The following is a 72,089-nucleotide window of genomic DNA, read 5'->3' on the forward strand; positions in this document are numbered from 1 at the left end:
TTTAGTCGAGATTAAAAATTTATAATTTTCATGACACCAACAATATAAAAGATAATGTAAGACATACATATAAAAAAAAATTACATTAATAATTGTAATTTTTGTAATTTTATAAATTAAGCCTTTAAATCCTGTTAAATGTTATTCATAAGTAATACTATACTAATTATTATAGATAATAATATTTAGTAGTGATTGTATTTAGAGGCAAATATTGTTCCTTGGTAATATATAGTAATCATTACAAACAATAATATTTATTAGACTTTTTGGCATAGGTAAGTCATCTTGCCTTCCAATCCCAACTTAATGTTGTTCCCTAGAGAATAATGCATCATACCCATAGGGGTCGTTTGATACACGGACTAAATTATTTCGGAATTATAATTCCTTAACTAATTTATCCTACCAAGGAGGTGGAATAATATAATCCCAAATTTTATGGGATAAGGTGGATATCTTGTATTAAGACTGGATTAAATTTATATCATGTTTGGTTGACAATATATATTTATCCTGAAATAAATTTATACTGCCAACCAAACATGGTATAAATTTAATCTCACATCTTATTTCATCTTATCCCGCATACCAAATGACCCCTTAGGGTGTGACCCTCCTCCTAATCCTGCGTGAATGTGAAATGCATGTGTGTACCGAATTGTCCTTTAATATTTATTAGTAATTAAATTTACAGACTTCTAAAATTTTAAAATAATATTTATCTTATTTTATTATTAACACTTATTTTTTTGCCTTCTATTCCTACTTAATGTTGTTCCCCAGAGCATAATGCATCACACCTTAGGAGTACGATCCTTTTCGGGATCATGCGTGAACGTGAGATGCATTGTGCACCGAGCTACTCTTTAATATTTATTAGTAATTAGATATACAGCCTTCTAAATTTTAAAATAATATTTAACTCATTTAAGTATTAACACTTGTTTTTTTTCCTGTACTTTGTTGTCATGTAAGGTTTTTTGTCATATAAATTGATTTATGTTTTACCTATAGAGATGTAACAATAATTTTTGTTCCCCTTAAAACATGTAAAGAATTTTTGACCATACGTAATAAATTTTAAACATTATTTTTCCTTACTATATGCATATAAGTATCTAAAAATAATTATTAGAGAATTAAATTTTTATGGTATTATGATTTTTCCTTGTAAGGCAACTAAAAGAGAAACAAAGCAAACCCGAATCCTTTGGCGCAAATTCACAAAATCAAAAAACTGCCCCTTAACATGTGTATATAAGTATCTAATTTTTTTTCCATAGCGAATTAAATTTTATTGTCTTATCTATAAGTTTTTTGGCTTTCTTTTTCTTTTCTTTTTTTTTTCTAAATTACCTAACCGGCCTCTTCATTTTATCAGAGAAACTATCAAATTTCCCTTTTTTCTAGCTTGGTAACCAATTTTTTCCCCCAAGAACTCTTAGTTCTTTTATATTTTACGCCCATACATGTCAAGATGACAATACACAATATTAATCAGAACTTTCCTAGTCCTATAGAGCAACGTATTTGCTGTTCCAATGTAAAAGACGCATCATATGAAGCAAATATTTTTTGCTGTAAGGCCGACATGATCAGTTCCTTTAGATGGGCATTATACTTACTCCTATGAAACTTTTCAAAAAAGAGCATTACGTTCTTTTTTCTTGAAATCAACAATTAAGTGTAATAGAGATGATATTATTTTTTTCACCTAATCGAACTTTTAGATTTTATATAATTAGTGATTCAAATTTCATTTGTGTCGAGTCCCATCTTTACTTGGCTATTGCCAATCCAGATAATATATTAATGGTCTCATACATTCACAAATAGTAAAGAATAGAGTCTATAACCACATTAGTATTTTCCAGTTACAAAATATTCAATGATATTGAGTGGAAGATTTTTTTATTTTTTTCTTTCGAAGAAAGTGCCCAAAGAAGAAAGGAAACATCACTAAAAACTTTAATTAAGAGGTTGTTGTTCACTGCATGGCATGAAAATCATAGAGTGACGGAACGATTGCCCCGTAATATAAAAAAAATATAAGTATGAAAGGGTTTCCTTTGTAAGTGTCTCGTAAGAGTTTGTATTTAGTGTATGCAAAGTTAGTGTCAAACGGCTTTTGCAGTTGGGAGTTTTAGAATGCAGTATATGCACCCGTCTTAACCTTCGTTCTTGGCAAGTTTGGTCTTTGACTATGGTCGATTGCTGTTTGGGCGTAAGAAGAAGCAGAAGGGCACAAAGTGCAGAGAAATTAAGATTTTCAGGAGATTTGAATGTGCGTTTTCCATAAGTTACGGTATGTAACGGTAGCCGTAATTAATAGACGGAAAAAGATGATGTAATAACTTTTTAAAAGAGGTGACTATTGAATTTTTTAGTAGATCTACGTTATTTAAAAGATACAAAAAAGCAAAAAACTTGGCGTAAGAGAATGCCACATCAGCTTGCCTATGGCCTTGCATTATATTAATATATAGATTTGAAATCACTATCATTCCAAAAGCCTTCAACCTATTTTGAATCACCATCGCATACGCCTTCCAATTCGTCGTCGGAGTCACTGAAATTTATATAGACCTAGGCACTAAATCTAGGCTTCTTCCTTCGTGTCCCAGAATGCCATCTCATTCATTTGGTTAAGTTCAATCGAGCACTGACCCTTGTTTCGGCAAATCATGATATTGTTTTGGCATTTATTGTTCTGGAACTACTGTTCTTGGCAAGCTATTTGCATGTTATTTGCCTATCGCTACAGTTACCATCCGAAGAGTCTTTATTTACAATGATTGCACGCTTCAACGGGTTTTCCTTCTTCCTCTTTGGTTAAAACTTAAATGCTTCGATTATGCACACTGCTTAAGCTCATTACAACCCTTAAATTGTTCACCATAGCCTTGAGTCGTCCCAAATATTTAGTTCTTTTTATGCTCTTCTCGAACACAGATTTTTTCCTCTTCTGCTCTAGTTCATAATATACTTTAGGCACTTGTTCGACAAGTTTAAGTATTAGTTTTGTCTTCTGCTTTTAACAGTTTTAGAAAGGGTTGTACAAGCTGTGTGAAGCAATTTGTAATTTAATATTTTGACACTTGTAAGCATGAAGGATGCATTTTGCTGCAAGATCCATTCTAAGATTTTTGTGAAGCTTTAGGTGTTGAATCTGATGGTTGGGACGGACACATCCATAACCTACTTCAATATTCTCCAACAGGAACTTTCTTTTTCAGTTCTTTAATCACAAAAAGGGTGAATAGTTATTAGTTTTGTTTAGGACGAGCTAATCTTATGAATGAAACCTTATTTTATTCTATTTCAAATGGTACTCCATTAGCTCTATATCACTGACATAATGATCTTGGATAATCTTTAACTGTGCACAGGAGATTGCCAAATGAACCACAGATATGAAACAGGAAAGAGAGGCCAAGGGAAATGACCAGACATGAAACATGTCACACTTTTGTAGTATGTCAAATTGAAAGCTTAAAAAAGAGGCATCTTAGGAGGACTTGATTGTTCAATTTTTTTTTTTAACTTTTCTTTGGTGCTATACATTTATGTAGAGATTTTTCAGTATTTTTTCATCCTAGTATTTTGAATTCTTACCACTTTTTGAATAGAGGGAATGACCTGCAACGTTAGGATTGAAAAACTTTGCAGGATATCTCAATTTTCCCATTGCTGTAAATGCTAAGAAAATGAACATATATCCTACTGGATCTTTTCTGCAGGATGAATAGGATGCTTTTTAGGATGGACAAATTTAGTTTTTCAAGTGTGATCAATGCCTGTGCAAGCATTACATCAGTTGAACTTGGTGAACAGATTTTTGCAAGAGCTGTTATCATCGGCATTGAGTGTGATAAAATAATTTCTTACCTCTTTAATTGATCTTTACTGCAAGTGTGGTTATGTTACTGATGCCAGGAAGCTCTTTGACCAAATGATAAAAGCCGACGAGGTTTCATGGAATTCTATGTTGATGGGTTATGCTACAAATGGTTATGGAAGTGAAGCATTGAATCTATTCCACGAGATGAGAAGTGCAGGTGTTTTGCCAACAAATATCACATTTATTGGAGTCGTGTCTGCCTGTGATCATTGTGGTCTACTGGAAGAGAGAAAAGGTGGTTTTATTCAATGAATAATGATTACTACATTGATCCAGGGATTGAACATTACTCCTGTATGGTAGATCTTTATGCACGAACAGGATGTCTTGAAGAAGCAGTAAACCTAATTGAAAAGATGCCATTTGAGGCAGATTCAAGCATGTGGTTATCCATTTTGAGAGGATGTGTTGCTCATGGTAATAAAATACTAGGAGAGCTGGTGGTCCAATGTATTATAGAGCTTGATCCTCAGAATTCAGGTGCCTTCGTGCAATTATCAAACATATTTGCCACTTCCGAAGATTGGGAAAGATCTGCTTTAGTTCGGAGGCTGTTGATCGAAAAGAACATCCATAAGACTTCTGGTCGAAGTTGGAGTGATATGTAATAAAAAGTGCAGGGGTTCAGGTTCCCGGATAGTTATTACAGCAGCGGGAGAAGTACTGCGAGGTTAATTTCATTTTTAGCCACCCACTTTAATATCATTAAAAAGTATTAGTTGTTTGTTTCCTGGATTGTGCATCTTCTTGTAGCAATGGTTTTTTTCTAATCTTGTTGCATTATTTGCCGAGCACATCCCAGTTGAGGGGCTTTTGTGAGAATTAGCTGTTTGCATCCGAGTCAGTTGAGGTATCCAAGACTGCTTCGGTCATGCACATGGGTTGGCAGTTGTTAACAGTGTTTTCTCTGAACATTCTTGATGTTTCTAGCTGTATACCATTATTGACTTTGTTGGTAGGCTTTTATTCCTAATACTGGTTGTGTCATCCAACTATCCGTGGTGCTATTTCACATTGTTTAGGCCAGAATTTTGCAAAAATGTTTGAGATAAATTTTGAAAATGAGAATGGAGAGAAGTCTACAGTCTTGCAGAACTCTTGGGCCACCTATACGACCAGAAAGAATAGGAATATGTAGCTATTTATAAACTGGCCTTGTAGTTTTCTACTTTGGCGTTCAAGCTAATTCTCGCTTCTTTTCTGGTGTGGTGACAGATTGGTTTAGTGATCACGGGGATAATAAAGGGCTGGTCATACCTCGTATAATAGCAGCAAGTCAAGTAACTGTTACTCATGTTCCCTTCAAAGGATGCCGACATTAAACGGATCTTTGATGCTTGTGTTGCGTGGTTAAAAACTTGAATGAATCAGGTATTCTTGTTGAGGCGGACTTAAGAGAGAACTCTTACCTGGCTGGAAATATTTTCACTGGTAGAGTGAAGGGGGAATTCCTCTTAAGATGATTGAACTTGGACAAAACGGCCTTGCACTCAACCAGGTAGGAATTGTAGTTTCTGCCCTTTCTTTCTATTTGTCAGTCGTTTAGGAAAGTCAAATAGGACGAGAGAATAGAAATAATTCGTTTTTTGTTGTTAAATTTGTTATTATTGGATACCGAATTTGATGCTATATATTTACTTATGCTTTGCAATAACTTTCCCAGGTAAGAGCTGTTCGACACTACAATGCAGCCAAAACTGTTTTTTTTTTTTTGTTGCTAATCTAGTCGAATAAGTAAAAGATATCCTCGCCTCTGTCCAATAAAATCTATTTGCTGGTGGAAAACAAAAGCGAGATGCTTGCCTTAAGGTTGAAAGAACGTGGGATGAATTTGTGGAAGCACTGAACCAAAAGATATTGGTCTTGGCTCCTTGGTGGTTATGAGGTATGCATATTGGCTTGGATTATGTGATTATAAGGACGCCAATTAATCTAATCCTGACTGAATCATTAGAAAATCTCTAGAGGATCGAATCAAATCTAGATTTTCCTTGCGATCCGTGGTCCCTGTTCAAACTTCAAAAGATACTACTGGTTTCCTAGCAATTTCATAATGTGGCATGCAGAATAAATTAAAAAATTATGAATGCAAATCTCACATATCTTTTCTTTGGATGAAATGCAAATATTTCTATAATGATGAACATGCAGTTTTTTTAATTATATGATGTTATCGTACGCACACTGACAAGATGTACACGTGCACACACACACACACACAATACAGTAAGACGGACATACACGATTTCTGAGTTAATATGTGATGCAGTATGCCACAGCCCTAATAGTTCATATCTTTGTGAGATGTACTTCTGATCTTTGTTTCTCATCTTATAATAGTAGCAACCTAGTAATTTAATTCATTTGTTTTCTACAACAAAAGGAGACAGTAGGAAGTTTCTTACTTCACTAACATGCACTTGTCCTCTTATCAGATCAATAATCTTTCTTGAAGATAGTACAGAGGCTTTGAGTTGATTTGCTGGCTCTCTATGAGGAACTATTGGCTTTCCAAACATGTCGTTTCTCTGTATGTTAAATATTTTATGTATCTTCTTAATTTGATCCACCCAATGACCCCAGTACATGCTATACATCCAAATATTCAAAACTTTGGCAGTCACCAACTGATACCATTTCAGGCTTGCTACGATTTCACGCATGGAAACTGTACAACTATATTTTAGTATGGAACAACTGACTTATAACTTTGTAATGTGTTGCTAGATGGAAATGGTTTGAAAACAAGTCGCATGAGACTCGGGGCAGATGTGATTTTATTTTCGCGTTGCGAAAGAAGAGAGGGAAGAAGGTATTTTTATGGCCCTCATAATTATTCTTGCTAGTTTCTCATATTGTCCTGTTTCTAGCGATTAGCATTGCAATATTAGAAGTAAGATATTCTTTTTGTTTCTGTAGCACAACACAGTGTTAGAGTTTCGTCATATACATTTTTAAGGAGCACAAGGAAATGAGGTATTGTTGTTCCTGTGCTATGACTTCCTGGTTTCTTCTTGTTGATTTATTGGATTACGCGAACTTATTTAGAATTATTTGATTGACACTTTAAATTTTCATATTCAAAATGTTGGTTTAGCATTTCAATAAAGATAGTTTTTATAGCTGGTTCTGTATTTAGTTGTAGGAATGCCTCATTAAATTATTTAACATGATTTTTATATTTGGCAATGTGCAGATTGATTTTGTGAAGGGAGAAGAAAGTTGAAAATGTCTATTCAATCTTCAGCTGATGATTGGAAAAGAAATTCGAAAATTATAGTACAATGGTCTCCCTATGAAAGTAAAGAGGATCTTTTCCAACAGGTATTTCCTATTGGCTCTTTATGCAGTCGTAAAGGATGAATATTGTTCGTAGCAGCTGATCATTATCTTTTTTTCTATGCTTCTGCTTTCAGGCTTGCTATTATTTTTCTTTGTCTTCTCTTGTTTATGAACAGTTTCACGATGAGATTTAGTGGTTGAATTCTTAATTTAATGGATTGCAAATTGAAAGATACTTGAAGCGTCTTTTTAACTTTAGTTAGTGAATGATGGACTTGTTTACTTAATTCTGAATCTACTTTTTTGGATGTAAAAATATTTGCAGTGGAAGCAAGGGTTATTGTTGAGCAAGGGGCATTATATAAAAAGGTAGGGTAAAGGATAAAATAAGATTATTTAATAATAAGGAAAGGCAAGATGAGGGGAAAAACATAAGGTAACAACGCGACTACATCAAATCGGTCGTTCTATAAAGTGGTACTCTTCGTCGTTACGTAACGACGGATTTAATGATACGATACAATAAAATTTAAGTAACAAACAAAACAAACATTATATTTAAAATAACAATACGATTCATACAATAGGTAACAACCATCCAAACAAGCATAACTTTATTGTATTCTATTGTTAAAATAGTAGTTATTATGTACACATTTATGGTGGGATTGTTATGTTATGGAGTATCTCTTTCTCATTTTGCTCTTATTAATTTGAAGACCATATTTTACCCTTTACTCCTTTTTGGTCCTGTCCTTAACCTTTATTCAATTAGATGGATGGATAAGTTTAACTTTCTGGTTTGTTTGGTCACTGAGAGACTTTAAGCCTTGATGAATCCAAATCAAATCACAGCACTAGTAGAATGTCTGAATTTAATCTTGAAATTTCTTGAGATGGTAAACTTGCATACTGCAATATAGTACTTCATTATAGATTTAAATAGTACTATATACAAGTTGCTGAAACTTTCTATGCCAAGAAAAGCTTTGAATCAAAGTTTGATGAAGTAACTCCGGGTCAAATGGTTTTTTTCTCAGAATATATGCCCAATACCCAAATGCCTTCAATTTTCTAAAAGATATTCAGTTAAATCGTCCAAGCTCAGGTGTTTTTCTTTAGGATTAGGAGTCTCCTTAATTCTGTGCAAGCTAGGACATTGTCAATGCCAATATCTCTCTCTTTTTTTCTTACTTTTCGCTTGTCTATATTTCTTGATTACCATAGCAATTGCTTTATCGTGTTATAATAAAGAGATTATAGTTTATTAACCAAAAAAAATGGTTCTCTCATTTTTTGTTTTGGTAAGTGAAGTATTTTATTTACCAATAATCTTTATAAGGTATAGCACACGTTATCAGAATGTGCTAACGACTCAAAAGTACGGAGCCACTTTGTATTATAATCAAGACAACTAGTTTCGCCTCTCTTTCACAATGTGTAAAGTGCATGTTAATTGACCATATGTGATACATTTTCGTATTAAAGAAAAAAATCATTATTACTTTGGTACAACATACTTACGAGACAATATTTTTATTCTTATGGCTATCAACACAAAAACCAAGTTTCCGCTACTTGGAGCCATATTGGAAATGATAGTAGGTAGTTTATAAATGATTGCAATTCAGCTATCACGTTGCAGCAAATGTAAAGCTCTATCGATAGTATTCAGCATTCTGTAATAAATTTCAAAGAAAATAGTCTCCTATGCCCACTTACAGCAAAGGTAATAATGCATGCATTTCATTTTTATAATGGACGTTTTAGTTATCTGCAAAAGCTTAACTACCAAAATTACAAGACTAATGTTGAACAACTGCACAATGACAAAGGGGCGTTACAATCAAGGGGATACTTTTAGTCTGTTGAAATTCTTAACACAAATTTATTCCTAATAAGTAGTGGAAAGGGAAAAATGTTGCAGAAGAATACATGCAACTTTTCCAAAATATTGCACTGCATTCACATTCATTTCCTAAAATATTAGATTGATAAATACACAGGCAAATAGCCTTTACCTACATTTCTGCAATCAAGGGCATTGCAATTAATGGATTTCGGCACTATAGGTGAAACTGTAAAATAAATATAAGATCTTGCAGACATTTACTGGCAGAACTAAATGTTATGATTCATGGGGAACTTGAGACCTTCCCCGACAAATGGCAAACCTGCGGAACATCAAACTAAAATTAGCTATTTGCCAACGTTATAATATAAGCACGTGCGCATACGAGATCCAAAACCATAGTACATAATAATCATCATCATCACAATACTCAACGATCTTATTCCAGAGGGATTGAGGCCAAAACGTGGCTTGAAAGCTCCTAACAGTGAAATGTCAACTTCTACCATCCTCTAGTGGACGACATGCATAACCACAATGACCATGAAAACTAAAATATGGAAGTATGTGAGACATTTCAAAAGGAGGCAGTAAAGTCATCCCTATGACCAAGTGTATTATCGTAAATTGGGAAGGTTGCTCAATATGTATGAGGGGATCAATGCGCATATCATAAATATGAGAAAATGGGATAATGGCAAGGTAAATCTGAAGCAATCCACAGATAACTACTTATTTCTCAAATCATGTTCAATGAGTTGTATTTTTTCTTTTCTTTTGGGTGAGGGGGTGGGGCTTGAAGGGGAGAGAAGAGAGAAAACCTACGAAGACCAATTGGTTAATAGCGAGTGACTCATAAATAAAGTTAGTGCATAAGCATCCTATCAAAGCAAAACAAATAGTTTGTTCAACACGAAGGACCAAGACCCAGTTACAGCTGATAGTTGGACAACAAAATTGGCCTGGCACAAATTGACACCCCCTCTATCCAAAATGAGTGACGCAGTCTGAAGTACAAGAGCAAAAGCATCTCTTTCTCTCTTCCTTTTTTTCCTTTTTGGGTGGGGTGGGGGGTATAAGTAGTACAAGGGCTAAAGACCTAAGTTTAACTGTGAAATCTAACTTCGATTGCTTAATTCCTTTAAATAAGACTTAATATCAAAAAAGCTAAATAGATATTACCCATAAATCAAAATTCTTAATAATGAAATAACTTTTAAGTGTATCAAAATATTGATGCGAAAAAGAAATCAGTTTTACCAGCAAATAGTAATAGTGACATATAAAAGAGGACAAATGGAGCACTTAGACAGCGAGAACTGTTATCACACTAAAGCAAGGGTTATCCTCTAGTTTATACATTCATAATATAAACTGACAAGACAATCTGATTTTTAACAATGGAATTACTTTATTTTTAACAATGGAGTTACTTTTAAGTGCATGAAAATATTGCAGCAAAAAAGGAACCCGTTTGACATATAAAAGAGGACAAATGGAGCATTAGGCAATGAGATACTGTTATCCCACTGGGTTACCCTTTTGTTTGCACAATCATAGTATAAACTGACAAGTCAATATGATTCTTCATTTATTTTTTGGAGAAGGCAACAGTAAAGTGGATATGATTTTTAATTCCTTATCAAAAAGAAACTAAAATAAAGCCTTTTATGTGATAACCATTCATCTTTTGACATTAAAGACAAACTATAAATAAAGGTGATAGAAGGTGTAGTTTTACCTAGTCGCTGAAGACACTCATAAGATCACCAGATGGAAAGTTTTGAAAAAGAGCTGGTCCAACTTTAGCATTTTCCATGATATTCATGTTAGCCTCCTGCTTAACTTTAGTGTCCTCAGTATAAACTTTTGCAGTACTGAAATTGCACATTGGCGAATCAGACTCGTCTACAGCAAAACGACTGGGAATGGAGGCAGCTTTACCAACTCCAGAATTTCTCGTAGGTCCCTGGTCAAGAATCTGGCTTGATTTACTATTACATGAAACTGGAAACCCCAGATGGTTAGTAACAAAGCCTGGCAGTTGTTTAGAAGCACCAAATGCCAAGCTAGAGTTATGAAGCTGCAGACCAACACTATTGTCAGCATGAACAGAGCATGATGAGACTGAAGGAGAGAAAGAAGCTGCAGTGGAGAGCCTGTTTAAGCCACATGCTGGTTTGAGTTCCCTGTCTAACACTTGCACCACACCTGATGAATTATTTGACTGTGGCGAGAGAACGCTATAATCAATTATTGAAGATTTACTCAGACTGCAGGCCTGGCTGATGGAGCCAGAACTATCTCCCACTTGGAAATTATCTGGCGATTGATAAGGCAATACAAGGCAAGAAGGTTTCACATTAATTAAATGGTTGGCCTCAGAAAGACCAGATTGTTTCTGTTGCTGTTCCAGCTGCTGCTGCTTTTGCCATTGTTGCTGATGTTGCATCATTGCCATTAACATGTTGCTGTCTGGAGCAGCTAGCCCAGTGAGATTGCTGCTAGGAACCATACATATATTTTTTGCTCGCCAGGATCCAAATCCTGAATGAACATCCTCAGCAGACATCATAGGTTGAGAAAGAAGTTTAGGATTAGAAATGCTGGGAGGGCATTTCATCAGAGGCTGACCATAGGCCACAACATGATCAACAGGTATGCACTTTGCTTGCTGCAGGGATGCTTGTAGGAGATCCGGCTGCTCTACTGATGGTAAAACCAGGTTACCAGTCGATCGACCTAAAAGCTCGGCATGAAGAGCTGTCAAAGTTTCAGGAGGAATTTGACCAGAGGCTGCCAGTGCTTGAATGTCAAATCTCCCTAGTGAACCAAGTTTTGGATTCTGTTCTATTGGCCCACAGTAGGTACTGGGGAAGCCACCCTGTTGCTGAGCTACTCCACTTAGCCTCTTCAAATACAGCCTAAATTTCTGCATATTTGTCAACAGAAAGAGTTACAACATTCTACAGTTCAAACAAGACATCGATCACCAGAAAGTCAAAAACAGCATGCGTCCTAACACAGATAATTGATCACACAGCACCATGACATGCCCACAAGGACTTGAAAGGACTATGACACAAGGTTTATGGGTGACTAAAACAAACACTATTTGAGGACACGATACTTCATATTTAGGTTTATGGGTGATAAAACACAAAAGCTACATGATGTAGATTCGTCTTGGTGAATTAGGAAGATATGGGCCTTTTAGTTCCAAGTATCTAGCATCTTTACCTGATTTTCCTGAAAAGGCAACCAGAACACTTGCATTAGGTGAAAAAAGGGGTACATTGACAACCTATAACATGCATAGAGATTCGAACCTGCAGATGGCTTGCCACATTTTCTCTTGTCAAACCAGGAACATTCATCAGTTCAAGGATTCTCTTAGGTACAGCCTCTGCAAAGGAAGAAGGGAAGCAAATTAAAAACATAAATAAGAAAGAATATGACCTGAGCTAACTGAAAAAGTCAAATAGTCGAAGTTCATACTATCAATCCCAAGTTGGTTGACGGCACTAACAAATTGCTGATGAAGCTCCACTGACCAGACTACACGTGGCTTTTTTGCAGTAGTTGGGTCATCATTTTCCATTTCCGTTTCATCTTCTTCTTTTGCATCTCTTTTCTTTTTCTGTGGTTTTAGCACTCCATCTGCTCCTTCAATTACAGAAGAAGCACATTCAGCATCATCATTTCCTCGTTTATGCCGATCATTATCATCCAAGCTACCAGAATATTCAGGCTCTTTACTGAAGCTACATTTTTTCCTAACAACATGCTGCCAGATATTCTTTAGCTCCTCGTCACGTATAGGCTTAATCAAATAATCACAAGCCCCATGTTGAACTCCTCTCATGACGAGGTTGGTTCTTCCGTCACCTGACATCACTGTAGAACAACAAAATGTTTAGTTTACAGATGAAGCATCGCGTTGCCACAGCAGGAGAAGCATCACTTACTTATTACTGGAAGGTCCATCTCCAACCCAACAAGCTCAAGAAGTTTAAAACCATCCATATCAGGCATATGAACATCACTCAGTACAACATCAAAAGACCCCCTCCTTTCCCGTAATAGGTTTAATGCCACCGTAGCTTGGGTACAAGTGGTAACTGCAAGCAATTAAAAAAAGAGTCAATGTATTAGATGAAAGGTGCAAAATTAGATTTTATTTTTATAATCAATAAGATGATATAACAAATCCAAAGCTGCAGCTGTCATGGCTCTACATAATTCTGCCATTTAGTCCATGAATTTCAGTAAGGTAGGAAGAGTAAATGCCACTAAAGAAAACAAGGATATCGTATTAAGAGAGTAGGGAAGAAGCGCAATCTTCTAACTCCCACTTCCCTTTGTTCTAGTAACACCTAGGAAAAATCAAACTCACCTGATCAAAGAGCGAGTTCAAGTCAAGGCAACACCCCCCCCCCCCCCCCTCCGTGCACCCAACACCCCCAAAAAAAAAAATTAGTACCTAATGAGAACCAAATTTTAAAGGAGGCAGTACATAAAAATAGCCAATCATTCTTCATTGCTATGAACAATTTGAATGAATTGAGCCCCATTGAAGTGTAATCATTGGGAGCATTCATATAGCAGACCCTAATGTTGTTTGGGATTAGGACAGTTGATTGATTGATTGAAACTTAGAAACATATAATGTATAGATAACGACGTCACGAATGCCAAAAGTCTAAAACTAGCTGAACTCGAAAGTAACTTTAGTTCAAGTGAAGGCGAAAACTTCATGGTCCGAAAAGAGAGAAAATAAGAAGGAAAAAAACTCACAACTGAAATGATGGACTTGAAAGCATCTGCTCATGAATTCACAACTAAATTTTGGAACATATAAAATAATAAAATCAATTAGTAAAAAAGCATGGCCTGTAGGCCCAGTCACAAGCTCGGATAAAGGAGGAGAGTATGTTAGATTGTCCAACATAAAAGAAGTTCAGCAATGAGTAATCCTCTTAGCACTAATGGGTCGTTTGGTTCACTTACTAGTTATATAAAAATTATAATATAGGGATAAGTTATACAACGAGTAATAATGCAGGAATATTTTCTACAACCAAGAAGTCCATTGTGAGTTAGCTGATCCAACCCCAGTTATGCACGTAGTTCCTAAGTTCAAGGGAGTCCCAACCCTATACCTGCTCCCACTTATATCCCAAGCTTCAGTCAGTGACATAATTCGACCTTGTGGCGTGCTCCTAACTCATACTTCAGGCATTGAGTCCTTATCATTGAACCAAAGTCGTGGGGTCAATAATGTAAAAATCATTATGAAGTGAATGGTAATGCATTATTATATGGTGAACAATAATGCATGGAATGTTATGCAAGGATTCCCTGCTTTAAGGGCATTTTTGCCTTTAGATACTTAAGACTTATCCACTGTTTTAAAAGGCGTTTTCGGGGCGAGCCCCGGGGCGATGATGTGGAGCGAAAGTTTCAAGAGGCGTACGCCCAACAATTTGGGGCGTACGCCCGGGCGTTCGAGACGCGTTTTTTTAGTGAGGAGTAAGCTCCAGAGACTTTTTCAAATTAAAACAAAATTTGTTGAATAAGTCCTTCATATAATACCCAAATTCTCAAAAGTCAGTTTGGTAATTACTCAAAAGGTTTAAAAAGGAACTCAAAAGGTTTAAATTTAAAAGTCAAGACCTTTTTTATTGATTGAAACCCTAATTCAGGGTCTTTCCCAATTTTTTATCTTGTCTGCTAGTCTGCTAATATCCCCAAAAACAACGAATATTTAATTTTTTTTACAAATACAAAGAGAACTACATTCTCCTTCATAGCAGCAAGTTCAATGTTCAAATTGCAGGTTAATCATACTTTTTGTTCCTCCGTATATAAAACTTTATTCTTTTAGACTCAAATTACTTGTGCTTGTAAGTAGCGAACAATAGATTGTTTTGATTAGTTTTTTTGTGGGGATGGAGCATATATATATATTTCACATATTTATAGTTTTCTTCAATTTTTATGCAATTTTACCTGTTTATAAATATTTACTGTCATTATATTATTTTATAAAATATTAAAAATTAAATACCTATGGGGCTTACGCCGCGTGCCTCGGGGCTTACGCCTCGCTGAGACATATGTAAAACGTCTCGGCCTTACACCCACGCCTTTTAAAACACTGGTCTTATCCATGTTTGCTAATACAAGTATTCTTATTCCACATCCTCTTTTTTTTTACCATGGTGGTAACTAGACCAGCTTGGATGCGCTTCGACTATTCCACTAGGTATTTTTGTTCCACATTCTATCTCGTGAATAATACATAGATTCACTCACAAAATATGCTTGTACTAAGTTAAAAACCGCCAACCAAATGATACAATGTTTTGCCAAGATTATCTTTTTCTTATGTAACCAACCAAATATTGCATTAAGTTATACACACCGTCGGTGTAAGGACCTTTTACTCTATTAGGCCAGCCAACAAATATCTACTGATAAGCCACCCTAAAATGTGAGATTAGTAATCTTGAGAATAAGATAGTTTACCTGCTACAACAGGTAAAGATGACCTCCTAACGTTAACATGCACACAATAACTTCATGCGTAAAATAAAAGAAATTACAAATAAACGAACCCACAATTGAAATGAAGGGGGATTTGAGGGAACACACCAGAATACTTGCATTTGCGAAGCATTTGCTCAAGAATTCTGAGGCAAACGATGTCGTCATCAACCACAAGAACTCTTAACCCTACTGGAAACTTATCTGTAGCTTCCGACTTACACGTGGCACCGTCGCCACTCATACTTGCCATTGAAAACCAACAAAATGACAAAACCCACCTTCACAGAACAGCTAAATTACAGAATTGCCACTGAACTGCTACCATTTGATAAGTGATCCACTTGTGAAGAAAAAGGGTTAGATCCAGAGCGGAGCTGAGGTATAATTGTACAGAGAGTAAGGGAAGGTGAAATTAGGTTTTAATTATTGAGAAATGTGAAGAAGAAGAAGGGCAGCTGGGGTTTGGGGTTGGGGTGGGGGTTTTAATGGGGAGGGGGGTGGGTGAAAGAGGAAGGAAGTCATAGGGAAGGATAAGTGTATCGCGAGAGACACGCAGAAAGGAAACTGCACAAGACTTTTTTCTTTTCTTTTTTATTGTTTTTGCTTTTATTATTATACAGAAAATTAAAATGGAAAAGATTTTTCTAAAAAATAAAATAGAGAGAAAAAAAAGTTTAAGTCATGTACTAGGTCCAGAGGCGCATCTAGAATTTAATAGTTATGGGTTCCTGTAACAACCTCAAATAAATTTTCAATAGTAATTGGGTTCATATTCAAATATTTATAAATATTTAGTAAATATTTGAAACATATTTACACTGTTTGGGCAAAAACTATTGGGTTCACGTGAACCCGTAGGTCGCAAGCTGACAAGGTCATTATACAAAAATTTTTTACACTATCAGGTCACTCAGTGAATATCTACAAATAAGTTTCTTAAAATATAAATATATAACTTGTTATAGTATATGTTAGTGTGTGTGTATATATATATATATATATATATATATATATATATATATATATTACCTATATTTGATTAATATTGTATATACAAGATTAAAAAAATTGGTGTAAAAATACCCTTAAAAATGGACAAGAATCAAAAATACTCATCTGCTATGAGAAAGTATCACATATAAACTCCGTTATACTTTTAGTCTATTTTTACCCTTTCGATTATAAAACTGGTGCAAAAATACCCCTTAGTTAGAATCCTCCGACATGAACTATTCCCACGTGGCTTGACATTTGGTTGAGTTGGACGGCACGTGGCATTGCCACTTCACTATCCCAGCCTACCCACTTCTTCCACAAAATCTCCGTCTTCACCCAATCGCCACCATTTTAGTAGTTCAGTTTATGGCAGTTAATTGAAGAACCGATCTTTACTTCAACCTTTAAGCAATGAATTGCCATCTTTATCTATGTATGTACCATAAATAAGACCTCTAAGGAGCTACGGCATTTATCCCTATCAACCAAAATGAAATAAGCTGAGTAAAGAAGGTTTTGCTACAAAATTGCTTATTTTGCTTCAGTACAGTTATAGCCCTCCGTATCCATGGAAAATCCAGCTGAAAATTACAAAACAAACGTGGGCATTTGTCTAATGAATCATTCTAATAAAAAGGTCTCTTTTTATTTACATTTATAGAGTGATCGATGTATATGTTTAATTTGTTTTCTCTTTGATTCAACTATTTTTAGTTTTAATTTATATTCTGCGGATTTTGGGTGGTTCAAAGCTTGATATTTCCAGTGGTTGGTAAATTGTGAAAAATTCGATTGGGTTTGGTGCATTCTTTTTTGTTTTAATTGTTGTTAGTTATATTTGGATTCAGATGACATATTCATTTTGGATGAAGTAGGGAGGTGGTGGAAGAAGTGGGGAAGGGTGTAAAATGGTTGGGTTAGTGAGGTGGCATGCCATGTGGCGGCCACGTATTTTATAATATTAGGATAAAAATAGACCAAAAATATTAATAGAAGGGTATTTTTGACCCTTGTCAGTGCTACGAGATAAACGTACACATTAAATAGAGAAAACTGTCTCAAAATACCAAGGATATCTCAAAATCCATTCGGAATTAACAAATAGCGAAACTTTATGAAGGTAAATACTCATACGAGCGATACCAACTGGAGTAATTGGTATTGGGACTTTGTACTCATGTTGATGCATTTTCATTTAGTCAGTATTTGTCAGAAATCTTTTTAATTTGTTTAGAGATTTATATATCAGTAGAAAATACTAAAAAATTATTGAATACTAAATATTGAAATTAAATGGTGAAGGCGATGGATCAAAATTTCCATATTGAAGATTCATTTAACATTTAACTAACCAAACCTACCCTTCACCAAAGAGATTTGCGGCAGAGCACAGTGGCGCTCTTGCTGATTGTGATGTTAGTTCTGAAGGAAATTGAAGATATATCATTTGAACATTTGATGAATTTAGCAAATTTATACTCAGTGTAGAAATTGAAGACAGAGGAAGGAGGTCAGTTAGATCCTGCTTCAAGGAGTTGATGTAGAATGTATACTCTTGGGTCGATTGATTTGAAGACAAATTATAATGTGATTGGAATTAGTTATATTTGTATTATTTTTTATCGACAGTTTGGTATGTTGTATTAATCCTGAGATTGTCAATTTTACCGTTTTATCCTGGAATAACTTATCATGGGATATTATTCCATCAATTTTCATCCCAAGATTATTTTTGCTTATTCAATCATACCAAATGACCCCTTAGATTAAAAGTGCAATCGAACTTTGAGTTTGTCTTTGACTGGAGGACTGGCTGGATTAGAGAGATTTGCATTACCCTAAAAAGAGAAGTATGTTGCTCTTATCTTTACTCTTTAGTACTTTCTTATTTTTGCTTTGTAAGGAAATAAGGATTGTGTCCAAAGCGAAACCATATACAGGGGTGGATCAGAAACCATATTCATGAGTTTGATTACGCATACATTTGACTAGGCAACTATGACCTTGTTTCCTGACACAAGGGCATAGTCCAAATAAAATCTCTGGTACTTCTTCAAAAATAACTTTTAACAGAGTTGGATGCTTCAGAGCTTTAATAATGCTAGGTTTGCAGAATATTTTCAACTGCGAGACATTTGCCAACCTAAAGTACCATATCTCAATGCAGTTGGGAATTCAAAGGAGCAACCTAAGCAAACAATTGCAAAACCATTCTTAAAAATCCAAATGGTTTGGAAGTCCTAAATCATTCTCCACTACAGGATGCAACAAATTTACCTGATTCAGGCTTGAAAATTATATGACCATAAATACTCAACTTTAATTGAAATATCAGGGTCCAGAATAGTACACAAAAATGAAACACATTCAAGGGGGCAAAAACTTCTAATCTTTCATCTGATTACAAGAATATTGACAAACCTGAACAAGAAGATATCACACTAGAGCTGCAGATTACTACTATTGACTGCAAACAAGATGGGGAAAAAACAGGGCAAAGTAAATGCTGACAAGCTATCTATACAACCACAAAACCACAGCTTAAACTGTTCTGCCAAAAAGTTAGTTCAACTTTGATAGCTAGAACCTCCTGCCGATTCCTAAGCAGACTTGCGTCATAACGTATGTTAGAAGCACACCAAAATATCACCTGTTGTCCTTTGGAGAGATCTCTATCTTGCCACTTTCAGAAAGCAGAGAATAGAGGCATTGGCATGCTTGTTAGAAAATAGGAGAACTGTAAAAGTATGCAGAGGACAGCAAGCCTATGCAGAATTGCTTCTTACAGCTGTCTATGGGGTTGTCTGCGAATGTTATTGCGTGCCTCGCATTAACCCACTCCGTGCTACACTCCTGTAGATATATACATATTATTTGAAGTTAAAAATAAATAAAATTGAATAATAGGCACAGCGAAGTTCTACATTCCAGCACTTCTCCTAGCACTTACTGCAAGGGTGAGTGAACAGTAACTGGAGAGAGAGAGAGAAAGGAAGCCAAAATAGAGGGTTTTTAGAAAGGGAAAGCATAAAAATCTTTGAGAAAGTTAGTTTGCTAGATAGTGAATTCCGCTATGATCAGGAACTGCAGCATCTATCCCTTGTGGCTGCACCTGTGCATTGCCTAGAAACCTCTTTTTTTTAATAAGTTGAGGTATTTTATTGATGTTAAGTACCAAGAAGGTGCCACAGAAAGTACAAAAGGAAGACGAACTAGTCCACATATACTGTTACAGCATCATCTTTTCCAAAAATTCCAAAAGAAAAAACAGGGAATTCCAGCATATCACTCCTACACCATGAATATAAAGACTGTAAGCAATCTATATTCTACAAGAGAAGAATGGTGTTTCTTTCCCTCAAAACATCTGTTATTTCTTTCCAACCATATTGTCCACATGATGCATAGAGGGGAAGAAACCTCATGTTATAACTTGCCGAAACTAAAAAAGACTCTGAACATTTTACGATAAGTGGTTCAAATCAAAATTGAAGATCCAAAACTAGCACCACAGCTACGATTTCAGTTCATTTTTTTTTTTTTAGAAGGAACGATTTCAGTTCAGTTACTATATGTTTGCTTATAACTACCATCTTAGATAAACTATGTGCCTTTAGAACCCCCCCAACCCAAATTCAAAAGATTATATTTTAAGTCTGGGTTTGTCATTTAAGGACCTCTTAAAGGAAATAAGTTATCAGATGAATGAACAGAGCAAAAAGGGCTGAGCCCCTATCTGCAATAAACCAAAACAGAGGCTCACTAGACTGCTCATCTCCTCACATTGTTCATGAAGTCATATCGTCAAGTGTTAATCCATCCACTCCATGTACATGTTCCGCTCCATAATTTTTTCCAAAATATAGGCCTCAAGTCTTAATATATCAAGTTAGATAAGTTTCAAGTAAAGATATTGAAACCTGATATGGTCATCTGTTTCCACTACCATCATAGTATATGGCCTCAACAACACTATAAGCTTGTTAAGAAAGTATTCACCACCATCATGTGTTAGGCATCGGCAATCATAGAAGCATGTGAATTTTCTTTGTTGAAAACATACGCCAAACGGGATCCAGCTCAAGATGGTCCGAACTTCCAACAGTCCAACCCCCCACCCACCCACCCCAACCTTTAACAAGATTTATAGCCATTAGGTCAGGAGTACAGAAACAAAAACAAATGTCTAAAAAAGTAGAGACTGATAAGGAGGCCTCTAATGTCTCTGTTTCTCACGTTTGTTTTGGCATGTCCAAGAAATCTTCTAGTATTTCCCACAATGTAAAATAAGATAACATCATTTGCAAGGATGGCCTAATATTGTTCATTCAGCTTCAAGGCAGACAACCTAATTATTCTGTAACAAAGGCGGATGCAGTCTATATTCAATGAGTCAAACTGAACACAGTATTTTGACACGGGATATAGATATATGCGAAAAACTACTAAAATTTCAACAAATATTAAATTCTGGGTCAGTCTAAAATTTAGTGCTAAGAACCTTGAAGGTCGAACCCATCAAGTTTAAATCCTGAATCATCTTTGTTTTGTAATAGTGATTCTACTTTCACCTCCAGGTGAATCCTAACAGGTATAGTAAGTTTCAAATTATTTGTTCTAAACATGTTACCACTAAATTTCACACAATGGTATTTCTAGACTCGTCTTGAAATAGAGATGGATATGGGGAGGGGTATGAGAAAAGTAATTTGTAATTTCACAGAAGTAGCTTGTAAAACAAGGAATCGGCCAAAGCATGCAATCTGACACACAGAAGGTGGCCCCAAAAGACTTTTCATTTAGAACCGGGGTCAACTTGCTATCTCACGCTTGTCTTTGAAAGAACAAAAAAGTTTTGAACTCAAAGTCGAAGAGTACTTTTTTTTATGACCAAGAAATCTGTCTGGGGCCAACCTTTAGGACCAACCCCAACCTTCGAAACTTGGGGATAATGGGTCCGCCCTTCTACTCTTCTCCATTTAAATACCGGGCTTAGTTCGCATGACGCATGGCTCGAACTTGTGACCTAAGTCACAAGTCCCTCAACCTTTATCACTTGAGCTAAGTCCTGGGGGCCAAAGTCCAAGAATGCTTTAAACTGGTTATTGCGACACTGAGGAGTCATGTGTCTAAAGAAATTCAAAGTTAAGACTTAAGTTCCTGGCAAATGGGAAGAAGATATATTGGACATATCCCGCAAGATTCATTTTCCTTTTTTCTATTTCTTCTTTTATTTGGGTCAAGAAAAAATTGGCTTAAGTCCTCGAAGGGATGACAAAGTGATGAGACATAGGAGTTAAAAAAAAAAATTTTAAAAAAAAAAGAAAAAAGAGGAAAAAATTAATTGAATGTAAAGTCTGAGCTAAGGGGTTGCGAGATAATTAGCGATAAAGACTGACTTGAAGTTCATTTAATATAATTGGTTGACAGAATTGAATGCATACCTTCCTGGGAAGTGGCTGAGAACTGTTCACTGGACCCTTGGAATTGGCAAATCTTTTGGCTCTATTTTCTTGTTGTTTCTCAACACGCATGGCAGAAACTTCCTTCTCCATTGCAGCGACTTCCCTTCTCATCTTTTTGGCCTCAACTTCCATGGCTTTTGTTAGAGTCTCTACTTTCTTTGCTAACATCTGAACCACGGGAATATTATCAAACTTTGCAGAAAATCAGAGTGAGTGAAGGTAGTCATGACACCAATCAGCATTCGATCTAACCTCAATAGCGTCGTCCTTATCATTAAGACTTTGATCCTTCTCATGACCAGCTTTCCTCAAAGCAATTACTTCTTTTTGCAGCAAATCATATAATACTCCAGGGACAGTATCTTCTGTTCCTGTCACTTGCGAGTCATTGTGTTTTTCATCTTGATTCGCTTTCCATGAACTGTTCACGGTCTCATTATCCTTAGTCCCATCACAGGACTTGCTGCTATTGAAATTTGGACCTGTTCCATTCAGAAGGTTTTTAGTCCTGTCCAACGATCTTGAACCACCATCAAAGGACTTAGATGTCCCTTTTGCATGCTTCAATACTGTACTGGCCCCAGAAGATCTCAGCTGAAATGACGGTGATCTCTTGGGTAAAAATCCATTGGAGGTCAATTTGGAGATGTTTTCAGCTCCACCCAGTGATTGCCGACGGGAAGGGCCGTTGCTTGAACTTCTACCATCTGGTGTAGTGCGAGCACCTGTGCTAGTTGATCTCAATGTATCTTCAAGGACCTTGAGCCTCAGATGATATTTCTCCTGAGGACATAACCAAGATCAAGATAAAAATAAGTTATAGAAATAGCATCAAAAACAAGTTAAAATGCCTCCTCTATTGGACAGAATTATTACTTTCAACTGCGCTTCGGACTTTGCAGCTCGTTCAGTGATTGCAAGCTTGTCGCGTAACTGTTGCATCTCACCCTGCAGAAAATTTTCTGAGATCAATGTGAGCTCATTTACTTTATTCAGAAAACATTCAGCTCTATTAGGATAAGATGCCCCTATGACTATCTTATAGAGCAAAGTCATGGAAAACCATCAAACCTGTAGAAACTTCCTTTCTTCAAGCCACTGTTTAACAGGCATTACTTTATCATTGGCATCTTTCCACTCATTAGCAACCACGGTTGCAACCCTGTTAGCGGTTACCTTGGCACGTGCTAGCTCCCGGTCAAGAGTTTTTCTTTCTTCCTGTAGAATAGATAAGTAGAAGCATTCTAATTTAGGGGTTGTCCACATAAAAACTACTTAGTATATATATTATTGAAGTCTTGCTAGGATGAATTACATTCATCTCTTGAACTTTTCGTTGGTAATCCCGGACAGCATTAGCAGCAGCACCGCCAGCAAGAACAGCCTCTTCAAGCTCACGTACAGTTTGGGTAAGCTTTTCAACCTCTGCAACCTTTAGTCTATGCATTCTGTCCAGTATTTTATTTTCTTCCTGATGTATGTTTGTAAGAAAAACATAGTTAAAGAAGGATGATTTAGAAATTAAAAGAATAACAACAAGGTGGTCTAACATTCATAACAGCAGAAGCACCATTTCTGTGATCAACGTACCTGGCATATTTCTATCTGTTTCATCAATTCCTGGTTCTTGTTCTGAAGGTCATCCACCATAGAAGCCTTTGCTAATGCTGACTGCACAGTTCTCTCAGCATCAAGTAGAGCTGCCTCTTTTGACTTAGTAAGACGGTCCAGTGCTTTATTATCATCTTGTAGCTTTGTAATCTAGGGAGAAGATAGGCCAGAGAATGAGTTCTATGAGGTGAGGACATACATAATCACAGCCAGATGCGAAATACTGCCACAGACCTCCTGACGAGCAAGCTTGAGTTCAGCCTCCAAGGGTGCAAGAATGGCTTCAATTGGAGGCATATCATCGTCTTTTTGAGCAGCGTGAACCCTTCGAAGGGTGGCTTCTGCTGCAAACTGAGCTGCCATGGATGCCTTTTTCTCTTCATTAATTTTCTTAATTTCAAGATTCTGCCAAGCAAGAATTGTATCCACAGTTATGAAAGCACATCAAAAAAAAAAAAAAAAAAAAAAATACAGGGAAGAGTTCGAGATAGCACCTTGCTTTCCAGAAGAGATTCTGTCAGCTTGAGCTTCTCGTCAACCCTTGACAACTCGGCCGTAAGCTAATATCATATAAAACAATTAACTGTATCAGCCTCGTTCTTAGCACTAATGAATAGCTCTAAAATTAGCACAGTAGAATTCATCATATATAACGAACTCAAAGTGCCTAAAGGGACAAATATGCAACGGTACCACTAGAACTATGTTGCCAAAAAACAATGTGATTGCATTACTAAGCTAGACTTGCTCATCAATGAAGAGTACATTGCAGTATTCAAAAATTGATGTGGAATTTATACAAGCTATTCTTATTTTGGAACAAGATGCCCAAAAAGGGCAAAGAAAAAGAAGTATGATGATGTAGATAATACTAAGATCTAAGTAATACTGCAATTTCCTTAAATGGTTTTTTAATGAATCCTCAAATTTTGAATCCAAATAATATGAACAGCATCCTGTTGCTCCTAAACTAAGACAAAAACCAAAAGTAAATCCAGTTACATAACAGAAAATCTCAATCAAACAAGACTTTTTTCCAAAATGGTAAATTTTAGATGAGAAACCGACTGATAGATATTGAAGGCACCAGAAACAGAAATAAGAATTACAGTTAGAATTCTATGCTTTTACCATATATTTTTCTGAAGAATTTTATTTACATACACTGACAGTGTTATATAAAATTTTACATCAATAGTTTATTTTAACTGGTTATAGAAAGTTATTAGCCTATTTATCAAGTTACCATACACAGTTTTTTATGATGAGTTACATATTATTGTATCAGCTTAACCTGATGGCTGATGGTGTGAAAAATTTATACACTGTTATTGCACAAAACATAAACTCTTTTCTGAAACAAGACAGTCAATCAGTCATAGCAAAATTTTGTCCTCTGTCCTAGTTGTTTCAACTCCTACAATTCTTGTCAAACTTAGAGAATGCAGTTATTTTTCACTTCACAGTCAATGCTTCTCTTAGTCAACGCCACTCTTTATTAAACAATTTTCAGCTGTGATTGTACTTGACCTTTGAACTCAGTTTTTTAGGCCTCAAAAGTGAAAATGGTATCACTTTCTTACTTCCTCTTCGTTTGCGCATACTCAATAACTCACATACTACTGTTCGGTTAGTTGATTAAAAGTAACTGAGAAGCATCAAGTGTTGAAAAACACTCTTAGGTGTTGAACCTGATCTTATAAATAAGCATTAATGTGTTTGGATATTAGTGTTGAAGTTGATAATAATAGTCTTATTAGCACGTTAGGAGTTAGATCAGTGTTATAAATAGCGCTCGCCTCAGCGCTAATAGCGTGAGGCGAGGCAGTGTCGCCACTTTCCTTGTGTTGTGTTGCGTTTCAAAATTGAGCTCGCCTCTACTTGTGTAACGAGAGGCGACAGTGTCGCGAGATGCTACTGTAGCGTCGCTTATTTTAAAAAAAAAAAAAAAAAGGGCAAAGACTTTAACAAAAGGGTCGCGATTAGGGCTTGAGTCTTGACAACAGAGCTTCTTCAATTTCGAACAAAACAATAGAGCTTCATCTGAAAAAAGGTCGCGAACTCGCGATTAGGGCTCGCAATTACTGTGCCATCGTCTTCTTCATCTGAAAGTTTGAGGTTTCTGCCAAGTGCCATCGTCTTCTTCATCAAGTTTCTGCCATTGAAAGACCAGGTATGCTTCTCTGATTTCCCTTTCTTTCTTCTTCTTCTTTTTTCTTCTTTCTTCTTTCTCCTTGTTCTTCTCTTCTTCTTTCTATTTTTTTCCTCTGTTTTTTGTCAAGAAGAACAGAAACAGAGGTTTGTTTTTGTGCTCTATTTTTCAAGCAAAATACAGAGGCTCTTCCCTTCCTTTTTCTTCTTCTCTTAATTTTTTTTTGGCTCTGTTTTGGCAAAATAACAGAGGCTCTGTTTCGAGAGGCTCTGTTTCGAGCAAAAATAACAGAGGCAGAGGCAGAGCAGACTGCAGAGGCAGTAGCTCATTCTGTTTTGTTTGCCCTGTTTTTTCAATTATTGACTTATAGTCTTATAGAGTAGAATTAATTGCATATTGACTTGATAATTTTTTTTCTATAAAACAACGTTGAAATGGCATCATCCGATAGTAATAAACGAAATGATATAGCTTGGAATTATGCTATACAAGGCTCATCAAGATCCGCAATTAAATGTGTGTTTTGTGAAAAAACATATCATGGTGGAATAACTCGTCACAAGCAACATTTGATAGGTGGATTTAAAAATGTAATACGATGTCCTCTTTGTCCGCCCGAGGTTAGGGAGGAAGTAAAAGCATTTGTTGATAAGAAAAATGTGACAAGAACTCAAATGAATTATGAAACATCGATGAATCTAATTGATGAAGATGATGAAATGGGACCTCCACCCCCCAAAACTCATAAGATATCTTCAAATAGTTCTAGTGGGTCATCCACGACGGCACGTACGGTGACAAAAGGTCCTCTCAATCTTTGTTTCTCGGCAAAACAACAAGAAAAGGGAAAAGGTGATTCTGGTTCAGGTTTAGAAGCCAAGAAGATTTTGAGGAATCACGCCGTAAATGCCTTTGCAGCATGGATGTATGATGCACGGCTTCCTTTCAACTGTGTTAACTACAAAACTTTTGATAAATTCATTGGGGTCGTAGGACAATATGGCCCAGGAATGAAGTCTCCTAGTTATCATGAAATTAGAGTAACTCATCTTAAAAAAGAGGTGAAGAAGATAGACCAAATTATTGAGGAGCATAAAGTGGAATGGAACAAGTTTGGATGTTCCATTATGATGGATAAATGGACAGGACGGAATGAAAAAATGATCATAAATGTGTTGGTGAACTCTCCAAGAGGGAGTGTTTTTCTTGAATCTTACGATGCTAGCAACTCTTCTACGGATGGAAGCAAAATGTACAGCTTGTTTAGAAAGACTATTGATAAAATTGGAAAGAAAAATGTTGTACAAATTGTTACCGATAATGCTAGTGAGAATGTTAGTACGGGTATGATGATGGAAGCTATGTATCCACACATTTATTGGACTCCATGTGTTGCCCATTATATCAACTTAATGTTTGGTGACATATTCAAGGAAAACCCATATGCTTCATGTAACTTTAATATAGTTATCTTTAAAGTTTTAACTTTATTTATACTTATTATGTCCTATCCTATTAAGTATTAAGTATTAACTATAAAATTGTTATTTTTACTTTTACAGTTTTCACTAAGGCCGTCAAGGTATATTCTTACATCAGTCAGAGGCCGTTGTTGTTGAATTTGATGAGGAAATTCACAAATGAAAGAAATTTGGTGAGACCGGCCAAGACTAGATTTGCAACGGCTTTGTTAACTTTGCATAGTTTTTACTTGCAAAAGAAAAACTTGAGAAAGCTAGTTCTTTCAAATGAATGGAAAGATAATAGATATGCAAAGGAAGCTGCGGGGAAAGAAACTGTCAAAGTTCTTATTTCTCCATCATTTTGGAATGACGTCGTTCGGGCTCTTAAAGTTGGTGGTCCTTTGATTAGGGTGCTTCGTATGGTAGATGGGGAGAGAAACGCACCAATGGGCTATCTTTATGAAGCTATGGATAGAGCCAAAAAGACTATTACAGCGTCATTTGAGGGAGATATTAGGAAATATGAGAAAGTTTTTGAGATTATTGATAGCAGGTGGTCGAATCAACTCCATCGTCCTTTGCATGCAGCAGGCCATCTTCTGAACCCGTGATTATTTTACAAGAACACTAAAGATGAAACTTTGGATTTAGAGATGTGGATTGGATGCCATGAGTGTCTTGAAAAGTTGATCCTCAATTCAGCGATGGTAGATCAAATAGGGGAGGAGTTTGGTAGGTTGCAAGCAAAGGGCCTATTTGGTTCACAGGCGGCCATTAGAGCCAGAGACATAAGGTCGCCAGGTAACTAACTTTAATATAGATATCCTTATAACTTTAATTTAATTTATTTGATTTATACTTATTAACTTTTAAAATATTTTTCTATAGTTGAATGGTGGATGCAATTTGGACATCAAACTCCAAACTTGCAAAAGTTTGCCATTAAAGTACTAAGCCTAACTTGTAGTGCATCTGGATGCAAGAGAAATTGGAGTGTATTTGAGCATGTAAGAAGCAGATTTATTATATTAATATATTCTATATTGTATTATTATTAGTATCTATTAATTAATCTAAACAATTTATTCGCAGATTCACTCCAAGAAAAGGAATAGGCTTGAGCTATCGCATCTCAATGATCTAGTGTATATTAAATACAATAGAATATTGAGGCGACGTTATGAAGCTCGCGATACCATTGATCCAATTTTGCTGGATAACATTGACGAGGCAAATGAATGGTTAACTGGAGCCCCCCAAAATCATGAAGATGAACAAGTGTATGTAGGAGATGATCTTGATTGGGGTACTATTTCTATGGCGGCTGGAGTTGAGGAGAATATCTATGGTCTTAGAGGGAGTTCTTCAAGTTCAAATTACAAGGGAAAAGGAGTAGCAAGTTCAAGCCGGTCCCTAAATGATGAAGACTCCGAGGATGAAGAAGATGATAGCCAATATAATGCTAACATTCATGAAGTTCTAGAATTTGAAAATCTTGAAGAAGAATAGATGTTGCGTGTTTTACACTTTAGACTTTAGTTTATGAATCTACTATGACTATCTGGCATATTGTGAATTGATATATTTATTAATATATCATTGTTATTGAGTTTTTAGTTATATATATAATATTTTATTTTTTTGTATAAATTGTCGCTTCACATCAAAAAGGCGAGCGCTTCGCTGCGTGCCTCTCGCCTCAGTGAAGCGGGCCCTCGTCGCTATTTGTCGCCGCACGCTGTCCAAAACACTGAGTTAGATACCTAAATTGCATCAAAATATCCCTATCTTCCATTTTATGTGACACTTTTTGTTTTTTAGTTTGTCCCACAAGGATTGACACACTTCTAAATTTAGAAATAATTTAAATTTAAATTTCCCAATTTATCCTTAGTTACGTGATTTAACATCAAACAAATGTTTCTGGCTAGTTTCGCACCACAAGTTTAAACAGTTTTTGGTTCCTCCTTAAATTATGTGTCCACTCAATCAACATTACATAAATTGGGACTGAGGTAGTATTTTGAAATCATGTCACATTGTAAGAAGGTAAATATACAAAAAAATCAAAACCTCTTCAACAGCCTTTTCTCGTAAGCGCTCTGAGAACCTCAACGCCTTGATCTCCGCCTGAGCCTCACATAATTCCCGGTCCTTATCTACAATGACACATTCACACACCGTATCAATAAAAAACTGTAAAAAGCAACAAAAAGATTAAAATTAAAAATTCAGAAAAGAAGGACACAGCTAGCCACTAAATCACATTGGATCCAGCTAACAATACAGACCTCTTACTTCATTCTCCAGTCGATTAAGCTCCAACTTCACCGGATCCGACCCGTGGAGAAGGTTTAAGAACTCGTCTGCGTCAAGGCTTGGCCTCATCGACGTTCTTCTTCGGTAAGTCTTCCCTTCCTTGAACGAAGCTGATACTGTCAACGGCGAAACTGTTTCACTCGTCGTCGGTCGCACATTACCGCTGTTATTGCCGGAACACACCTCCGGCGACCTTTCCTCTCCGGAAACCTCCGTCAGCTCCGATCTGTACATTTCTCTATTATTACAGTAAGCTCACTTCCGCTGAATAATTCATACATACAACAAAATGTATATAAACAGATGATTATGTCTATACTTATAGTATGTATTATTTAAGGGAAAGTGTCTCTGTGTGTGTGGAGTTCAAAAATGCTGCGTTGCTATCTCTTCAGTGTTAAGCTCAAAATAGAACTCTGTGTGTGTGTGTGTGTGTGTGAGAGAGAGAGAGAGAGAGAGAGAGAGAGAGAGAGAGAGAGAGAGAGAGAGAGAGAGAGAGAGAGAGAGTTGAAAATGGTGCGATTTTGGGGTTTGTTTATCTCTCTAGACAATTTGCTAGTGGGGATTGAGATTGAGAGAGAGACAATAGGAGAGCGACTTTGTGACTTGGGTGTGTTGTAATGTTTTTCTTACTTCTGAAATTTCATACTACTAAGTACTAATTTAACTTTAAGTTGGCATTTTTATTAATTTAAGTTATATATATTATTGTTGTTGTTTGTTATTGTTGTTAGCATTTTTATTTATTTATATTAATTGAAGTTATGTTATAAAATATTAAATTAACATCTAAACGCTTAGTGCATGTTGATTTTCTTTTTTGATCGGCAATTGAACAATTTGATGAGTTAATAAGCATTGTCATTTTATATTATTTTTTCTTAGTTTATAATTCTGCAATTGTTAAACTAGAAGTCAGTTCAACAATCTTGTTATAAAATAAAAGCAACTTAATAAAACATGAACAAGACATGTTATAAAATAAAAGCAATTTAGTAAAACATGAACAAGAAATTGAGATAGAGAGAAGGAAGAGATTTTCTTCTTCAATTGTGTGTATTTTCCTATCTATTACAAGGCTTTTATATAGGCATGAAAAGTGGAAAAAAATATGTCATTAAATATGTCATTAAGCATAGAAATATGTCATTGAATATGTCATTAAGCATTTGAGAAGATCATGAAGGAAGAGTAGACATCCACCATAATTTGATTTTTCTTATAACACTTCCCCTTGGATGTCCATAGATAATGTGCCTCGTTAAAACTTTATTAGGAAAAGAACCCTATGGCAAAAAAATCCTAGTGAAGGAAAAAGAGTACACATGTTTAGAAATACGCATTTTGGTTGCCTCGTTAAAAACCTTACAAGGAAAACCCAATGGGACAAAACCTTGTAAGAAAAAAAGAGTACAACGCGTATTAACTCCCCCTGATGAGAGCATCAATTCACATCCTTGAACCTTCGCATCCCAATCTTGTACACTAGTTTCTTGAAGGTTGACGTCGGTAGAGATTTGGTGAACAAATCAGCCATATTATCACTTGAACAGATCTGTTGCACATTGATATCACCATTCTTTTGAAGATCATGTGTGAAAAATAACTTTGGTGAAATGTACTTTGTCATATCCCCTTTTATGAATATCCCTTCAACTGGGCTATGCATGCTGCATTGTTTTCATACAAAATTGTGGGTAGTTTGTCACACTTCAAACCACATTTGTCTCGAATAAGGTGTATTATAGACCTCAACCATACACATTCTCGACTTGCTTCATGAATAGCAATTATCCCAGCATGATTAGATGAAGTAGCCACGATTGATTGCTTAGTCGATCGTCAAGATATGGCAGTGCCTCCATATGTAAACACATAGCCTGTTTGAGATCAAACCTTTTGTGGGTCATATAAATACTCAGCACCGGCATAACTAACAAGATCAGGACTGCAATTATTTCCATAAAATAATCTCATATCGGTAGTCCCTTTTAGATACCGCAATATGTGTTTGATTCCATTCCAATGTCTCCTTGTAGGAGCAGAGCTATATCTTGTTAAGACATTAACTGAAAAAGTTATGTCAGACCTTGTAATGTTAGAAAGATACATTAGTGCACCAATTGCACTAAGATATGGTACGTCGGGACCAAGAAGCTCTTCATTATTTTCATGAGGTCGGAATGGATGTGTTTTATCCATATATAATCGCTTTAAAATTATTTTAGTGTATGTTGATTGATGGACAAAAATTTCATCTTTCATATACTCAATTTGTAGACCAGGACAAAAAATTTGTTTTTCCAAAATCTTTCATTTCAATTTTTTTTTTAAATAGTCTACTACTTTAGGAAGCTCTACTGCTTTAGGGTATAAGGATTTTTGAAGCTTTATTTAATAAATTTCTTGGAAACCTTGATATGCTTCAGAACAATTTAAATCTTTCAATCATTTTCATTATACGCATATCACGTTTTTCTTGTATTGCCAGATTAAAACCTGAAAGGGTGGCGACATCCACCACAAGAGAATATATCTTTATATAATCAATGCCAAGATATTTACAAATCTTCTTGTGACACAAGTCGTCTTTATGTCTATCGACTTGACCTTTTTTTTCCCGCACAAGAACATATTTATACCTCCACTGGCTTTATACTTTCAGGTGTTGGGATATCCGTCCAACTTCATATTTTTCAGGTGAAATCAATTTTCATTGCGTATTTTTCATTTGGCCAATCATTTATCCGTCCAAATTTCATGACAGATTTGAGCTCAAGATCCTCGTCAATATTAATAATATTGAGCGCTACATTATATTAACAATATCGTCAACGATCATTTTATATCGGTTCTACTATTACCCGATAAAGACATAACTTATTGAGATCTCTTTATCTTATTATCTTCAGGTACCTGAGCCTCTCCCATTAGGTCTTATGAAGTGTTATATCGTGGTGCTCTTCTAGAATACTTGCCTCCTTATTATAACTATCTTGAATATTTGCTCCTCTCCTTCTTCAAGGAGTTTTATCTTTGGAACCGATTAATCTATTATACTTCATGCATGCCATAGACTCTATTTATTATGAACTTTATTTTATTTGGAGCATTAGCAGCTGAATATGACATTTAGTTTTGGGTCAGCAAATACGCCTGGCAATATTTTGCAAATGAATTATCACTTGAACTTCAAGTTCACATTTTCTCGTACGAGGATCTAGATGTACTCATAATAATTCATTACATGCATTACTTTTTCAGCTTTCCATTTTCTTCCCCTATTGTTGGGATCACCAACAAATATCCCTAGCCTTATTTGAGGGTCCATCTTTGTGCCTTGTGGTGGAATAATTAAATCATATAGAACATTCATATTTCTAGATGGAAATTATTTGGTTTCTGACCCTGAACCGATTGTGATAGGGAGAACTTATCATAACTTGGCTAGATGCGTACAAGTGTTGTTGTATATTAAATAATATATCACATACCAAATTTTATTTTGGCAATTTTGTTCTCATAACCAATGGTTTAGATATAATTGGAGGCATACAATTTCTGCTAAACCAACTTGGATTTAAACCAGTATTATCAAGATAAATCATCATAATTTATATTATGGAACTGTGCTCTAATAATTTGAGCAATCAATCTTGCAAAAGCCAAACTGCAAGTTGATAATAAATGCACATGTAACCATAGAATAGATGCATCTATTAAAATCATATAATAGTAAACGGTCCACATGGAAGGTGATTGGGCCCATATTTATCACCTTTTATTCGTTCCATAAATCAAGGGATTCAATCCCAACCTTAACTGGTATATCAGGAGAATAAGCAGCAGAAGAGAATTCTTGAAGAATCTTATATTTCTTCAATATATGCCAATGTAATTCTTAATTAAATTTTCACATCATAATTGAACCGAGATGGTCAACCGGTCATGCCAGCTAATATTTATTTTAGTAAACCTCTAGTTTACTTGTGGCTTGTGATTGCATCATCATGCTTATACTTGTGTAGTACAAATAGAAGAAAAGTCAGGTAACCTTTCATATTTACCCAGTATGATTATAGTAATATAAAGATATTCAATCTTCTTTTCATTTATAGTCTCAATATGCCAACCACTTTGGCTAATATATTTGTAAATAAAAATATTTCTTTTGAGACTTACTACAATATTAATGTCATGAACAATTTAATTCATCCTGGTAGTAACAAATTAGTTCTTTCAGAGCTTTTAACTGCTTTTGTACTACAAGATCTTTTGTCACACCATCCATATAATGAATGTCTCCTTCACAAAGAGAATCATATCATAATAATTGTCATGTTCAAAATCATCATAAGCAAAATAATTTCTTGCTTTAATTTTGCTTTTAATAACTTTCATAAGGCATGACAAAATATTTTTGGCGTATCACATGTATGCGACCAATGATATATTCATGTAACTACACAGTAATATTCATTATCTTTCTTTGTCTCAAACCTCCCTTAGAGGTGAGTTGTGGTATGTATCCAATCATGCATTGCATGTCTTTATTCATTACTTTTATTACATACTGCTACATTCACCTTCAGAAATGAGTCTGCGTTCTCAATGCTTATCACAAGTCACATTCTCTTAAAAAAAATAGAGTATAATTATTATGACATGCTTTATAAATTTTTCATACCATTTTGATGGTAAATATTTCCTTCACCTTTTTGAAGGATTACATCGAGAACTCTTGTTGTTCTCCTTTTATAGTTACCATAATGAAGACAAATTATTATTTTGTCCCTTGCCATGTCTTCGTACATTCATACAGTCATGAAAAATTATTTTATCGTCTTTCAAACTTATCATATATTGTTGCTACATTCGCTTCACTGAATGGAGAATATCAAGCAGGGCGGGCTTTATGATTCTTTCATTGATACTGTGCATTGTGACTCAAATCCAATGCCTTACTCAGATAAAGGCATGTTAGGCAAAATGTGTTGGGACTCAAACCCAACTCTTATCATTATAGTGCACCAGAACTTAAATATGTCTTAACTAGTTGCATAATATGCCAAAGTACAAGATTAAATTATCAATCTTGTGGTCAGAAACATAAACAAAATTAGTTATAACAAGATTTAAAAATATAACCACTTTTTAAGGTTGTAGGATGAAAACGTTTCATTCCTTCTAAGTGTTATCACTTTTAGATTTACGTGAATTCAAATAGAAGTGCATTCAAATAAATACTAGATAATCTTTTAGAACACTTACCAATTTTGTAAACGATAAACCAAATCAATAAAGTAAGAATAAAGACTAGGACTTGAAAGCATATATATAATTCCTGTAGTACTTCCAGTATTTACATATGCGATCCAATTCACATCATAATATATGGATTATAGATGATAGTCGAAGGCTAAGATTAACTGTAAATCAGAATATCTATTATGCTTACAACTATCCTGCCACAATATTATGTTTATTTATGCATGCATTTAACCAACTATGCAGGAATAGTACCAATTTAGTTCTATTCATTAAATATTACCACAGTAATATTCATCTTAGCGTGAAAAAGGTAAAGGGCACATTGGTTGTCTGATATCTGTGCATATATATGTAAGTATTATTCAACACATTAAATATAAGTTAAAGAATTGAGTAGAGAGTACCTGTTTCAAAACTTAATTACAAAATATATATTCATGCATTTTGATTTGGTTCATGAATATATCCCTTGAAGGATAGCCAAACGATAACTAAAAATTCATATCAGACGTAAAGAAAAAATAAGCAAAAACTATACTTGCCAATGCAGGGCTCGCACACTTTCAAGCTATAACAAAATGGAAATAAAATACTGAAAGCTTATTGTGAGTTATCATGGCAAAATAGAAATTTTTTGAGATTAGTGGAAGATAAAAATAAAAATATGAATAAACTAGAAAGATGAAAACTTATCTTGTATTAGTATCCAACCCATTGGCTTCTATCTTTATTTTGTTTGGTAGCCACATAATTATTGGTATAAGGATAGCAAACACAAAGCACAGTCTATGCCTATATGGAGGTGTACGAAAATGGGAGCATAGTCGTGCTGATAACGTGTTATAAAATAAAAGCAACTTAGTAAAACATGAACAAGACATGTTATGAAATAAAAGCAATTTAGTAAAACATGAACAAGAAATGGAGATAGAGAGAAAGAAGAGATTTTCTTCTTCAATTGTGTGTATTTTCCTATCTATTACAAGGCCTTTATATAGGCATGAAAAGTGGAAAAAAATATGTCATTAAATATGTCATTAAGCATAGAAATATGTCATTAAATATGTCATTAAGCATTTGAGAAGATCATGGAGGAAGAGTAGACATCCACCATAATTTGATTTTTCTTATAACAAATCTCTCTTTCTCCTCTAGTATTTCCCCCTTTTTGGCCACATATTTTTCATTGACATAGAACTCTTACTTTAGTAAGTGAAATAATGAAATATCATGTTTATGCTCTAAACTAGGATCCATTACTGTTGATATATGAATAACTTTTTTAGTTTTCGAATAAGTTCAAGAGATATTACATTTATAATATAATTTTATATCTTATATATACATGCTTAAGCGTTTAGATGCTTTCTCTATGGCAATATTTTATTACCATTTTTATTATTAGTTTATTACTTATTTTGGGCCTTATTTAAGTATCTTAAATAAAAAAAGTACAGATTTTTAAGTTGCCTTTTTTAATTTCATGACTTTATGATCTCTTAAAGTAAGCACATGGGACCCATGAGTCCACTTATCAAATAATAAAGAGCCTCATATAAGTATGAGTTGACATGTGAGACACATTATAAAATTTCTCAAAATTTCATAATACTAAATACTAATTTAACTTTAAGTTGGCATTTTTTATTTTTATTAATTTAAGTTATATATATTATTAGTCTTGTGAGAAATTACTGGGTTTGTTATTAGTATTTTTATTTATTTATATTAATTTAAGTTATGTTATAAAATATTAAATTATGGTAGATGTTCATAACCACCGAAAGAAGTAATACCCACTACTTGGAATAAACAATAATTACGGAAGGAATGATCAAGAAGTAATAACTTAATCTAAGCATGGATATCATAATCAATAATGTAATAAAACACAAGGAAACAAGTTCCAACCGCATGCTTTAACCCAAAACAACGCACTTAACTCGTCACCCCACATACACGTTGCACACACACATTAAACACGTAGCAAATAGACTAACTAGTCATAATTCCTCAAGTCAATGTTAACCACGATACTTACCTCGCTTCACAATCAAATCAAAGCTCAACGTGGACCTTTCCTCTAAAGTTCTCCTCCAAACCAATGGAATCTAACTTCTCTATTATCTCTATAACTCCCACTACTCTAATACTTATGGAGTTATGATTGTAACTTCATAACCTCCCCCATGATCTCAAATGCTTAATGACATGTTTATGGTATTCTTTGGTATACCTATATGTAATACTATAAATAGATGATAAGAAGTGATATTGTAGATGTTTGAAAAAATACACTTGAATACATAAAAGAAATAAGAAAGTTCTCTCTTCTTCTCTACATCTTTTATCTATTTATTGTTTTATATTATTGCTTTGAGCTTAGTTTCATAACAAGTTATCAACACGAATTTCTAACCATTTTACCAATATGTGAAACCTCGGAGTTTTATAAGTTTTAAGGATGAGTTAATGTTATGGATTGCAGACATGATCATTTCGTTGCTGGATTATAAGGTTGAGAGCGGGGTATAACCTATAATGGTTGTATTGAATTAGATCAATACACTTTCTGCCGCCACTTTGCTTAACTGCTTTCCAAGCAACTAAAGCAATCGAGAGGTAATAGTATACATGAAATTACTATGCATGTACAAATAATTTACTAGTACATATTCAATTATACTAGCGCCGGCCACTGTGGTATGACATTTATTTTACAAAATAATTACGTCTTATAACATATTTATATATATATTCTTATAGTTTACATACTATGTTAGATAATTATTAAGATAATTTAGTAATAGTATTTTACCATCACATGCTGCATTTCATTGAAAGTAAAATTATCAAATATGTAGGCGATTTTACAGTACCTTGCAAATTTAACATTCGAATATACAATCAATATAAACTCTTCATGGTTATAATTTATCATAGTCACGGTTATGCATTAAGCCTTAAATATTTTTGCTGGAAACATAAGGCTCATTCCTCCGTATTTGATTTTTTGGCGAAGTTCTTATAGTCTTTGAAATATGAGTGGTTATAAGTTATCTGCACCTTTTCCCTAATTAATTTATTAAAATGTAAAAGTGATTGTGTAATTTGTTTTAAAACAAAAATTGGCATATATCTATTTATACGTAAAACGACACAATTGAATTTATACGTGATTTCTAGACAAGTGAATTAATTTGATCCTGAAATAATAGGAGAATTGAATAAATATGCAATACTTAGCCTTGAGATAAAGATAAAATAACAGAAATAATAGTTCCGGGAGCAGAGCTTCCGGGCACAATAATAATGAAATCAAAAAGTAAGAAGATAAAATTGTATAAAGCTTTAAATAGATTATAGCGTAAGTTTGCCAGGAAATGCATGTCATCTACAATGATAATAGAGCTCACTACTTACAGCTGCACCTAGGAACAAGGTCCTAGGATCACGCTCATCTTTAATGTTAATTATGAGGTCCATTGAAGAATGTGTAACGACGGGCATGAATGACAAATTCTTTATAACGGGTAGTGTATTAAATGTTGTAGAATATTCTTCATTAAATGCTACCGGATGGTAGGCATTTATTGTATCTTAATGAGCACCATTCTTTTCGGTAACAGATGGAACAATTATCTTTGGTTTTAGCTATCCTTTGTCTTCGGCTCCACATGTCACTCCCTTATGCAATCACTTAACATAGCATATTTTACCTTATACAGATAGTCCCCATGCTTTCCAGTGACATAACTTTGTGTCACCGGAAAGTTGGTAGAAACATTCTTTTTGGTGGGGATTTCACTGACCTCCTCTGAAAAGCTTCTGACGGTTGATTAGACGCACATCTCTCCGTATTTAATGCCCCGAACACGCGTCATCCCGCGATTTAGCATAACGTTTGCCGGTTATCGAGGTAATTATGGCCACGAGTTTAGCCGCCTAAACTTTTACTTATACGTATCAACCTCCTTTATCCACACCTCGTAATTCTCCAAACTCTCTTCATTTAACTTGTACTCTGTTCTTTAGCCTTTCAATTCTCTTCATAAGAGAAAAACATTTCCTTCGTCTCTAACATAGAATGGTTTCTTCTTCAAAAAATCTCAGTTCCTCAAAGAACAAAAGCAAGGCCGATGAAGTTGCTCCTCCTACAGTGAGCACTATCATCCCCAGAAGTCTGGTCACAACCAAAGACTTCGAAGAGAAATTTTCTTCTACTAACCCTCTTACATGGGCCGTTGGCAGATATCCTTCTTCCATCCGTCCTTCCAGCATTCCTGTTAAATATTGTCATTGCCAGGATTTAGACATTATTGCTCCTGATCTGGTGGAGCGGGTAACCTTATCCAATAAGGGTTTTACATATTTCTATATGTATCCCTTCACTTTAGAGACATTTTCTTTGAGTGGAGAGCTTGACTCCGTTATTGTGGAGTTTTGCCTTCGCTTCCAGGTATGTTTGGCATAGGTGATGTCACGACCCAATTACACTTGTAGGTCTTGATGACGCCCAACACTATAGCTAGGCAAGCCAACTAATAAGTCATACGTACATTGGTTAAACTTTTATTCCAAGAAAATAATAAAATACCAACTTCTACCAATGTGTGTGTGCCAAGACCTGGTGTCACAAGTGCATGAGCATCTAGTAGATTATACAAAACTCCAAATACTGTCTGAAATGAAATAGACAGAATGTAAATATAAGAAGAGACACTGGTAGCTGCAGAACGGCTCAGAAAGGTAGCTCACCACTATGCCTCGGGATGATGTGGGTATGTGATGATAGGTCCTCCACTAGTACCCGTCTCAGATCCTGCACAAAAAAGTAGCAAGTGTAGTATGAGTACGTAAACAACGTGTACCCAGTAAGTATCAAGCCTAATCTCGAAGTGGTAGAGACGAGATGGCCGACTTTGACACTCACTATGGGTCAATAATAATAACTGAAATAAAATTAGGATATTTAAATCAGCATGATTTAGAGAATTTACAATAATTTATTTAATCAGCAGAAATAATCAAATTCCTTCAAATGTAACAATTCTTAATATATTAATTAAATTCATTCAATTCAAATAAATTCCAATTTATCAATTAAATCTCATTTACATGAGTAACAATTAATTCCTAAACAAGCAAGAATAATAATTCATTAAATTCCAAGGATTTGTCAATTTATTAATTAGCTTCACAAGCTGAAATAAATTATTAAAGTATCGTGTAATTATTATTATTATTAAGCACGATTTCTGCCGAGGACGTACGACCCTATCCAGAGTGTCGTGTACACTGCCGAGGGACGTGCGGCGCGATCCATAGATGCATCTATCTTGCCGAGGCGTTCAGCCCGCTCCACAAGAAAGGAGGACATTTTCTTATGTGCCTCCGGAAGGAGAGTATATTTATTATAAGATAAATTCGGGAGGAGAACAATTTCTTTTAATAATTAATTTATTTAAACAAAAAATCAAGCCTATGGGATTTTCATCCTTTAATATCTTTATCTAACAATTCACAATATATTCGTATATATCAATTAATATTAGTTAATCAAAGAATAATATTTACACAAGTAATGCATGCTTTGAGTCCTAAACTACCCGGACTTTAACATTAATAGTAGCTACGCAAGGACTCTCGTCACCTCGTGCGTACGTAGCCCCCACAATTAGAAACAATTATTTAATTTTAATCACCTATGAGGTAATTTCTCCCTCACAAGATTAGACAAGAGACTTACCTCGTCTTGCTCCAATTTAATTCACTATAAGGCCTTTTCTATGATTATCCAACTCTGTCTGGCTCGAATCTAGCCAAAATAATTCGATACAATCACTAAAAATTATAGGAATCAATTCTATAAGAAAATACTATATTTTTAATAAAAATCCCGAAATTAATTAAACATTCGTCCGTAGGGCCCACATCTCGGAATCCGACAAAATTTATGAAATTCGGCAATCCATTCAATTACGAGTCCAACCATACCAGTTTCACTCATATCTGACTCCGTATCGATACCGAAATCTCAAAAAAATAATCGTTTTTATGAGATTAATAAAAAATTTCCAAATTTAAATCTCAAAACACTAATTTATGGTGAAAACAATGATATACTTGTATATGTAGATCAAGTCCGAGTTAGAATCACTTACCCCCAATGTTTTTCCCTTGAAAAACTAACAAAACTCGCCTCTGCTCAAGCTCAAGTTCGTCAAAAAAGGCAAATGGGACGAATGTCCTCTTTTATAAACTGCCTAGGCAGCGTTCGAAAATTGGGCCTCGATCGTGGCCCTCAAGCCTGGGCTTCGGTCATGGCCTCAATCATGGCTTCGAGCTTGGGACTTGGTCATGGCCTCGATCAGGCCTCGAACCTGGGACTCGGTCATGGCCTCGATCAGGCCTCGAGCTTGGGACTCGGTCATTGCTTCGATCAAGTTCGATCTTGGGTCTTGATCCTGGCCCTCGAGCCTTGCCTTCGATCATGGCCCTCGAGCTGGACCTTCGATCGTGGCTTCGATATTGAGCCTCGTCCCTAGCTTCGACTCAGGCCTCGATCGTGGGCTCGGTATCTGGGGCTCGATCACAACCCAAAATATACAGCAGAAGGGAAAATTGCAGCAGCTTTTTAAGTCCAACCTTTGATCCGTTAACCATCCGAAACTCACCCGAGGCCCTCGGGACCTCAACCAAATATACAAATAAGTCCTAAAACATCATACAAACTTAGTCGAACCTCTAAATCACACCAAACAACGCTAAAACCATGAATCATACCCCAATTCAAGCTTAATGAAACTAAGAGTTTTCAATTTCTACATTCGATGTCAGAACCTATCAAATCAACTCCGATTGACCTCAAATTTTACACACAAGTCATAAATGACATAACGGAGCTATGAAAATTTTCGGAACTGGATTTCGACTCCGGTATCAAAAAGTCAACTCATCGGTCAAACTTCCAAACTTAAATTCTTGTTTTTAGTCATTTCAAGCCTAATTTAACTACGGACTTCCAAATAAAATTTCGAACACGCTCCTAAGTCCAAAATCACCATACAGAGCTGTTGGAATCATCAAAATTCTATTCTGGGATCGTTTTCTCAAAATATTGACCGAAATCAAACTTAGCACTTTAAGGCCAACTTAAGGAACCAAGTGTTCCGGTTTCACCCCAAACACTTCCAAATCTCGAACCAACCATCTCCGCAAGTCATAAATCATTACAAGCACATACAGGAAGTTTTATTTTAGGGAACGGGGTTTTAAAAGTTAAAATGACCGGTTGGATCATTACATTCTCCACCTCTTAAACAAACGTTCGTCCTCGAACGGGTTTAGAAGTGTGGATATCTGCTCCGCATGCCTTCCTCGGCCTCCCAAGTCGCTTCCCTGACTGGTTGGCCCCTCCACTGGACTTTTACTGCAGAAATCCTCTTGGACTTCAACTGGCGAACCTGTTTATCAACAATGGCAATTGGCTCCTCTTCATAAGCCAAGCTATTATCTAGCTGAACTGTGCGAAAGTATAACACATGTGATAGGGCGGCATGATACTTCCGGAGCATAGATACGTGGAAAACTGGATGAACTCTCGATAGGCTGGGAGGCAATGCAAGCTCACAAGTAACCTCCCCAACTCGTTTCAACACCTCAAATGGGCCTATAAATCTTGGGCTCAACTTGCCCTTCTTCCCGAATCTCATAATTCCCTTCATCGGCGAAACCTTCAAGAGAACTTTTTCACCTACCATAAATGATATATCACGCACTTTCTGATCTGCGTAACTCTTTTGTCTGGACTGTGTTGTACGAAGTCGCTCCTGAATCAACTTTACCTTTTCCAAGGCATCTCTTACCAAATTGGTACCATATAACTTAGCCTCACCTGGCTCAAACCATCCGATAGGTGAACGACATCGCCGACCATATAAAGCCTCAAATGGAGCCATCTTGATGCTGGATTGGTAACTGTTATTATAAGCAAACTCAGCCAAAGGCAGGAAACGATCCCACTAGCCTTCAAAGTCGATCACACATGCCCTGAGCATATCCTCCAAAATTTGAATTGTCTGCTCTGACTGCCCGTCGGTCTACGGATGAAAGGCTGTGCTAAGCTCTACACGGGTCCCCAACTCACTCTGTACTGCTCTCCAGAAATGTGAAGTAAACTGAGGGCCTCTATCTGATATGATGGAAATTGGCACATCGTGCAACCGAACTATCTCCTGAATATAAATCCGGACCAACCTCTCTGAAGTATACGTAGTCACAACAGGAATAAAATGTGCCAACTTAGTCAACCTGTCAACAATCACCCAAACTGCATCAAACTTCCTCAAGGTCCGCGGCAACCTAACTACAAAGTCCATAGTAATTCGCTCCCATTTCCACTCTGGTATAGCCATCTGCTGAAGTAGGCCACCTGGCCTCTAGTGCTCATATTTAACTTGTTGGCAATTTAGACATCTAGATACATACTCAACTATGTCCTTTTTCATTCGCCGCCACCAATAATGTTGCCTCAAGTCACGATACATCTTAGTAGCGCCCGGATGAATAGAATACCGAGAATTGTGTGCCTCTTCTAGGATCTTTTTCCTCAGTCCATCCACATTAGGAACACATAGACGATCCTGGAGTCGCAGAATACCATCCGCTCTAATAGTAACTTCCTTGGCACCACCTCGTAGTATCGTTTCACGAAGAACCATCAAGTATGGGTCATCATACTGGCGAGGCTTGATCTGCTCAAATAGTGAAGATCAGGCCACGACACATGCAAGAACTCGGATGGGCTCTGAAATATCCAGCCTCACAAGTTTGTTAGCCAAGGACTGAATATCCGAGGCTAATGGCCTTTCCTATGCTGAAATGAAAGCCAAACTACCCACACTTTCTGCCTTCCTGCTCAAGGCATCTGCAACCACATTTGCTTTGCCCGGATGATACAAGATAGTAATATCATAATATTTTAGTAACTTCAGCCATCTGCGCTGCCTCAAATTTAGATCCATCTGCTTGAACAAATGCTTAAAACTGCGATGATTAGTGTAAACTTCGCAAGACACCCCATAAAGATAATGCCTTCAAATCTTTAGAGCGTGAATAATCGTAGCTAACTCCAAATCATGTACTGGATAATTCTTCTCGTGGGGCTTCAGCTGACGTGAAGCATGTGCAATAACTCGCCTTTCCTGCATCAATACACAACCCAAGCCAACGCGTGACGCATCGCAATACACTGTATATATTGCCGAACCAGATGGTAATACTAACACGGGTGCTGTAGTCAGTGCTTTCTTAAGCTTCTGAAAGCTTGACTCACAATCATCGGACCATCAGAACTGAACACCCTTCAGGGTTAATTTGGTCAAATGTGCTGTAATAGATGAAAAACCTTCCACGAACCGACGATATTAACCTGCTAAACCTAGAAAACTCATGATCTCAGTCGCCGTAGTGAGACGATGCCAATTCTGAATTGCCTCAATCTTTTTGGGATCAACTTTAATACCTTCACCCGATACAATATGTCCCAAAAATGCTAGACTCTAGCCAAAACTCATATTTAGAGAACTTAGCATATAGCTTTTGTTCCCGCAATGTCTGAAGCACTACTCTCATATGCTGCTCATGTTCCTCCTTACTGTGCGAATAGATTAATATGTCATCAATGAAGACAATGAAAAACGAATCAATATATGGCATGAATACTCTGTTCATCAGATCCATAAACACTGCCGGGGCATTAGTTAAACCGAAGGACATCACGAGAAACTCATAATGACCATATCCAGTCCAAAAAGCAGTCTTCAGAATATCTGAATCCCGAATCTTCAACTGATGGTACCCCGACCTCAAGTCGATCTTAGAGAATATCCTAGCACCCTACAACTGGTCAAATAGATCATCAATACGCGACAAGGGGTACTTGTTCTTAATAGTGACTTTGTTCAATTGGCGATAATGAATACACATCCGCATTGTTCCATCCTTCTTTTTCACAAATAATACTGGTGCACCCCAAGGCGATACACTCGGTATGACGAACCCTTTGGCTAGTAACTCATTAAGTTGTTCTTTCAATTCTTTCAATTCTTTTGGAGCCATGCGATACAGTGGGATAGATATAGGGTGGGTATCTGAAGCCAAGTCAATACAGAAATCAATATCACGATCAGGTGGCATACTTGGAAGATCTGACGGAAATACATTGGGGAACTCCCGAACTACATGCACTGAATCAATAGCCGGAGTCTCTGCAGTAGTATCCCGAACATAGGCTAGATAAGCCAAACAACCATTCTCAACTATGTGTTGAGCCTTTATAAATGAAATAACTCGATTAAATGAACTTATAGGTGAACCCTTCCACTCCAGATTAGGCAATGCTGGAATAGCCAAGGTAACAGTCTTGGCATGACAATCTAGAATATCATGATATGGAGATAACCAGTCCATGCCTAGAATAATTTCAAAATCGGTCATCTCAAGCAATAGGAGATCAGCTCTAGTTTCATAACCACAGAATGTAATAATACAGGACTAGTATATCCGGTTCACAACAACATAATCGCCCACAGGAGTGGACACATAAACAGGAGTACTCAAGGACTCACGAGAAACACCCAGGAATGAAGCAAATAGAGATGACACATATGAATACGTAGATCCTGGATCAAATAATACTGAGGCATCTTTGCCACAAACAAAAATAATACCTGTAATCACGACATCTGAGGCCTCTACATCTGGTCTAGCAGAAAAAGCATAGAACTGAGCTGGAGCGCCAACTATCTGGCCTCCGCCTGGCTGACCTCCACCTTTAGGACGGCCCCTACCCACCTGTCCTCCACCTTTGGGTGGTCGGACTACTGGTGGAGCAACTGGTCCGGTGAGCATAGGCTACTGACCCTGCTGTTCTGGTCTACCTCGAAGCTTGGGGCAAAACCTCCGCATGTGACTGGGATCCCCGCACTCGTAATAACTCTTCGGTGTAATGGGCTGCTGACTAAGAGTCTGGCCCTGGGGACGTGAATACCCACTGGGAGGACCCTGAATAGCTGGTGGGCGGTAAGAACTCTCTGGGATAACACTGAGATAAGGTCGCGCTGGAGCACCTCAAGGAGGTGGTGGTGCTGGATATGGGGGTCTGCTGGACTGCCCACTCACGAACTGACCTCTGCCCTCGGACGGAGCACCTCTAAACTCTCTAGAGTACCTGGACCGCTTATCTCTCATAATCTGCTCTCTGCTCCGCTGACGTACACCCTCAATCCTCCGGGATATCTCCACAACTCGCTCAGAAGAAGTACCCATATCAACCTCTCGAGCCATAGTGGCCTGAATACCAGTATATAAACCGGCTACAAACCTTCGCACTCTCTCCGCCTCACTAAGGGGTATCATTAGTGCATGGCAAGATAATTCAGAAAACCTCGCCTCATAATCAGTCACTAACATCTGACCCTGTTGGAGCTGCTCAAACTGAAACCGCAACTCTTTCCTCTGGGAGGGTGGAATATACCTGTCCAAGAAGATACAGGTAAACATGTCCTAAGTCATTGGAGGAGAATCTACTTGTCTGCCAAGAGCATAAGACTGCCACCATCTATGGGGTCTACCCTCTAGCTGAAAAGTAGCGAAATCAACCTCATGAGATTCCAATATCCTCATATTGTACATTCTATCCTTGCAACGATCAATGAAATCCTGTGGATCCTCATGTCGCTCACCCCCGAAGACAGGAGGATGTAGTCTAGTCCATCTGTCCAATAGTTTCTGAGGATCGGCGGCTACAGCTGGCCTGGGCTCAATTGTAGCTGCTGCCACTGGCTGGGCTCCACCCACGGGTAGTGCACCCTGGCTCTGATATACAGTAGTTGCTTGTCCATGAGCATGCGCGGTAGGGGTCTATGCTCCCCCACCCACCTGATATGTGGCTGGGTCTGCCGGAAATAAACCGGCCTGAGTCATATTGTCCATGATTCGCAGCATATGACCCATGACATCTTGAAATCCCAGTGCAGATGTGAAGTCCACCAGAGCTGGCTCTGCCACAGGCACCTCACCATGCTCCTCAATAATGGTATTCTCTGCTGGATCCACTGTCGACATAACTGGAATAGTCCTGGGATGACCTCGCCCTATACCACGGGCTGGAGCCCTCTCTCGGCCTCTAGCAACTGGGGGAGTAGCTCTTCCCTGGTCTAGAACTTCATTCGAGCGTGTTCTCACCATCTGTGAGAAACTAAGAGGAGGATTTTTAGTGCTACATGAATTGCATGATGGAATGTGAAGAAGGGTAATTTACTAACACCCTATAGCCTCTCGAAGATAAGCACAGACGTCTCTGTATCGATCCGTTAGACTCTATTATGTCTGCTCATAACATGTGAGACCTACGTGAACCTAGTGCTCTGATACCATGTTGTCACGACCCAATTTCACTTGTAGGTCGTGATGGAGCCCAACACTATAGCTAGGCAAGCCAACTAATAAATTAAGCATACATTGATAAAATTTAAAACCAAAAAAATATAAACCCAAACTCTACCAATGTGTGTGTGCCAAGACCTGGTGTCACAAGTGCATGAGCATCTAGTAGATTATACAAAACTCCAAATACTGTCTGAAATGAAATAGATAGAATGTAAATATAAGAAGAGACACTGGTAGCTGCAGAACGGCTCAGAAAGGCAGCTCACCACTATGCCTCGGGATGACGTGGGTATGTGATGATAGGTCCTCCACTAGTACCTGTCTCAGATCCTGCACAAAAAGTGCAGCAAGTGTAGTATGAGTACGTAAACAACGTGTACCCAGTAAGTATCAAGCCTAATCTCGAAGTGGTAGAGACGAGATGGCCGACTTTGACACTCACTATGGGTCAATAATAATAACTGAAATAAAACTAGGATATTTAAATCAGCATGATTTAGAGAATTTACAATAATTTATTTAATCATCAGAAATAATCAAATTCCTTCAAATGTAACAATTCTTAATATATTAATTAAATTCCTTCAATTCAAATAAATTCCAATTTATCAATTAAATCTCATTTACATGAGTAACAATTAATTCCTAAACAAGCAAGAATAATAATTCATTAAATTCCAAGGATTTGCCAATTTATTAATTAGCTTTACAAGCTGAAATAAATTATTAAAGTATCGTGTAATTATTATTATTAAGCACGATTTCTGCCGAGGACGTACGGCCCTATCCAGAGTGTCGTGTACACTGCCGAAGGACGTGCGGCGCGATCCATAGATGCATCTATCCTGCCGAGGCGTTCGGCCCGCTCCACAAGAAAGGAGGACATTTTCTTATGTGCCTCCGGAAGGAGGAGAGTATATTTATTATAAGATAAATTCGGGAGGAGAACAATTTCTTTTAACAATTAATTGATTTAAACAGAAAATCAAGCATATGAGATTTTCATCCTTTAATATCTTTATCTAACAATTCACAATATATTCATATATATCAATTAATATTAATTAATCAAAGAATACTATTTACACAAGTAATGCATGCTTTGAGTCCTAAACTACCCGGGCTTTAGCATTTATAGTATCTACGCACGGACTCTCGTCACCTCGTGCGTACGTAGCCCCCACAATTAGCAATAATTATTTAATTTTAATCACCTATGAGGTAATTTCCCCCTCACAAGATTAGACAAGAGACTTACCTCGTCTTGCTCCAATTTAATCCACTATAAGGCCTTTTCCACGATTATCCAACTCTGTCTGGCTCGAATCTAGCCAAAATAATTTGATACAATCACTAAAAATTATAGGAATCAATTTTATAAGAAAATACTATATTTTAAATAAAAATTTCGAAATTAATTAAAATTTTGTTCGTGGGGACCACGTCTCGGAAGCCGTCAAAAGTTATGAAATCCGACAACTCATTCAATTACGAGTCTAACCATACCAGTTTCACTCAAATCCGACTCCGAATCGATACCGAAATCTCAAAATTTCGTTTCTATGAGATTTCTAAACTTTTCCAAATTTCAATCTCAAAACACTAATTAAATTGTGAAAACAATGATATACTTGTATATGTAGACCAAATCCGAATTAGAATCACTTACCCCAATATTTTTCCCTTGAAAAACTGACAAAAGTTGCCTCTGCTCAAGCTCAAGTTCGTAAAAAAAGGCAAATGGGACGAATGTCCTCTTTTATAAACTGCCCAGGCAGCGTTCGGAAATTGGGCCTCGATCGTGGCTTCGATCGTGGCCCTCAAGCCTGGGCTTCGGTCATGGACTCAATCATGGCCTCGAACTTGGGACTTGGTCATGGCCTCGATCAGTCCTCGAGCCTGGGACTCGGTCATGGCCTCGATCAGGCCTCGAGCCTGGGACTCGGTCATTGCCTCGATCAAGTTCGATCTTGGGTCTTGATCCTAGCCTTGCCTTCGATCATGGCCCTCGAGCTGGACCTTCGATCGTGGCTTCGATACTAAGCCTCGTCCCTGTCTTCGACTCAGGCCTCGATCATGGGCTCGGTATCTGGGTTTGATCTGGGGCTCGATCACAGGCCAGTATATACAGCAGAAGGGAAAATTGCAGCAGCTTTTTAAGTCCAACTTTTGATCCGTTAACCATCCGAAACTCACCCGAGGCCCTCGGGACCTCAACCAAATATACCAACAAGTCCTAAAACATCATACGAACTTAGTCGAACCTCTAAATCACATCAAACAGCGCTAAAACCATGAATCATATCCCAATTCAAGCTTAATGAAACTAAGAGTTTTCAACTTCTACATTCGATGTCAGAACCTATCAAATTAACTCTGATTGACCTCAAATTTTACATACAAGTCATAAATGACATAACAAAGCTATGAAAATTTTCGGAACTGGATTCCGACTCCGGTATCAAAAAGTTAACTCATCGGTCAAACTTCCAAACTTAAATTCTTATTTTTAGCCATTTCAAGCCTAATTTAACTACGGACTTCCAAATAAAATTTTGAACACGCTTCTAAGTCCAAAATTACCATACGGAGCTGTTGGAATCATCACAATTCTATTTCGGGGTCGTTTTCTCAAAATGTTGATCGAAGTCAAACTTAGCACTTTAAGGCCAACTTAAGAAATCAAGTGTTCCGGTTTCACCCCAAACACTTCCAAATCCCGAACCAACCATCCCCGCAAGTCATAAATCATTACAAGCACATACGGGAAGTTTTATTTTAGGGAACAAGGTTCTAAAAGTTAAAATGATCGGTTGGGTCATTACAGGTGAGTCCCTCTGTGTGGAGGAAGATTGCATGTCTTTGGAGCTTGTGCCAAGAAACGGGGGAGGATCTTTCCCTAGCTCACGTGATGAACCTTTATTCTCTCAAGATCTTCCGTGAGAGGATGATTAACTTCAGCAAGCGAGGCCACCAATGTACTGTTATCTAGCATGGATGATGATAACGACAGTGGGTGGATGGAATGGTTTGTTTCAGTTGCCACCATTGACATTATCCCGACCTCGGCTTCGTCTGTCCCGGAATTGTGGAACTGCACTCGTAAGTAAATAGTTTGCTTCTGCTTCTGTTAAAGACCATTCCTTGTCATTATTAACTTTTCTTCCTTTACATGCCTCAACGACTCGGTGGGTTCCCCTAGGGATGAGGGCTTGAAATATGGGTGAAAGGCCAAAAATCATGATAAGTTGAACTCATCTTGTCTTTACCTTTTCTTATGAGAAAGTTGTCTGATTCTTCTCTCTTGTTGAATATAGGTCTACCCCAAGGCTCAGTTGTCATCCCCGAGGAGGATGTTTTGGCTGATCCTAATGATGCAGCGAGGCTGCTATAGAAGGCTTTTTCACAGATAGGTATCTCCGGGTCTGCTTCTGGTGCGAATGCTTCTTCTCGGAGTCCGCGGCTGGAGAACAAACAACCAAAAAGAAGGTGTTCCTCCACGGCCGGGGGAAAGAATAAGAAGGAGAAGAATGCTGCCCCCGAGTAATCTCCGGAAGTCAGGATGACGAGCTCTCCGCCTGGGTTGGCCATAGATACCGTAATGATTGACGACGATGAAGAAGCCAGCGAGGAGGGGGCTTTTCTACACAAAAGATGATGACCTTCCTCAACTCAACAGATATATCAATCTATTGAGTTAGTTACACCTACTAAGGATGATGCCTCGGCGCTCTAGGGAGTTTGAAATGGTGGAAAATGCCAACTCCCGTTTTCGTATCCCAGTCGTTGTGCCTGATATTGTGGGGTTGAGTACCAGGTCCCTGTTGTATTCGGTTGACGAGCAACCAATAAACAGCACTGTATTTTCCGCAGCTGCTTTTCACCATTCAATGCCATCAGCTTCATCTCCTTCTTCACTAACTCTTCCACCAACAACTGCTACTTCATCTCCACCAGCCGCATCTGTCCGAGATGAGGATGTTTCTCTCCCTCAGTCCCCGGTTCATGGGAATTTTGGGCAAATTATGTTGCCCCCTCAGAAGATCCACAAAGGAGGAACAACATTACTCTTTCGGTCTTTATCGGATGCAATTTGCTATCCCAGCCGATGGAACTTGCTAACTATTTGAAGCCTTTGGCTTTAGAAAAAGATTGGGTAAAGATATAGGCTCTCTCGGGATAGTGCTTGTTGAACAATGCTATACACAACGCCGCAACGACACACTCGTCATTTCCTTTGTCATTTTTTCTGTCTTCGATTTAGTAATATCTTGAGTTTGCCTTTCTTATTTCGTAGGCCAATTTCCTTGCTTCCGAGGGCCTCCATAGTTTGATTTGGAAAAAAAAGAACTTACCTCCGGGCGAGATCAACTTTTGGTCGAGCGAGATCAAATTGTTGCTCGCTTCTCAGAACTGGAAGCCAAAACTGCTGAGGCTATTGTATTGGAGGCTCGTTTGCAGCAAAGCAAGCAAGAAGTGGAGACCCTTATCCAAGAGATCACCCCACTGAGGGTTCAATTTGACGAGGCCATGGCCAAATGGGCTAAGTGTATAGTTTTGTTCTTGTTGCATCCGACCGTGAGGCTGCCTCTACTGAGAGATTCACCAATTTGGAGGCATCCTTGAACTCCAAAACTGAAGAGCTTGCTGCTGCCAGGGTGAAATATGTCCAATTGGAGGAGAAGTACATGTGGACCATTAAAAATAATAGAATTTTCAGCTCTACTATCCGCAAACTCGACGTTAGCCTCAAGTCCATTAAATCTGCCCGGGAAAACTTTTCTGTCGAGGTTAACCAAATTAAAGAAGAACTCAAGTGCCGAGCAGATTTCCTCGTTATTGAAAAAACATATGTTATGTACAGCATGAGGAGAAAAACCTTGGAAGAGGCTAAAGCGGGTGTCATTGACTTTGATACCTAAATCACTAAAGCCCGTGAGTTAGAGTCGGCTGCTAAAAGGGGTATCTCGGTAGGGCCTGACGCTTCCGGTTCTTCTGGTTCCAGTTCTGAATACTCGGGAACTGATGAGGAACCGGAAGGCGAAGATGTTGAAGGCCAAACTGATGAGGGTCAAGATATTGAGCCAACGACGAATCTACCCACTTCCCCTGGGGGCGCAGATGCTTCTCTTCCTCCAGGTTCCGGAGATGCAGTAGTTTAACTTTTCATTTCTTTTCCCAACTTTTGTACCTGTGCCGTTTTGGCACATTTATTGTGAATAAAAATAAATTTTGCTCAAGTATTGCATGAATCTTTTTGCGTTCTATTGTTTGAACATTTATACAAGTTTTAATAGTTGTGTTCTTTCTTGCTTAAGTATTTTGCACAAGTTTTATTGTTTGCGTCTGATTATGCAAGACTTTTGGGTGTATTTCCCCTCGAAAGCATTTGGATTTCGGGCACAAGTTCTTCCGAAATCAACCTTTTTATCGTGAGGGTTTTCATAAGAGAGGGTCCTCTTATATTTACGGTTCTCTTGAAGAGGACGTCTTGATTGCGTCCAAATGCACATCTCAAAAGAGGTATGAAACAGTCGTTTGCAATAATAGAAACCCAACTAAGAGTCGGGGTCGAATCCACATGGAGCTAAGATGGGAGTTAGGGATATATATTTCAATGTGAGTGATTGAATTATCTAGATTGCACTTCCACACAAAGATTTGTTTTCTATTTCTAATTTTACTCTAAAGATTGCTAAATAAAGAAAGAAGACTAGAGATAACTGTTTTTGAGGTTTTTCCAAATTGATAAAAAGCCTAGGGTTGTGACCATTACCTAGGTATTTGCCTGATGGAATAAAGACTTTAATGCTTGTTTTATTGATTGGGGTGTATTATAGCTATCAACTCTAAATTACCCACTCAATACCTCTCGGTCAGAGAGTAGTTTTGCCCAATTTAGTTTTTTCAAGACCAAATGGGTATCACAGAAAACATTTAATAAAAGCTCAAGTCGGGTTATTACTATCTCTAGGATGAACCCTTTAATTGGGTTAATCAATCTCTTGATTGACCCAATTCCTTATTAGCTAAGTTATCCTAGACTAGGTCTCTCTTTGTCAAGTAGAGACTAAGTCAAATAGGCAAGAAGTAATGTTTACAACCATTAATTCCACAGTTAAAGCATGAACTAAGCTAAATAATAAACACTCAATTATAAACAAGCACTAAATTAGATACCCATAAGGTTTACACACTAGGGTTGGGTCACAACCCTAGTAAAAATCTAGCTACTCATACTTGGGATTGAAGAAAATAGAGAAGAAAGACTAATTAAACGCATAATGAAATCTTAAAATGATTAAATCTATTGTAAAATAACCAAAGCAAAGTAAACTTCCAAAAATGGCAAAGAAAAATGGTTACAATAATTGCAGAGGTTCAAACTTGACCTAATTTTGTGAAACTCGTCTATTTATACAAGGCTGAAAATCTCTGACAAGAATAACCCTCGGGAGGTTCTGCGGCCGCACAATTCCATGTGCGGTCCGCATATTTCTTCATCTGGCAGGAGCTGGAGTTCTGCATCCGCACAATTATGAACTGCGGCCGCAAAGCAACTTTTCTTCGGTCCGCAGATTTAGAACTGCGACCGCAAGACAATCTTTTGCGGTCCGCAATATTAAGATTGTGGCCATAAGGTAATCTTCTGCGACCACACAAATCTTGTGCGGCCCGCAATACACTGAGGCTATGGACTTGGTCTTTTTGCATTATCTCTGATCTTGACCCTTAGCCCATATTTTGCGGCTGCACAATTCATGTGTGGTCTGCAATTTGCACAAATGGATGCAGATTTTTCCTTCTTTATTTGCGGCCGCAGATGAAATTTTGCGGTCTGCAATTTCTTCTGCGTACCGCACATTATGTGCTTCTGTGCCCTTTATTGCCTTGTGCTTAGACTGCTCTTTTTTTAGCCGGATTTTATCCCGGGAGCCCAACTTCTAGCATTCCTGCAATTTTGCACAATTTTATTAGCTTCGGGAACACAATTTGATGCTTTTAGACTAAAACAAAAGCTAAAAGGCGCTAATAAGTTATCAAAATTCTCACTTATCACGTCTCTTGTTCATTACGACACTAATATTTGAAGTACTTGTTTAACTTTTCAAATGACAAAATCAATCCATTGTTCAAACAAGAAACAAGATAGAAATAAAATGACTTTACTTTATTCCTTCCATTTTCAAAAACTACATAAGCATTCGTAATGCTAAAATAAAATTGTCATTTCTTGTGGCTAAGTTATACAACTTGTTTCTACGGGGTTGGTTGCATTGTCCCCGGTCCCAATGATCAACTATGTTTCCGATTTTCGTATTTCGATCGATGTGGCAGGCATTTTTGTCGTATCCTCATATCATTCCCCCAATGTTTGAATGCGAAGAATACGAATTGGAACACTGGAAGTTTTGCACCTTCAAGGACTCCACTAATGAATTGCTATATAATCTTCAGTTCTGTAACAAACTTCACTTCCCCTTAGGAATTTATGCTATCGAGCCAAACACTATCTAACAATCCTCTAGTAGTTTGCACTTGTGAACGGTCGGGTAACCTTTGTTCGATAGCAAACTTAACTTCCCGGTGAGAATTTTGCTATTGAGCCAATGATTATCAAACCGCTCCAGAGTGGTTCTTCACTTGTGTTTTTTTTTTATTAAAAGGTCTTATTGCTGCTGTTGAAACCTTCTTCGTAGTATGCTTTCCGTTGCTTCCTCGTTAAAAACCTTGCCAGAAAAACCCAATTGGGACAAAAATTGGACGAAGGGAAATATAGTGCAGCACATACTTTCAGTACAAGTGATGTTCATCAACAATAATATCTCTTGAGGTATGCCACATTCTAGTTGCTTGGCAACTTTTCTCCATCCAGATTCTCCAACTCGTATGAACCATTCCCAATGACATCTGAAACCCGGTAGGGGCCTTCCCATGTTGGACTTAGCTTCCCTGCATTGAGTTCCCGGGTATTTTGAGTTATTTTTCTTAGAACTAAGTCTACCACTTTGAAATATTGGAGGTTGGCTCCTCGATTATAATATCTTTCTATTCTCTGCTTTTGGGCTGCCATTCTTATATGCGCCAAGTTCGTCAAGCCATTTACCTTTAGCTGCTTCCAACCTCTTTTTGAGATTTTGTATAATCACTTTGTTCGTTGATTCCGCTTGACCATTTGCGCTCGGATGGTAGGGCGAATATGTGATTCTTTTGATTTTCAAGTCTTCAAGGAACTTTGTGATCTTTACGCCTATAAACTATGGCTTGTTATCAGAGGATATATCTTTTCTTATTCTAAATCTGCAAATTATGTTTTCCCACAAGAAATTCACCACCCCACGTTCGCCTATCTTCTGATAAGAACCTGCTTTAACCCACTTAGAAAAATAGTCAGTTAAAATTAAAAGAAATCTTACCTTACCATGGTCCGGTGGCAGTCTGACGATATCCATTTCTCACTTCATGAACGGTCATGGAGACAAATTTTAGTGCAATGGTTCTGCTGGTTTATGTACCTGTGGTGCGTAGCATTGACACTTATCACATTTTTGCACGAAATCTTTGGCTTCTTGTTCCATTCGGGGCCAATAGTATCCTGCCCTTACCGATTTTAGTACTAAGAAGTCTACGCCCAAATGATTTCCACATATCCCTTGGTGGACTTCTCGCATAACATAATTAGCTTGAAGGCTCCCAAGCATCGAGCTAGCGGGCCTTGGAAAGATTTCCTGTACAGTTGACCTCCTTTGAAGCTATATCATGCTGCTTTGGCGCGCAGCTCCTGGGATGCCTTGGAGTCTTCGGGCAACTTCCCGTGTTCGAGATAATCAATGATCTTATTTCTCCAGTCCTAGACCAAATTAGTCGTATTCACCTTATAGTAGCTATCTGCGTCCAGAACCGAGTGCATTAGCTTTACTACCGTCCCGGAATCCGATCTCTTCATTTTAGTTGATGAACCGAGGTTAGCTAATGCATCCGCTTATGCATTTTCTTCCCTCGGGATATACGTAATTGACCACTCCTGGAATCGAGGAAACAGAGTCTGAACCTTCACTACATATTGTTGCATGTGCTTCTCTTTGGTTTCGAAGATCCCGTATACATGTTTTACCACTAGCTGGGAGTCGCATTTGATTTCTATGACCTCAGAATCTAGTCCCCGAGCCAATTCGATTCCTACAATCAAAGCTTCATACTATGCTTCGTTGTTAATCAAAAGGACCGTTCTTATGGCCTGCCTTAGGGTTTCTCCCGAAGGCATGGTTAACACTATGCCAAGCATGGACCCCTTTACATTGGAAGCTTCGCCTATAAAGAATATCCAAACTCTCGATTTCTATTCTGACACCATCACTACTTTTTTGGTTGTTAGAGGCAGCAATCCCAGACTAAAATCGGCCACAAAGTCGGCCAAAACTTGTGACTTAATCGCAGTCCTAGGTTTATATTCTATGTCAAATTCACTCATTTCGACGACCCATTTGGCTAACCTACCCGAGAGTTCGGGTTTGTGAAGGATATTCCGCAGGGGAAAGGTGGTCACCACAGCTATGGAGTGACATTGGAAGTAAGGCCTAAGCTTCCGAGCGGCGACTACAAGAGCTAAGGCCAGCTTCTCCAAATATTAGTAGAGAGTTTATGCTCCCGTTAAAATTCTGCTAACGTAATAAATGGGAAATTGGGTACCTTCGTCCTCATGGACTAAAACGATGCTTACCCCTACCTCCGAAACCAGTAGGTAGATTAACAATTTTTTACCATCCTTCGACTTTGATAGTAACAAAAGGCTTTATAAGTACCTTTTCAAATCCCTCAAAGCCTGCTGGCATTCTGGGGTCCATTCGAAGTTGTTTTTCTTTTTTAATAGCGCGAAGAAACGATGGCATTTCTATGATGGCCGGGAAGTGAACCTGCTCAAAGCGTCCAATCTCCCTATGAGTCTTTGAACCTCTTTTACACTTGATAGCTAGTTCGGGATGTCTTCGATAGCTTTGATCTTATCGGTGTTTACCTCAATCCCCCTTTGTTACACCAGAAATTCTAGGAATTTGCCGAAGCTGACCCGAACGCGCACTTCTTGGGGTTAAGCTAACCCTTCGGCATTTGTCTGCAGCAGGATCTCTCATCGGGTTGTCATGCTTGCGAGATTGAACCCGTCGAGGAGTTTTGTGGATGGAATGATGTTTCCGGTAAGTTTGGCTTGCTCCAATACCCTTAATTGTATGATAATTGTCGAACTTCCTGGATCCACCAGAACACATTTGATTTTAAAATCTAATATATTTAAAGAAATTACCAATGCGCCATTGTGCGGTAGCAATAATTTATCTGCGTTTTCCTCTGTGAAAGTGATGTTGTCCTCAGCGACTTCCCGGAGCCTCTTGACGTGGGTTGCTGTTACTTCGTCTTTTTTGCTGCCGAGAAAGTAACCCCGTTAATCTCGTTCCCCCTGAAAATCATGTTGATCATCTGGCACATGGGTTCTTCCCCTATTTATGAGGGCTTCGTGTTATCACGGTTGCGACCGTAATAGTTTTTTGGCCCGGTCACTTAAGAAATCCCTCAGATGGACATTTTCCAGTAGTGTCGCCACCTCTTCACGTAGATGTCTGCAGTCCTTAGTTCGGTGGCCGTTCGTCCCGTGGTATTTGTACCATAAATTAGGATCCCTCTGGCTAGGATCAAACCTCATCGGCTTCGGGAACCGTGCTTCTTTAATGTTCCTCATAGCTGATACCAACTCTGCCACACTGATGTTGAAGTTGTATTCTAAAAGTTTGGGATATGAAGGATCTCGAGAACTTGATGTTTCCTTGTCCTATAGCGATCTATTATTTCAGTCGCGATCAGTTCTTCTGTTGGTAACGAACCTGTCTGCCGGTCGAAAACCTCTGTCGCGTCCTTCTGCCCGTTTAAAAGGCAAAAACCGGCCACTTAAAGACCGTATGTCTGTGTCGAAATTGTCTTTTGATTTTTCTTTATTATTCTCCCGACCTTTAGCCGATGCCGGAAAGCCGAGCTGATCATCCTCAATCCTTATATCTGACTCATACCGGTTGTGAACATCCGCCCAAGTCGTCGTTTGGAATTCTATCAAGCTTTCCTTCAACTTTCGGGAAGCATCAGAACTTTTCGGATTCAAACTCTTGGTGAATGCTTCAGTCACCTATTCATCCGGAACAGCCGGGAACAACATCATTTCCTTCTAAAACCGGGTTACGAATTCCCGCAGCAACTCAGACTCTCCTTGTACAATTTTGAATATGTCGGCCTTCCTGGTCAGCACCTTTTTGTCCCCGGCATGAGCCTTAATGAAAGAATGCGCGAGCATATCAAAGGAATCTATGGAATGCCCGGGTAACAACGAATACAATGTCAAGGCTCCCCTCATGAGAGTCTCTCCAAAAATTTCAGCAAAACAGATTCGATCTAGTAGGGAGCTAAATCGTTCCCCTTCACCGGCGTTGTATAAGTGGTAATATTCTCCTGAGGGTCTGAAGTCCCATCATATTTTGGCACGTCGGGCATTTTAAACCGCTTCGGGACCACTTCTGGTATCGCTCTTGGTTTGTACAACAACTGAGTATACTTCTTTGAGTCCGGTCCTTTCAGCAACGGTGGTGCACCCAGGATTTGGTCCATGCAGGCGTTCACTTCCCTCATTAATCGTATGAGTTCACTTTTGAAGGGATCGCTCTCGTTGTTGTGACCGGATCCGCTCCCCCCGACACCATTGAAGCCGACCTCGCCCTTCGGGGTTTTGTTGACCCTCTATGTTGTTTGATTTGCTGGATCACCGGGAGGAACTTGACCTCGTCCATTTGCGTTATTGGAAGCACCCGATAATGCCTTCTTTAGTTCTATTATAACTTTATCTTGTCGTGTGAGATGGCCTAGAATAACCTGTTGTTGCTCCTGTAAGACCCTTACCGCTTAGACAACATCCTCCTCTTCAGCATCATCATGAGTCACCTCCTGAACATGTCGCAGGTACCGCTTGTCGTGAACCGGCGTGGCATTGTTTCCCTCATTGCGGGTATCACTGATTGAATCCTCGTGCTGAGGTTGGTCTCCTTGGGCATAAGGGTTGTGCATGTCGTTAACAGTGCTATCTGCCATTTCTTATGATTTTTCTAAGATAAAATAATCAAAACACGTTAGTGCAAAAGACAAGGATCAATTTAATTACACGACTGTCTAGGCCCCACGGTGGGCGCCAAACTGTTTACCCGTAAAATGGTACAATTGAATTTATAAGTAGTTTCTAGACAAGTGAATTAATTTGATCCTGAAATAATAGGAGAATTTAACAAATATGCAATACTTAGCCTTGCGATGAAGATGAAATAGCAGAAATAGTAGTTCCGGGAGCAGGGCTTCCGCGCACAACAATAATGAAATCAAAAGGCAAGAAGATAAAATTGTATAAAGCTTTGAATAGATTATAGCGTAAGTTTGCCAGGAAATTTATGTCCTCTACAATGATAATAGAGCTCACTATTTATAGTTGCAATAGGGAACAAGGTCCTAGGATCATGCCCCTCTTTAATGTTAATTATAAGGGCCATTGAAGAATGTGTAATGGCGGGAAAGAATGACAAATTCTTTATAACGAGCAGTGTATTAAATATTGTTGAATATTCTTTATTAAATGTTATCGGGTGGTAGGCATTTATTGCATCTTTATGAGCACCATTCTTTCATTAACAGATGGAACAATTGTCTTTAGTTTTAGTTATTCTCTGCCTTCGGCTCCACATGACACTCTCTTATGCAATCACTTAACATAGCATATTTTACCTTATACAATATCCTAACGAGCATTTTTGTTGCACAGAAACTGTTTCAAGATTGAAATAGTTATATATGTCTTCTTGAAATTTACTTTACTTATGCCTATAATTATGAAGTAATAATATTTTAAAGGCTCGAATGCGAGTCCTAGTTAATTTTAGCCCATTATGCCAAAGATTAAGGGTAAGACGGTGGATTTAAGTTCTAGCACACCATGAGGGTAATACATCGGGTTCGAGTCTCGATGCTCCATGATGATAAGAGTTGGGTTCGTGTCGCAACTAAATATGGCCTAACATGCCTTTATATGGGCAAGACGTTGGTTTGAGTCTCAATGCACCATATTGAAAATATAGTGATGACTAAAGAAAAATAATGTATTTTTCATGAAAAAGCATGAAGCTTGTCTCACTTAATTTGCTCCATTCTTGAAATGAATGTGATAGCGATGCATAATAAGTCTAAATGAAGACAAGTGGTTGACCAATGAATGTAAGCATGCCAAAGATCAAAATAATAATCTTCATTATGGTAATTATAAAAAGGAGAACAATAGGGGTTTTCAAAGTATTCCTTTAAAGATGAAGGAAATAAGTATCAATGTGTCATGTTAATACGAAACGCGTTCACATGAATATCGTCCATTCCTTGAAAATGTGACGTGTAGTAAGCATTTCAAATGCAGACTCATTCCTGAATGTGAATATGGAAATATATATGTGATAAAAATTATGCATAATAATGTACTTGTGCATAGTTGGATAAATACTACAACTCACCTCTAAGGGAGGTTTGAGACAAAGAAAGAAAATGAATATTACTGTGTAGTTATATGGATATGTCATTGGTCGCGTACATGTCGTACACCAAAAAATATTTTGCCATGCCTTATTCAAAGTTGTAAAAGGCAAAATTAAAGCAAGAAATGATTTTGCTTATGATGATTTTGAACATTACAATTATTATGATATGATTTTCTCTGTGAAAGAGACATTCACTATATGGATGGTGTAATAAAATATCTTGTAGTACAAAAACAGTTAAGAGCTCCGGAAGAATTAATTTTTTACTACCCGAATGAATACAATTGTTCATGATATTGATATTGTAGTAAGTCTCAATAGAAACTTTTTGAGTTTCAAATGTATTAGCCAAAGTGGTTGGCATATTGAGACTATAAATAAAAAGAAAGATTGAATATCTTCATATTACTATAATCATATCGGGTAAATATGAAAGGTTATCTTACTTTTCTTCTATTTGTACTACACAAGTATAAGCATGAAGATAGAATCAGATGCCACAAGTAAACTAGATGTTTACTGAAACAAATATCAATTGGCATGACCGGTTGGCATCCCGGTTCAATTATGATGCAAAAAACTAATTAAGAATTACATTGACATATATTGAAGAAATATAATATTCTTCAAGTATTCTCTTGTGCTGCTTATTCTCATGATATACCAGTTAAGGTTGGGATTGAATACCTTGATTTCTGGAACGAATAAAATGTGATGAATATATGGGCCCAGCCACATGCCATGTGGATCGTTTACTATTATATAATTTTAATAGATGAATCTATTGTATGGTCACATGTGCATTTGTTATCAACTTGCAGTTTGGCTTTTGCAAAGTTGATTGCTCAAAATATTAGAGCAAGTTCCAGAATATAAATTATGATGATTTATCTTGATAATGTTGGTTTTGCAGAAACTGTATGCCTCTAATTATAGCTAAACCATTGGTTATGAGAACAAAACTCCCAAAATAAAATTTGGTATGAGATGTATTATTTAATATATATAACAACACTTGTATGCATCTAGTCAAGTTATGATAAGTTATCCCTATCACAATTTGTTCACGGTCAGGAACGAAATAATTTGCATCTAGAAATATGGATGTGTTATATGATTTAATTACTTCACCACAACGCACAAAGATGGGTCCCCAAATAAGACTAGGGATGTATGAACTTGAAGTTCAAGTGATAATTCATTTGCAAAATATTGCCAGACACATTTGCTAACCCAAAGCTAAATGTCATATTTCAGTTGCTAATGCTACAAATAGAATAAAGTTCATGATGAACAGAGTCTATGGCATGAAGCGTAATAGACTAATTGGTTCCAAAAATAAAACTTCTTGAAGAGTAGAGGAGCAAATGATCAAGATGGTCATAATAAGGAGGCAAGTATTCTAGAAGAGCACCACGACATAACACGTCATAAGACCTCATGGGAGATGCTCAGGTACCTGAAAATAATGAGAAAAACATATCTAAATAAGCTATGTCTTATTAGGGTAACGATGTAATCGATATAAAATGATCGTCGACAATATTATTGATATAATGTAGCACTAAATATTATTAATATTGACGAGGATCTTGAGCTCAAATCTGTCATGGAATTTGGACAGATAAAAAATTGGCCAAATGAAAAATACTCAATGAAGATTGATTTCACGTGGAAAATATAAAGTTGGACGAATAGTCCAAACACCTAAAAGTATAAAGCAGTGGAGGTACAAATATGTTCTTGTGCAAAAAGTAAAATGAAAAATCAAGTCGATAGATATAAAGACCACTTGTGGCACAAGATTTTGCTTAAATATCCTGGCATTAGTTATATGGAGACATGTTCTCCTGTGGTGGATGAAATCATTTTCAGCTTTTAATCTAGCAATACATGAAAATTTTGATATGCGTATAATGGAAATCATTGAATGATTTAAATTGTTTTGAAGCATATTAAGGTTTCCAAAAAATTTATTAAATAAAGCATTAGGCAATTCTTATGTGGATTAGAGAAATCATGGCGTACATGATTTATTTTTGTGTTTATTGCAATTGGTGCACTAATGTATTTTACTAGAACTATGAGTATAATAATATGATAGCGAGATATAGTTTTATTCCTATATGGAGATATTGGAATACGATTAGTATTATATTACAAAAAGAATCCTTGATATAGATTTATTTATTCTAATAAATATTGCCAAGGTTTTGTTGATTAAGCAAATGCATGGCTGAAGTTCGTTCTTTAAGCAATCTATTTGCATGTGAGGGTATTTATCATATTATGATATTCTACGAAGGCTGTCAATTATTGATTCAAGTCATGCCAAGATAGTAGTAACTTATAAAGCAAGTGATTCTACACACAATCGATGTGTGACTTTTCTTTGAAAAAGAAGACTTTAATAATATTGAAGACAATGTTGCTTGCTTATCTCAATTGAAAGAATGATATATTAAAGGAGACAGAACAAAACATATTTTACCAAAATTCTTTTTCACGCATGATCTTTAAAAGAATGGAGAATTAAATGTTCAATAAGTTCATTCAAGTGATAATTTAGCATATTTGTTCACTAAGGCATTACCAACACCAACATCAGCATTTGAAAAATTGAGATATAGGATTGGAATGTGTCGTCTTTGAGATATCAAATAGAATTTTCATCAGGGGGAGAAATACGCGCTGCACTCTTTTTTCCTTAACCAAGGTTTTATCCCAATTGGGTTTTCCTAGTAAGATTTTTAATGAGGCAACTCTCAATGCGTATTACAAGATATTACTAGATATGTGTACTCTTTTTTCTTCACTAGATTTCTTTTTTCCGCAAGGATTCTTTTTAGTAAGGTTTTAACAAGGCACTTTATGGTGGATGTCCATAACCACCAAAGGAGTAATACCGACTACTCTTCTCCATCATCTCTATCACCTTCACTACTCTAATACTCATGGAGTTATGATTGTAACTACATAACCTCCCCCGTGATATTCCTCCATGATCGCAAATGCTTAGTGACATGTTTATAGTATTCTTTGGTATACCTCTATGTAATACTATAAATAGAGGATGAGAAGTGATATTGTAGATACTTGAAAAAATACACTTGAATACATGGAATAAGTAAGAAAGTTCTCTCTTCCTCTCTAGATCTTTTGTCTATTTTATTGTTTCATATTCTTACTTTGAGCTTAGTTTCATAACAAGTTATAAATAATATTAGTGTAAAAATTATTGTATATTATCAAATGTATTAAGGCAAAATGGCATTAAATGGCACATATACTTGTGACACTTTGTCATGTCGGTCCCCAAACTCAATAATTTACCAATTGAATACTTACACTCCTTCAAATCGTGTATAATAAACGCTTATGACAGGAGGTTGTCAGTGCGTGTAACATAATCTCCTCCACGTTGAATGCCACATCAAAACATAACAATGTGTAGATGCCATGTCACATGGTAGATTAAAAATAATTAAAATAAAAAAATAAAAATAAAATTCAAACATTAATTCCCTAATCCCCTCCCTCAAATGGTATGACTGTTGTGAACAGTAACACAATAATGGCGTAATGGCCATTGTGCCGTCGTTTGGTGGTGAAAAGCCACCGGACCAGTCCCAAAATATGCGTCTCACCATTGCGCATAAACCCCACCTAGGCGCCCCTCTCATTTCTTCCTAAGTTGCTGCAGATTTCAACAATGGTGGATCAAGTACTGTAGCGAAATATTGTCGGCGAACACTAGTTGGTCGAGCATGGAGCTACAAGTAGTGGAGATTGTTCTCCACTTCAAATACCATCGACACACCAAGTTTCAGACAATTTCAATGCCAGAATAGTCTCCTCCAACCAACTGAATATGGTCGGCGAACACTAGTTTGTCGAGCATGGAGCTACAAGTGTCCAAATTAAACAAGACCAATGCCAATTGACTCCAACTAAGCAAGTGATTGATGCCAAACGATCAAACAACAACTACAATGAACCAATCGTCACAACAATTCAAAAAACAAAATCTGCAGAATTACAGACACCAGGTGTTCGACGAAATGCTAAAGTCAGTTTTAACAAGTCTTGTCTTGTTTGATTTTTGAAATTGGGGATTAAATTTTCTCAAAAAGCTCTAATCTTTTGAAAGGATTAATTGGTAAAAGATGTATAATGTGTGTTTCAAAATCCTTTATGGGTTAATTTTGAGGTGTGGTGATTTTTGAGGATTTTTCGGTTGACCCTTTTTTTGGTTTGTTGGTATTTTGATAATTTGATGTGTTTTCCTGCTACAAAAAGGGCATATAATTGAATTTTAAAAGAGATCTGAGTAGACCTCATGCTCCTTAAACGAGTGTAGCACACGCACTTCAGTAAAAAAAAAATGCCACATAGGATGAGCAGGGTTTAAAATGCTCAGTTTTTAAGGGTAGAGGGGTTTGGTTGGCAAACTTGTAAGTACGAACACCGGCATGATAAAATTGGACAAGTACAGGGGCCTCCCAGGCTATTCTGCCAATGTATTAATTAATAACTTGATGTGTATATATCTTTCTAAATTTCTCACCATCAATAAAAAGAACATAAAATCCTTTTTATTTAAACAATAAAAGATTATAATTAATCACTTTACATACTCCCTCCATTCATTTTTAGTTGTTCACTTTGGACTTTTCACGTCTCTTAAAAAGTAATAATTGTAGTATGTATTCTACCTTATAACCCCTCAAAATGATAGCATTTCAAAGAGTCTTGAGAAATAATTTTGAAAATGAGTAATTAATTATTCGGGTGAGACAGGAAAAAAAAGTTTGTCTTTCTCTTCATTTGCTAAAATGGACAAGTAAAAATGAAAATATATTCTTAGTATAGTAAACAAGTAAAAGTGAACGGAGGGAGTATTTGTAAATGAAATCGAAACGCATGTGTATGGTAATATATGCTCATACTAAATGCTCGCATGATAAAGCGGCATGTGGAGCTGAAGACAGGAGACAATAAAGTCCGAAGTCAATGATCTCGTTTGTTATCGGAAAGAAGGGCATTCATAAAGGCAAAATAAATGTCTGGCACCCGGTGACATTTAATGGAGAATATTCTACAATATTAAGTACATAGTCTGTTACAGAGAATATGGCATTAATTGCCTACCATTACACATTCTTCAATAGCCCCATAATTGTCATTAAAAAGGAGCTTGATCCTAGGAATTTATTCCCTAGGTGCAACAATAAATAGTGAGCTCTACAACCATTGTAAACGAGACAAATTTTCTGATAAAGCTGATACTATACTTTGTTGAAAAGCTTAATACTATTTTATCCTTTTGCTTATTAATATTGTTCTGTAATGACCCGACTTGTCTTTTTAAGAATTAATACCTTATTCAGTGACTTAAGGTCCCGAGAAACTTCGTAATATGTATTATGACTTGTGTGTGCCGTCGAGTTTGGTTTTCGGAAGATTCAGAATTAAATTGAAAGAACAATTCTTATTTTAGAAGCTAAAATGAAAAGACTTGACTGGAGAGTTGACTTTTGAGAAAACGGCTCCAGAATAGAATTTTGATGATGTCAATAGTTTCGTATGGTGATTTCTAACTTAGGCGTATGTCCGGATTTGGATTTGGAAGTCCGTAAAATAATTCGACGCATTTTGGCAAAAGTTAAAAAATAGAAGATTTTTGGAAAGTTCGACCGAAGGTTGAATTTTTGATAACGAGGTCGGATCTCGATTCTGGAAATTAAAACAACTCCATTACGTCATTTATGACTTGTGTGCAAAATTTGAAGTCATTTCGGATTGATTTGATACGTTCCGGCGCAAAATATAGAAGTTAGAAGATTTGAAAACTCATAATGTGATTCAATGTGCGATTCATAATTTTGGTATTGCTTGACGTGGTTTGAAGCCTAGACCAAGTTCGTATTGTATTTTGGGATATGTTGGTGTAATTGGTTAAGGTCCCGAGGGCCTCAGGTGGATTTCGTGAGGTTAACAAATCAATTCGGACTTGAAGAAAAGGTGCTAGAATTTCTGGGCAACAGCTAATGCTTTCGCTTCTGCGAAGGCTTCATCGCAAAAGCGACCTCGCAGAAGCAACTGGAAAGGGAGACGGGCAAAGTCTGGCTTGAACTCACAGAAGCAGACATTTCTACGCACATGCGCGATCGCAAAAGCGCAAGTAAAAACGCAGAAGCGAAGCTGGAAGCTTGCTGGTTTTCTCGCAGAAGCGTGAACAGTGCTTGCAGAAGCGGAGGAAGCGCATAAACGTGAACAGTACTCGCAACACAGAAGCATGAACAGTGCTCGCAGACGCCACAAATCTGCCCGCAGGTGCAAAACTGGCCAGAAACATAAGGACCAAAAATAAGTCACTTTGCCATTTTCGATTGAGATTTTGGAGCTCGATTTTTGGCGATTTTGGAGGAGTTCTTCACGACTTTGACTTGGATAAGTGTCCTATATCCGAAAGTAATTATATTTCATAAATCCATGGTTATATTCATTATTTCATTCAGATTTAAATGGAAGAAATCGAGATTTTTGGAAAACTTTTCAAGAACTAAAATTTAGGATTTGGAGGTCGAGTTGTTATCGGAATTTGATAAAATTGATATGGTTGAACTCGTATCAAAGTGGGTATTTGGATTTCATAAAAATTTTCTCAGGTTCCTAGAGGCGGCCCCCACATTGACTTTGGTTGACTTTTTAGAATAAAATTTTAAGTCGGCGTTTTATTATCCAAAATTGTTCCCGATGGATTTTAATGAAGCTGTACAATTAATTTGGATAGATTTGATATGTTCGAAGGTCAATTCAAGCAAGAAGGCGATTGTGCAATATCGGCCAAACTTCAAAAGGTAAGAATCTTGCCTAACCCTGAGTTGAGGAAATTACCCCTTAGGCATTGAGTCTTATATGTAAATTGTGTGATTTAAAGCCGTGTACGCAAGGTGACGAGTACGTACTTGGTTTATATGTGAAAATTATATTGGTTGAAATTCATAGATGCCCTTATGTATTAAATTGAAAAATTGTTGGAACTTAGTAAATCCTTGAATTGTGATGCCCCATTCCTTGTTTGTCGAATTTGTATTTTATATGATAATTTGGTGTTATTGTCACTTGAATTTTTATGTGAATTCCATGTGTTTGTTGATTTGAATTTCTTGGAATTAATTTCATTATGGATTTTCCATCTGCAAATATAATTAAATGAGCTTAAAAAGAGGCGTTAGTATATTTATCAAAAATTTAAATTAAAGAAGGTGTTGTCCTATGCTTAGTTACTTTTCCATTTATGTTGTTGTTTTGAGGTTTTATACATATTGTGTGGAGCCTTGGGCTATTTGCTGTGAAATTAATTGATTTTGTTATATCTTTGGAATTGGTTGTGGCCATTGGGCAATTTGTGATATGAATTAATTTTTGTTATGTTGCCATGCTAATATTCTGTGTAAATTGTTGTGTGATTTGAGTTATTATTATAAGGATATAAGGGTGGCATTCCATTGTTGATATTAGGTGGGTATAAGGGTGGCATTTCGCTGTTGTTATGTGTGCTGGGATATTGTCTTGGTGGAGTGATAAGGCTGGCTATAGGAGCGATAAAGGTGGCTGTTGATATTGTCAGGGCGGAGCGATACTGGTGGCTATTATTATGGAATGATACGGGCGTCTATAGAAGAGATAAAGGTGGCTATTTGTTACACCCCAAACTCGAGGAGCGCGACCGGTGCTCAACCGAGTGAACCCGGTCGAGCAAGCCTATTAGATTTACTTCTACCCAAACTCATCCATGAATAAAGAGGAGATGCACTCCATTAATCAAACACTGAAAATATTTTATTAACAACTCTCATTTCATTCTATTAGCAACTTTGTTCATAATTTTCAAAGTATTATGAGTTTATAGATATAATGAAAATATGTTTGCCAAATAGCAACATTTCTTGTTCAATTCCCAACATCATACACCACCCACAACCTGTATACGGAACCTCTAGATATGGCAGAAGAATAGTATGAAAGTGCCGGTAATAAGGCCCCGGCTATACCTCAAGACACAAAGTGTAACATCAAGTGACATAGGGTCTGGAATAGAGTAGAGCTCACCAAAACCTGCTGAATAGGGAGTAACTGCTAACGAGGACCAAAGCTGCATCGCTGATGAACCACCTGCATCCATTGAAGACGCAGCGCCCCTGGCAAAAGGGACTTTAGTACATATGGAATAGTACTAGTATGTAAAGTTAACTGTCCTCTTTCAAAATATAATACCAATGTAAGAAAGAGAAAACCATAGAAACAACAATCAACAATCAATGATATTCAAATGCCAGGTTAAAACATAATAATTTCCAAAATATGAAGATAACATTGTGAAGTGATAATCAAAATATGATGATAATATTATTTTTGGTTGGGAGATCTTTAGCACCGATATACCACTGTTCACAATATCACCGTTCACAATACCAATGTTCACAATACCAATAATCATAATACCAATGTTCACAATACCAATATTCACAGTACCAATACCGCCGTACTTTTAGCACGGAGTCCAATCACCACACAATCGGCTAGGCCATCTCATTAGAGACATAAACCACAATCACTCTCAATACCAATACCACCGTACTTTTAGCATGGAGTCCGATCATGATCCGATCGGCTAGGCCATCTTATTTGAAGACATCAACCACAATCACAATCACAATATATGTGCAAATATACCACCGTGAATCTATCACGGAGTCCGATCATGACCCGATCGTCTAGGTTGTCTTATTTGAACACATCAACCAAAATCACAATTTTAATTATAATTTCCAGTACAATCACCGCCATGTGTGCGTCATGGTGTCCGATCACGACCTGATCGACTAGGATGTCTTACCACAATGCCGTGTGGATCGACATCATCCTTTTCTATCAATCAATCTCATCCCAATTAAGGGGAATAATTGTATTACATCAATCTCATCCCAAATAAAGGGAATAATTTTATCACACCAATCTCATCCAAAATAAGGGAAATAATTCACAAAAATAACATAGGTACAAATGTATTTACCTCACCATCTTTCACATTATATGAATCTCCACTAGTATTTTTCAACCAATAACAACAACAATATTTCCTTGGCTCTTTTGGCCATTCACAAGATTTTTTATTCAAGGCATGGTGGCCGTATTTGATATTTCACACTTTCATTTCTTCCCTCTCATGTATCATCATCATAAATATCATCATATATACTATTTTAGAAATTACAACTTTAAGTTCATTAGAAATGAACAATTTAAGCATAATAGATTTCTTTCCGAGAAATGGAGTAAAATAATTGGCAATTGATGCGCAAGTTAAAATCATCAACGAGTAACACACCATTTATTCTTGAAATACTTTTCTCCAAAAAGAAAAATACACAATTTCCACTCACGAATATGTAAGAATGCAAAATACATTGAAAACACTCACAAAGCATAGTATTTGTTAAAACAGCCATATATGGCATGACTTGAGTACAAAAGCTTTTAGACAATTCTATTTTGAAGTCATTTTAAAACAGTTGAGTCGAGGCTCATTTCATAATCTTTATTACATGTTCTCGTTTCATTGGCACTACTAGCCACAACTATAAATTAAATTCTTGGCACGTTGGCCACACTCTATATCCCCAATTCACTTATTTCACTTCCAACCATCTTTATAGATTATCAACAATAAGACATTTTCAATCAAGACTTTAGGTACACATATGAGCAATTAAGAGTCTTAAGAATATTGAGATTTTCTCACATAATTTGGCATCATAACCTTCATTTGAAATAGAACTCAAAGACATAGCATTTTAATACACATATTATTCTTGAACACATTCCCGAAAGATAACATAATGTGATTGGAACATTCGGAACACGTTTTGAATACATAATTCTCGACACTTTGCTTATTCGGGCGGGATAATCGAATTTATTGGGAACAACCCGGAACATAGAATAAGGAACTTGAGACAACCATACTTGAAACTTACGGAAAAATCATTGAATTCAATTCTAAGAGAGTAGTTTAGTCAACATACCTCTCTTTGAGATTTTCTTAAATTACTAAAATGTTCCAAAAATTCTAGCAATCCCAATCTATTTTGAGAATTTTATCAAACACTAGGTGTGCAAATTTGGATACAAGGTTCTTCTACAAGATTTCCTTCATTCTGCAACCCAATCTTTACTTATTTGAGCTCCACAATCTTCCCACAAACCTTATTGGTACAAGCATATATACATAATACTCTTACACCCAAGAATCATACTCCCAATCACCAATATTTTATCCCAAACTCGAAATTAAAGACTAGGGGTTTGAATCTTACCTCTTAGATGAAGATCTTGTGATTAGCTTCCTTGATTCTTGAAGATTGGTGCAAGATTGGATGATTAAAATATTAGGTTCCCTCATTATCTCTCTAAAATGCTCTTACCTCTCTCTAAAAACTTTAGAAAAATATCCCAAAATAAGCCTCAAAGCCTATTTATCAAAATGGGGTCGGGTTATGAAAATAGGAAAATGAACCCTCCGAAATCAGGTATGCGGTCGCACAATAGACCGCATAATTGGTATGTGGGTCGCACAATGGACCGAAAAATTGGTGCCCAGAACTGGGCTGCGCTGGCCAGGTCTGCGACCATTTTGCAGTCGCATAACCACTTCTGCAATCGCATAATGGTTCTGCGATCACATAATTGGTCACAGAATCGCATTCTGCCAGACTTTGGTAATTTGGTCATAACCTTTTGTAGGAATGTCCAAATGGTTTGAAGATTTAGAAAGTAGACACATAGACCTTTCTTTTGATAGGTAATAAACCATATAAATCTTCATATCAAGAGAGTTATGCTCGTTTGAAGTTAGGTCTTATGCGAACTCACTTGAAACTTTATCCCATCATAAAATTTTCAATTTGACTTAGCCTTGGGGCTCTTCTTAGACCATAAACCATTATTAATGCATCTCATACTTATATTATCATGATCAATTGATATCATTCATATAATAATCCTTGTCTACACACAAAATAATATAATTAGCGCACATCAACTTTCTTAATAGCGCTTAAGTACTTCAAAATTTTTTGGGGTGCTACACTATTGTCAGG

General features: G+C 37.0%; 3 protein-coding genes and 1 long non-coding RNA gene across 5 annotated transcripts; 2 read left to right on the forward strand and 2 right to left on the reverse strand.

Moving 5' to 3' along the window:
* The first annotated feature begins 2,531 nt into the window (after nucleotides 1-2,531).
* On the forward strand, nucleotides 2,532-7,533 carry LOC107805245 (uncharacterized). Of its 2 annotated transcripts, XR_012697459.1 has the most exons (8): nucleotides 2,532-4,574; nucleotides 5,120-5,402; nucleotides 5,568-5,789; nucleotides 6,340-6,434; nucleotides 6,632-6,716; nucleotides 6,824-6,880; nucleotides 7,101-7,228; nucleotides 7,321-7,533. It is a non-coding gene; the product is annotated as an uncharacterized LOC107805245 (long non-coding RNA). The 2 variants fall into 2 exon arrangements; XR_012697458.1 differs by having other exon boundaries at nucleotides 7,101-7,533.
* Nucleotides 7,534-9,015: 1,482 nt separating this feature from the next.
* LOC107805246 (two-component response regulator ORR21) lies at nucleotides 9,016-16,174 on the reverse strand. The gene is made up of 6 exons (XM_016629243.2): nucleotides 15,696-16,174; nucleotides 13,007-13,159; nucleotides 12,537-12,935; nucleotides 12,368-12,444; nucleotides 10,780-11,970; nucleotides 9,016-9,360 (listed from the first exon to the last, which is right to left on the reverse strand). Exons 1-5 carry the CDS (start codon nucleotides 15,838-15,840, stop codon nucleotides 10,780-10,782), a joined length of 1,965 nt encoding a protein of 654 aa, XP_016484729.2. The 5' UTR covers nucleotides 15,841-16,174; the 3' UTR covers nucleotides 9,016-9,360.
* A 2,710-nt stretch (nucleotides 16,175-18,884) lies between these two features.
* Nucleotides 18,885-30,213, reverse strand: LOC107773172 (microtubule-associated protein 70-2-like). Its single transcript, XM_075226837.1, has 11 exons — nucleotides 29,569-30,213; nucleotides 29,351-29,436; nucleotides 24,157-24,222; nucleotides 23,897-24,067; nucleotides 23,642-23,812; nucleotides 23,367-23,522; nucleotides 23,123-23,269; nucleotides 22,928-22,999; nucleotides 22,304-22,834; nucleotides 22,031-22,219; nucleotides 18,885-19,439 (listed from the first exon to the last, which is right to left on the reverse strand). The coding sequence occupies exons 1-11, from the start codon at nucleotides 29,828-29,830 to the stop codon at nucleotides 19,308-19,310; spliced, it is 1,983 nt and encodes a 660-aa protein (XP_075082938.1). The 5' UTR covers nucleotides 29,831-30,213; the 3' UTR covers nucleotides 18,885-19,307.
* LOC142166940 (uncharacterized) lies at nucleotides 28,058-28,829 on the forward strand. Its single transcript, XM_075226838.1, has 2 exons — nucleotides 28,058-28,284; nucleotides 28,370-28,829. The coding sequence occupies exons 1-2, from the start codon at nucleotides 28,177-28,179 to the stop codon at nucleotides 28,784-28,786; spliced, it is 525 nt and encodes a 174-aa protein (XP_075082939.1). The 5' UTR covers nucleotides 28,058-28,176; the 3' UTR covers nucleotides 28,787-28,829.
* Nucleotides 30,214-72,089: the final 41,876 nt, after the last annotated feature.

Source organism: Nicotiana tabacum, chromosome 12, assembly GCF_000715075.1.
Source record: "Nicotiana tabacum cultivar K326 chromosome 12, ASM71507v2, whole genome shotgun sequence".
In the NCBI taxonomy this organism is placed as follows: domain Eukaryota; kingdom Viridiplantae; phylum Streptophyta; class Magnoliopsida; order Solanales; family Solanaceae; genus Nicotiana; species Nicotiana tabacum.

Bases quoted from the DNA above. Each gene is read 5' to 3' on its own strand.
- LOC142166940 (XM_075226838.1), top strand. From the start codon at position 28,177: ATGCAATTTGGACATCAAACTCCAAACTTGCAAAAGTTTGCCATTAAA. The intron at 28,285-28,369 runs GTAAGAAGCAGA...ATTTATTCGCAG, and splicing joins ATTGGAGTGTATTTGAGCAT to ATTCACTCCAAGAAAAGGAA.
- LOC107805246 (XM_016629243.2), bottom strand. From the start codon at position 15,840: ATGGCAAGTATGAGTGGCGACGGTGCCACGTGTAAGTCGGAAGCTACA. The intron at 12,445-12,536 runs GTATGAACTTCG...CTTCCTTTGCAG, and splicing joins CAACCAACTTGGGATTGATA to AGGCTGTACCTAAGAGAATC. The intron at 11,971-12,367 runs GTTCGAATCTCT...ACAAATATGCAG, and splicing joins ATGTGGCAAGCCATCTGCAG to AAATTTAGGCTGTATTTGAA.
- LOC107773172 (XM_075226837.1), bottom strand. From the start codon at position 29,830: ATGTACAGATCGGAGCTGACGGAGGTTTCCGGAGAGGAAAGGTCGCCG. The intron at 29,437-29,568 runs GTCTGTATTGTT...GTGTCATTGTAG, and splicing joins ACTGGAGAATGAAGTAAGAG to ATAAGGACCGGGAATTATGT. The intron at 22,835-22,927 runs GTAATAATTCTG...TTATGTCCTCAG, and splicing joins AGTCCGAAGCGCAGTTGAAA to GAGAAATATCATCTGAGGCT.